The following is a 72,089-nucleotide window of genomic DNA, read 5'->3' as shown; positions in this document are numbered from 1 at the left end:
GCTATAAACGAGCCGATAGAAATCTCTCTTTTCTGATGCTGTCCTCAGCCGCGATATTTCAGACATAAATCTCACACCCAGAAGACAATGTGTGTTGTGATTGGCCAGCCAGCGTAGAGCCTTCCCAACTGTCTTGTGATTGGCCAATACCCGGAAGTGACATAATCAGCACAACCGCTCTCAGAAGCGCAGCTCCCCCCTCTGGAACGGTGGATGCACTGCTCCTCATTATCAAAACATTGTTTTAACAATGTTTAAAAATAGCTTCTTCACGACTCCCCCCGCTCGCTGAGCCCAAGATTACAATAAAACACAGCGTTCTCAGCAGTGGCTGAACTGTTTGTTTCGAAACTTCAGGGCTTCGTAAACAAGGTAATGACGCAGATACACACTAAAGAACAGCGTTAATTGGAACTTCCGGTCTAGGTCCGCTTTAACAGTGTGTCTTTGACTTTGACTCAGCCGTGAAGCCATGGAGAGAATAACTGCATGTTCAAAAGATGACGCAACAGCTAACAATTAATTTTGTAAAAACAAGACACAGGCGAGAGCTGCTTTGCTGCAACGTTAAAAAAACAATTGCTGCTTTTATTGTTTGCGGCCGATCGGTGCTGCAGACGTTAAAAAACACAACTGTGAAACAGGTTCGACAAAGCATTATATTCAGGACTAAAGACAAAAGGAAAACTGAATGTTCCAGCACGGCCGTAAATCTCCCATTAACTACAGGAACCTCGACTGCTGCGAGGAGCAGGATTGCTGAGATTCCAAAATCATTCAGATGCTCTGTGCGGCTCGGGGTCCCTGCTGTGTCCGTGTATATATGTAGACAGCGGGCAATAAAACCGCAGTTCCAGCCAGGAGACATGCCGGGCACATGTTTACACAGCACAGCAGGCATTTAGAATTCATGTCGGGGCCTCAGAGTCAGGAAGCACGATACGCTGTGAGAGTGGGGAGGGGCAATTTCTTACCTTATCCTCAAGTCTGTGTCGTAAAAAACCTCGCAGGGCATTTCTGTTCATCTTTCCTGGCTGCTGTCTCATCACAGTAACCGTTAACAACTCTTCAGGTGGTTGTAAATTCACCGGCTGGAGGTCAGACTGTCGTGTTTGGAAACTTTTTCTTACGACGCTCAGAGTTTTTTTTATTATTTAATTACCTGGTATTAACGTCCGTCTGTTAACAAGAAGCCATAATCGCGATTGTTGTTGGAGTAGGAGTGTCAAGTCCAACTGTGGCTCTTCCTGAGGTTTCTCCCATGAGTTTTTACGAAGCAAAGAACAGAGGGTGTCACTTGCTGTTACTGTCTTTACTTTAGTCCAAGTCTGTGAAAGCGTCTCGCTTTACTCACCCCGTGTGCTTCTTCTTTCCGCCCTCGCCGGCTCATTCGTGACATAAAATGAAAACAAAAACACTTCTGAATCGCTGACGAGCTTCATCTACATTGAGCTAATTTGACAATGGTTTAAATTTTAGCCTTAAATACCACTGTTCACAAACGGCAGTAAAATCCATCCTTAGACAGCTTCGTGTGGGCTGGAAACTGAAGTTAGACAACCAGATCATTTTGGTTTTCAGAGAAAACAAAATGCTTCTATGAAAAGTGACAGTAATGAGATATGGTTTGATACTTCCTTTCCTTCAAGGATTCAGAACAAATTGCCCATTTAATTTTGGCTTAGCATCTGTCATCTAATAATGATAAGGAGTCGATGCTTTTTGGTTCCACTAAGGCTTTTCATGTCGTTACAGCCTGTAGTGATCAATTCATCATGTAACCAAGTTGGCATTTGCTTTCTGATTAGCTGGCATTACAAGGATTTAGTCACGTCATGTCAAACATAACATAACGTAACAGAGCAACATTCTGAAAACACATGGGAATGATGAGTCACTCATTCATAAGAAGCACTTGTTTCTGTTTTCATGCTGCCATACATCAGCATTGTCATTTTAAACAGGCCATTTTTTAAAGTAATTCCAAAGTATCTTTGTATATTTCTGCAGCATTGAGGCAGGTTGGTCCCATATGCCAAAAATATCTTGAAAACTGGTGGTCATACGATTTTTTTTTTTGCACAGAAAACATGTCGTCTTATGTTTTTGAGTTACTGATTCAGATGCAGACAACTTGGAATAAGAATATTTCCGATGTCCTATTTGAAAGAAGTTATATGAAAAGCCACTTGGGGTAAATACATTCAACAACCTCAGGGTTGGATGTCAAACACAATTAAGAAAACATCACCTAACATGCAACATAAATCATATTTTAAATCCCTTTATTCAACCACCTTAGTGTGAATTTAGTGTTACGTTCACACATAAACACAGGACCTGTAATGTGAAGCGATTAAAAAGAGCAAATCAGTACAAAATTAAACAAAATCAGGCAGAACAACTGAGGTCATTTCACGAAGAAAAAAGAAAGAAAACTAAATACTAATCCTGTAAGGGGGTTTGGATTTGAGTACATTTCAGATTAAATAAACATAATTTGACAGTTATGTGCTTATTATTAATGTATTTGAATGGTGTTGGTTGATCTCAGTCTTTGGTACAGTCTCCTCCTGGTTTCCAATAAGCCAGTCCAACAGCAGTCCTCCTGTTTCTGTCCCCTCCCCCACACCGATTAAATTAAAGTTCCTATTTTCTAGGCCATTTTGAATCCCTTAGAGCAAACGTTGACATTTTAATCTCAAACATTATCTTTAAAGTCCAAGTTTTTTTCCCCATAAAGATAACTGGGTGGAAGTTTAGAGGAAGTGATCCTCCGTGCATAATAGCCAGTTGTCTCCAGGGTCTTTGCTCTGTTGTGGTCTTCGTCTTACGTAGCAGCCATTTCAAAATGCCCTTGGACAAGTCCAGCTATTAACAGTTGATGAGTCAGAACTATATTTCATGCTGGGGTTTTTTTTATTTATTAGACTTCTATTAGACTGACTTGTGCGGGGAGCGCAGCGTTTGTCGTGATTAAATGCCACAAGAACAACCCCCGAAGCCAAATAGTTGTAGTAAATAGTAGTTTCATTCAAACATAAAGCTGTCAGCAGTCATCACTTTACTTTTGTTTTTTGAAAAGGTGTAAATGAATGCAATTAGCAGGCTGTTATTTAAGCGAGTCGTGTGATGATCTCGATGACAAAAGCTGCCGAAAAAACTGAATGAAACTTTCTGCACCTACTTGTTCAATGTTTTGTTTGGATGACTTTGCACGTGCGTCTGCGCCTGATAATCTCTACCCTTCAACTTGAACAGGCCCTACAGCCAGGCCCTGATGGAATATTTTGCTGACATTTTATAAACAGCTTGAACCTATAGTCTCCGTCACTTGTGAGAAGTGTAGGCCTTTTACTTTGAAGGGCATATTAGCGAACATAATTGTCAGCTGCAAACAGCTGTTGAGAAGCGATTTCAGTAAATGACTCCGGACATCAAAGTCTGAAGAAAAAGGAAATCATTAGACGGCAAAGTTCACGGGGGAAACTGATGCCAGTGAGATTGTCAATGAGAGAAATGCACCAATATTCTGTTGTAGTGCTTCAGTTTGATGCAGGTCTTCTCTTCCACAGCAACTTTACAGGTACACAACTTTGTGTTTTTGTGTGTGTCTGGTTATTTGAGCGACAAGACATGTTTACATTACCGTACTTACGCTATCGGAAAGAACAGTTTCTGAACGTCAAGTCACAAACATGTGGTTATTGCGGAAATATCACTCGTGCTGTTGCAGGAATCCAGCGAATCTGCATTTATGACACCAGAGAGGAGCGGAGTTGAGGCAGATACTCAAATTTAAAGCTCCCATAGAACAGAAGTACCAATTAATGCTGTTTTTTTTAGTGTGTGTATCTGCGCCATTACCTTGTTTACAAAGCCCTGAAGCTTTGAAACAAGCAGTTCAGTCACTGCTGAGATCGATGTGTTGTATTGTAATCTTGGTCTCAGCGAGATCCATGAAAAAACCTGTTCTGGTTACGTAAACAGCAGTTCTCCTCAACAGCAGATCCTCCTGCTCCGGGCACTAGTCCGGGCAAATCTAGTTGCGTACATTGAACCGCAGAAGAAGAATAACGTCCGTTGTGGAGGTGTTTCACGAGCGACAGTGTCTTCTGACTCTGGGTCTGACTCCGGGTCAAAAGGGTAAAAGGAACTGCGGCGGGGAGTCGTGACGAAGCTATTTTTAAACATTGTTAAAACAATGTTTTGATAATGAGCAGCAGTGCAATTCTGAGAGCGGGTGTGCTGATCACGTCACTTCCAGGTATTGGCCAATCACAAGACAGTTGTGAATGCTCTCGCTGGCTGGCCAATCACAACACAGTTCTGTCCTCTGGAGGTGAGATTTCAGTCTGAAACAGCACGGCTGACGAGAGCTTCAGTGAGGAGAGATTTCTATCGGCTCGTTTACAGCAACTAGGAGGTTTTTGACCATAAAAACAAGTTAAAGTATGTAAGTAGACCTCCATAACTCACATATATGTGTGATAGGACCACTCTATGTGAGCTTTAACAAAATCTGGTGTTCATGTAGACAACTAGAGTGTTTGTTTTTCAATTGGAGCCTTTAATTAATCTAATTTAATCTAATTTACAAAGCAAAAATATATCAGATTATTAAAACATAAAAAGGTACGAGCAGAGACTTTGTTTAGTGCTTAACATCTTTTGTCCTTGTGCTGGCACACTGTCACCTCATGTAATCCTATTTCGGGGCCTCCACCAACCCTTCCGTCGGGAAGACAGCCCAGCTCTATCTCCTAACCCGCAACTGCATGTCGTCTTTCTTCAATTGAAAATGAAAGAGTCTCTTCTTTCTTTTTGCAAAACCCCCCTTAGTGCTTAGCACTGTCATCCTTTACGTCAAAACATCCTCATCCTTGTGTTAACTTTGGTGCATCCGCCACTATACGCCATGTCAATTTTGCATGCCGTATATATAGACTGCTGCAGTTTTAAATATATAATAGACTCGTTTGTGGGACATACAAAGAGTTCATTTATTGACATTATGCTATTAAAGCCTTTCACACACCTCACATATCATTAAAGTTTTGTTGAAGGAAATGTGCTTTTCAAACATGGACCACGGTCACATGCTGTCTCAGAGCTGGGAAAACATTTTATATATTCATGGAGTGGTGAGACAACCCAAATTAATTAAGACACAAAATCTGGTTTTGTTTGATTTTATGTTCTGGTCTGATGAAGAATTGACTTCACATTCATTTAAACACTCACATGCACACTTCGTCGGGTGAATAAAGAGAGCTGGCCATAGATGTTTTTATTGAGTGTGTGCTTTTCATTTTGCACATTCATGACCAAAAGAAGTGTTTGAATAAAACTGACGGGTCATGTGAGTTTTATTGCGACAAAGCAGCAAATCACAGTTCCGCACCAGGTTTAGACCAAAAAACGTGGCGTCATGATGTGTTTTAGGTGTGAGAGAATGTTGACGCTCTGAGGGAAATTGTGTCTTTTGGTGCTTAAACCCAACCACAGGTCTCTGAAATCTCGTCCAATCGAACCGCTCGCCCGCAGCAGGTCGTAGCTCACCGCTGAATTATAGGCGTCGTCTTCACTTCATCCACAGGTGTCTTGAATAACGGCCGACTAATGGCTGCCAGCTGCTTCGCGGCCGCATGTTAGTGGTTTGCAAGTCACATGTGATCACTGCTGTTGCCCGCATGGATGTTTTGGATTAAAAAAAGAAACATTTGCAACTTTGCATCATCGCTTCAGTGAGTAAATATTTAAGTTGACTATTACCAATGACTATTATTAAATGCCTAGAGTGTAACGTGTAGGAAGGAATTAAATATACTTCCCATAAATATGTAGTGTATGATGACTTTAAAATATAAATCTATGGGTTTTCACGGCCTTGAAATGGGCCTTTATGTATTTTAGACAGAGGTCGAGCTTAAAGACGGACATCTTGCACCAGCATGTATCTACAGAGAGAGAAAAACACAGCCAGGGCATGTATTTGATGTTTTGCTGTGTCATCCTCTGACAGTTTGTTGAAAAGGAAGTTATTTCTCAAATGTGAAGGCCACTGTAGCTGCCTATAGATAGAAAAGATATGGATAAGTGAAGTTCTGTGTCACAAATTCGTACAAACTGGACCTTTAGTGCAGTGTTGCGTTGGTGCGATGAACAAAGTTGTGTTGCACCTGTTGCATTGAGCCACCGGTCATTGGGAGTTTTGCAATTCGTAGCTAATTGCGCCTAATCAGCACATGATCGGCAATCGCTAAATGTGAAATCTTCAAAGACGCAGGCCCACGGAGCCCTGCTGACAGCTCCCAGATGTGCCGCAGACCCAGATTTCATTCCCACCATGAAGGAAATATGATACTGTTCTGTGATAACTCATGCCATCGCGCCACCCCGAACCGATCTGAGACCATTACTAAGTGACATCGGCTCGTGTCTGAACAGTCAGACAGGAGAAAGAGGGAGATGAGAACATGATATAGTATCAGAAAACATGACACAAATCACAGACAGAGAACGAAAGCTTCTCTGCCCGCGTGTCACTTCTGATGTGTGTTTTTTTGGACCACATGTTTATGTGACAAGTCAGAAGTGTGAAGCCACAGCAACTGTGGAAAGTCGAACTGTGAGTTTTTTTGTTGATGGTGCTGCACAAAAAAGATCCTCAAGAAAGTGTCCTGGTGCAGATGCAGATCATTCAAATTCTACCTCAAGTTTCCCTAATGTTCAGGTTGTTTACTCAGACTTCTTTGGTCCCAGGACAAAGGTCCACACTGAACAGGGGGAAATAGGTGTTTAAATATGAGGCTCGTACATTGGGACAATGTAGATTGTTCCAGTTAAATGGGGCCAATTGTCTGTAACTGAAGAATCTGGTCTCCTTGGACATTTTCAAAGTGTTTTAAATGACTTGAAGGCAGAAACATGCAGCTACCCCTCACTGCATTTTTTCCTGTATATTGTATTTATAGTTTTATATTGTTTTTTTCATGCTGTACCTGTAAGTACTGCCTTGCTTGGCCACGATGAAGGGTTTTATGCCGTGGGTCACATGTGGCAGATAAAGTTGGTTGAAAATGTATGGATGGATTCTATTCCTGGTTGAATTGGTCAGAGTGAAACAAAAAAATCCTTTATCTGGATCTCTCAACACAGAGCCAATCAGTCTCCAGTAAGAAGAGAGAGGGCTCAGATTTGAATTCTATTTACCGCTGCCAGTTATCGATTGAGCTGATTGATTCCCCATTCCTGTTAAAACAATATCAATGCTCATCTCTGCTCCTTTAAGGAAGAGAAGCACTCGTTTTGATTCAGTTAGGGAGGAGATTGATTTCATTTCCCGAGGCAAAGGGATAAAGTTGTTGAATGGAGGTTGGCATGTGATGAGCTGGAGGAAGTATTGAGTGAAGGAGGAAACTAGAAAGGCCATTTAAAGAGTTCTTTAGCACAGTTTAAAGGAGTTGGTTACTTGACCCAGAGTATATAGAGTATGTCTAGGTTTGTCATAATCACATTATCAAGGTGGACTCAGCATAATGCAAATGACTATAAGCCAGTCAAATAGCAGGAAGTGGTCCGTCAAGTGATGATCTTTGTCATGTCTCATTTCAGCAAAAGCGTCTTGTTCTAATGGAGAAAGTCATCAAAGTGAAAGAGACACGGTCAGGTTTTTAGACATTTACGGCTACATCCTCCACATGAGGGGCGACGGTGACTGGAGCCAATCCCAGCTGACATAGGGTGAAAGGCAGGACAAATTTAGACCGTCCAGTTAACCTCTGCATGTTTCGGACTGTGGGAGGACACGCGAACCCTGGCCTACAGTGCTTGTCACTACTTGGCCGTGTGACCCTTATCTTATCGAAAACCTAAAAATGTTCATATATATATATATATATATACTATACATACATGTATACATACATATATGTACCTTATTCTACATAACATTATTCTAACTATTCTAATTATTCTATTACGACATTAATTAAGATGAAGATACTAAAGGGCTAGTATCCAATTTATGCATGTTAGTAAGCAACTAGTTAATGGTGAATATATGTTCCTTAATCTAAATCTATCTAAATCTCATCTTATCTAAAGTGTTACCATATGTATATATATACATATATATATTTGTGTCCTGGGACAATTGTTGCTAACAACATGTAGTTAAGAAATCCCCACTGTCTTTCTGCTCTCAGTGACTTCCTTTATTTTTTCCTCTTCTCTTCTCTCACCAGTGACCATGTGGCTAAATATAGCTTTTCTCACAGCACACAGGGAGGTATTTGGAAGGGGAAGTTAAAGCATGATCACTTCTTTCTTTCTTTCTCTCACTGTGGGCAGGACACACTACATACAACAGAGTGACTTAAGTCCAGGAGAATGTGCCCTGCCTGTCTTTGTCCCTGACACAAGCTGTTCCTTGTACCTCATCACTGTATCTCATTATTACTATTAACATATTATTTTATTTGTATGAACATTGGTATACAAATGGTGATTCAGTCGTGTATTGATTGATTTTATAACAGTGCTGTTATGAAGATTACAAAAACATTATTTTACCATTATATCATTATATCATCATCTCATTATAATGACTATATGCTACATGAAAGTGAAAAGTACATCTCCAGAATCTGAGCCAGTCTAAGACATTACAACACGACAACAATCATTTGATTGAACTCGTTTTGGAAGGTATGTTGTTTTGTCACTCATCAGCTGGACATTTAATCCAATCGCTTTGACGACGTTTATTTCCTAGAACACAAGAACTCCTCAACTGACTTAAAAGCTTTGACAAAACATCCATGAAAGCAATTTCACATGACAGAAAAAAACGACGCTGGCACAGTGAGGAGTCTCCATCATGGGAGAGATGTTTGGAGAAGGAAAAAAAAAGGTCGTTTAGTGTCAGTCACAATGTTCTGAGGCTCCTGATGATAGAAGGTAAACACGTTTACTGCTCACTAATGTGAATTCAATCAAGAACAAGCCACTGACTTGTGACACACACAGAGCTGTGACTGCACTGAAGAAGCTGCCGAGACTGAAACAGTTTGGATAGTATGGCAACCGCGGAATTAAATGTGCAAGACATTTTGATACTGACACTGCAAATAGTTTGGTCAAAAGGCCGATGGCAAGGGGAAAAGGGGCCATCAAGATACATTCATTCAAACACTCAAATTGTGTAATTCTCATAAATGTTTTGGTCTTCAAGGTAAGATTAGCAGGATCTTTACATCATTATTCAACTAGTCAATAATAACTAGGACTGCTTAATTTTGTACCTCAATCAAATGTAATGTATCTGAATGGCCCCAGATTTTTAACCCAACATTTTAAAAATCTACCTATGGAATTCAACATATTTTTCTTGCAATCCAGCGTTCAAACTGCACCTCTATAAGTTTCATATATGGAATAGGTTTTTGAAACCCCCACCAGCTGATTTGAGGCTGCTAGTTCTCAGATGTGGACCGTGTCTTTCTTAGAATTTCTGGAAATGTTTTCCAAAGATGTAGAGTGAGACACATATCAACAGCTTGGGACCAGGCTGCAGAGATATGCTCCCATTCAGTCAAAGCCAATGATGTCAGTGCCGTAAAGCCTGGCCCACATTTCGGGATGTGGTTTTGGTCTATGCATGAGGTCACCAGGCTGATCTATAGTGTGGGTATATGATCACCCTGAATGCATCATCAAAAGAAAGTTCAACCTACAATGACATGAATTCTTTTTGGAGTACAATGTATTCATTATGTGTCAGAAAAGTAATATTTAGAAGCGTAACGTTTGATGATTTAGACTTTAAGCCGAGTACAAACAAATGTGTCAAATTAGTTTTTGAAATTTGAACGCAAATTAAAGAACCCCGTCCACAGCTCCTAATATAAAAGTAACCACTGTGTCTCTGGATTTTCACGGGTGATTTTTTTCCAAATGTTGAACTGTGACTATGAAAGCCCTCAGGCAGGGAGAAGATAAAAACTAAACTTTAAATAGGATTCTCATGATTTCATGATCACAAGTAATACAACTTTATGAATCAAGCCATTATTTAACTTGATTTTTCTCACTTCCTTCCTGGAAGGACAATTTGGGTCAGGTTCTTTTTATTAGTCAGCATGAGCATGTGTACTCCAGGTGGCATGTAATCTGCTGGGCTAGATATTTATCTTAATCCCAGATAAGATTTAGAAGCACAAAATCCACTCCTTTAATCCCGAAATGTGTTATGTAGCTCAGAAGACACAACAAACGCAGCATTATATAAAACAGCAATCTGGGATTAATTACTCATGTTGTTGTTATCTTTCAGTGCCTAATTATTTATTTAAAATTAGGACAATGTCACAGCGAAATGCTTACGTTTGAGAGCATTTTTACTGACTGAACACATGCAGCTCATACGAAACATTTCTAAAACTCAGTTTACTGCAGGCCTGGGGCATTAACCAGGGACGATCTACACCTGCTTCAATCCACAATATCTTAAATCCACCCCTTTTTCCTCACTTTAAGGACTTTCAGATTGAAAACTGAACATTTAAAACCACTCACTGCCTCCACCAAAGTCGGTAAAGAAAACCAAATCATCAACTTTACATCACCGCACACGGAATTTGACGAATAACTTTTTTTTTTTCTACTCCCTCTTCAAACTAAACAATTGCTTAATGTTTGGCTCCTGTTTGTGTTTATGGAAAAATGTTTCATTAATTCATGCTCAAGGCAAAGACAGCCTTTTCATTCAGATGCCAAACACAGCTAAGAGGCACTGTGGGAGTTTCAGTGAGTTCTTTGATCTCCTGACGCCCGGGGCCAATATCCATTACTGTCAAATTCCACTTGCGATGAGGAAGATGCACTCAGTGGCTCAGTGCTAATTGACGCCTGGCGATAATGACACATCCGTGATGTAACTTTTGCTGTTCTTCAACATATCAGCGTCTCAGGAATTTGGAAACCCAACCCACTCCGAAACAGGCAAAGACTGTAAAGATAAGGTTTGCGAGAAGGTTGCGTGCAAAACACTGTTTTCCTGGGAAACATGACGATGCCAAATTAAACAACCACTTCAATTTGCCTCCTGAGCTTGGGCACTCATTATCCGCATAACCCATTCCTGTGTAAAACTGATAGATAAAGACAGATTGCTAGTGATGTTACCTTCATGTATCAGGGGTTGTTGGAAACTAATGCAGCTCTGAGACATTTCTAACCCTCGTCTCCAGAGTAAAATGTTGACAAAACCAAACTTCTTTGCATATCTACAGACAGAAAGACATATCAACACGATTGGGTTTCTGGGTGAGCGAGCTGTGGTTTCCGGTTTAGGCATGAAAGGCATCTGGGGGGGGTGAAAGATCATGGTTTGTCCTCCTCATCACACACTGAGCTGCAGCATTATAAACCACACCAGGGAAGTCACCGCAAAGTCCTCGAACTGCGGTCTGCTGCGCGGCGCTTCGTGTCACGATCGCTTTCGCTCGTTTTCAGACGTACACTGATGAACTCCACGTGTGTGGAGAGGCTCCATGTGTGTAGACAAACAAATGTCTTCCGTTTAAAAACGGATGAGTGAACACTGACAAGGAATTAATTCATTGTATTAGTATTCTAAGACTGTGAGAGCACTCAATCCTCTGGCTCTGTGAGAATCAACTCACTGCGATCAGGTGCGTGTGGCACTGATTGGTGTTGATGAAGCCCAGGTGTTGGAAGTGTTCATATACCCTGAGTCTGCAGCGCTTTGCTCTCATTGTCTCACCTTCAGAGGTAGTGAGAGGTTCTTCGCCCTGTGGCTTTTTAAGTTTTTAAGTTGTGTATCTATAAACACAGACTCGGTGCTTTGCGTGTGTTTGATGTAACTTGTGGTGCTGGAGAGTTTGTTGTGACTTCAGCCTTTCGGGTGATCAAAGGTCGTCAGCTGGTTGGCAGCGGTAGTTTAGTTAATCATTTTAGTGCTTTATTTCATTTAGGGAGCCTGTAGTGGCTCTATATTATCACTATCCCCTATATATTGAGACATCCTTGGTTCCGCACCTCTGACCCAAATAGGGTTGCAAGGGGGCGGTATATTTCTGGTAAATTTATGGGAATTTATGCTGGGGAATTTTGGAAATATTCCATATTGGAATAATGGGAATGAATGGTTTAGGTGAACTAGCTGGGAATATAGGGTAAATTAATCGAAATGTGTCACATCCTCCCATAAATATAAACACAAGTCATAAGAAAACAGCCATACAGAAATTATGCATTCACGCCAATGGGCGACCGTGACCCATTTGCTGTTGCAAAAAACGTTGGGGACCACTTTACTAAGATGAATACATTTGTATTTGATATTTAAATATATTTATTTACCCCATAGTATCCTCAGAACTTACTTAAATAGGTTAAGTTCCTGTTAATTCCCATGGAAAGTTTCCATCTTCGAAAATTCTCAGAATTTTGCAACCCTAGTCCCCCCCCCCCCCATTTCCTGACACTGATATCATGAGATGTAAATTATATCTATATGCTCCCTCTCCATTGGCTTTACCTTTGCTATACTTTGATTAATAAAGTAATTGTAGGTGTAGGAAGAGTTCCATTCTACTCCACCGCACCATGACAGTGCTGCTCCGTAAACGAGGCCTCGGCTGTAGCATGAAAGTAGGGCGAACACCGTTGTGTCGGGTTGTGGTTGTATCAAAGCAGCTTCCGAAAACAAAAACACATGTTTTTAAACTGAACAGAAGCCTCGTTGTTGGTTTTGGCTCGCGTCTGCATACACCTGATACAGGTTTCCTGGTTATTACCCAGGTTTAAGCAATAACATGCTGGTACTTAAGAACAAAAGCCAGCAAGGTGACTGAAGTGTCACGCAGCTCGGCAAACATAAACAAGTTTTTCTGTTCGGTTTCAAGCGTCGTACATTGGGCGTTCTCTCTATCTCTGAAACTCTCTGCTAATTTCTAATAATGGCTCTCTGATTCTCTTTCTCTGAACTCTTTCCTCTGAACAGAAAATCAACTCAGTATTACTGTATATGCTAACCTGCCTAAGTATACCATTTACCATCTAATTTTAGACCTGTTTCCCATTTGCCCTTTCTCTCCAAGGTTTTAGAAAAAGTTGTTTTTATACAATTACAGTCCTTTTTGGAAGACAACTCTATTCTGGAGAAATTTCAATCTGGTTTTAGGTCTCGTCACAGTACTGAGTCTGCACTGTTAAAGGTGCACAACGATATTGCGCTGTCTGTGGATGCCAAGAGCCCTGTTGTCTTAGTGCTACTTGATCTCACAGCAGCCTTTGACACGGTGGATCACTTAGTCCTCCTGTCATGTTTAAATAATTACGTTGGCATCCACGGCACTGCACTAAGGTGGTTCACATCGTACCTGTCCTGCAGGACCTTCTCTGTTATGGTTGGTGATCTGTCTTCTTCCAGTGCTCCTCTCTCCTGTGGAGTCCCTCAAGGTTCTATTCTTGGCCCCATCCTCTTTTCATTATATATGTTGCCACTTGGGTCAATTATAGCTAGGCACAACCTATCTTTTCATTGCTATGCAGATGATTTACAAATCTACCTGCCAGTGAAGCCTAACAGCAACAGCGCACAATCCTCCTTGTCCAGCTGTCTTGCTGACATTAAGCAGTGGTTGGCCCAAAATTTTCTTAATTTAAACAACGAGAAAACGGAATGTATTGTGTTCGGGGATACTGTGATGGATGGCTTTGGCTCCTTGTCCTCAAAACTCAGTCCGAACATCAGGAATCTGAATCTGCCTTTAAAGCTCTTCATGATCTTGCCCCATCTTATTTATCTGAGCTTTTAACTGTTCGTGATCCGGGTAGAGCTCTGATGTCAAACAACCAAATGTTGCTGGAAGTGCCTAGGTCAAAATATAAACACTGGGGTGATCGAGCCTTTGCTGTTGCTGCTCCCAGGCTCTGGGATAAACTCCCTGTTGAGATGCGTCTTATCTCTGACCTGGGCCTCTTCAAATCAAGGCTAAAAACCTATTTATTTAGGATGGCTTTTAATACCGAGTAGTATGGTGACACTTTTTATCTTTTGTCTTCTTATCTTTTATCTGATTCTATCTTATTTTATTTTGCACTATCTTATTGTTTTTGTTGTTTTTAATTACTTTTATTTGTTTCCTCTTTATTTATTTATTTCTTGTAAAGCACTTTGGATCACCGAAAGGATTGTTGTAAAGGGCTGTATAAATAAAGTACATTTACAAAGTACATTTACATTTACCAGGTATTTTATAAAGTATCTTAAAGAGATACTTGAGTAAATGTACAAGTATCTTGCCAGAAAATGACTTTGGTAGAAGTTGAAGTCAATTTTAAAAAATAATATTACTTAAGGAAAAGTCTTAAAGTATCCGACATTTACTGTGATTAAGTATCAAAAGTAATTTTCTGATGATTTTCTGAATTTTCTGATTCTGAAGTTTTGGAAGTGCAGTGTGTGAATGGATGAAAACTGCAAGACCCTAAACCCCGTGACTTCAGTTTCCAGTCAGACAAGGCTGTCTAACAGAGAGATAAATCATCTAAGATATGCATTCCTAAGATATCTGTTGTATGCAAACACTGACAATGCATACAATGTCACAGCCCTCCCTCCCCTTGGCAGATCTGACCACAATCTGGTCCATTTAACCCCAAAGTTATGTCCCTCTTGTTCAGCAGCAGACATTGAGGAAGTGGACTCAGGAGGCTGCTGAAGCACCGCAGGACTGCTTCGAGTCAACGGACTCTGTGAGCCACACGGGGAGAACATCGACAACGCGACAGGCTGCAACACATCAGATTCTTGGAGCACACCACCGTGCCGACCCAGACCGTGCACTGCTGCTTCCACCAATAATAATCCCTGGATTACCAGCGACCTGAAAGCACTTCTTAACAAGATAAAGAGGACCTTTCAGGTCAGGGGACGGAGATGACCCGAGGAGAGAAGCAGCGTGAACTTGAGGAGACGCCGAGCTGCAGGAGGTAGCTTGAGGTCAAACCTTCGATTTGCGACTGTAATGAAACATCACGGGATGTAAAGTGAGCGACAGGCAAGCATCTGGCTGCCTGGAGAGAATCTGTGGAATTCATTGGGATGGAACATGATCAGAGGGCCTGTCAAAATAAAAAAATAAAAAATGTTTATTATCTGACATCTCATTCCAATTTCAACAAGTTGGACATGAAATGTTACCACGTCTTAGTTATTTTCACATTTGTGTGTATTTAGAACCTTGTAAACATCTGTAGACGGCAATTTCCTCGAAGCATAACCATGTGGTTACTGATTGTTCATTAATAATTACACAATAACCATTTTTAGGATAGGGGATTTAGGGGTTACAAGAGTCGGTGACTCTTACAACTAGAACTGCTACAGCTATGAATAATACTAATAAGTACCACATACAGGTCCCTACGAAAGGGCAGATTGCTCGTCTATCGCCGCTGCAGAAAAACACCTTAACCAGGAACAGAGTTTCAGAGGTGAGGAGATTGCCTGTGGGTAATCTGCCACGTATGAAATGAATGCATCTGTCTCCGCTCGTCTGAGGAGAGGAGCTCAGGACAGAGCACCGAAAGTTCTGTTAGAGTTCTGTAGATGAAACTTGGCAATCATCTTTTTTTTTTGAAGGAATTGTTTAAATAGTTTCTCAGGCTGGTTTCTTTAGGCTCTTTGGCTCATGCAGTCATATCTCATACTCACACACTTAACAATAACAAAAACTCAACATGATTTAAGTATGAAAAATCTTTATATGATATAAAAAGAGAAGGAAGCAGGCTTGTGTGCTTTTATTTTAATATTGGGAAGTTTCTTTTTAAAAAAAACTCATCCTTGATTGCCAATGCATCCAAAGTTATGGACAAGTATGGAACAATATATACGCCAACATTGACAAATCGATCAATCAGGAAATGCTGTCAACTGAAGAAAATATGTTCTCTTTTTTGTTGCCAGAACTGTTCGGAATTCTACTATTTTGAGTAGCTGCACTTTTATTTGTGTACCAGCACTTCTCACGAGAGATGTTGGCACTGACTGAGGATTTTCATGATTTAACAGGAATACTGACACTTGGTTTTTTTACCCCCCCCCCCCACTTCACGCTCTTGTTGGTACCTCTCTCATTACTCTTCGAGATGTTGGCACCGATCGAGGATTTTCATGATTTAAGCGGCGTACTGACACTTGTTTTTCTACTGCTCTATCCTCCACATGAGGGTGGTGGGGTTGTTTTGTGGTCAAGTGACCGACATGTTATCTGATATTATCAGGATCTGAATTTGTACGTCTTCCAAAACATCGTGTGACTAAATGATCAAATCAGCAGAGAGAGAGTGAGTTAAGAGAGGTTAATTCTTTTCTTTAGATGGAACCCCCCCCCCCCCATTCCTTATCAGTCAACGAATGGATAACATCATTTCATCACATGCTCATATTAGAACATTCTTTTGCATCTGAAAATGAAGCCAAAAGGGATAGTGTAGGGGCTTTGAAAAGAGCTGCTGTAAAACATATCTCTGATCTCTGATCCACAGCAATGACAGCGCAGAGACGCGCGTAAAAATAACTTTTAGACGTTCCCTAACGTTATGAACGCATAACACAAACTGTAAACTACATGACTTATATATGTATGTGCAAAAAGGGTGAGTTGGGGTATGTGGAAGTTGAGAGTATGGGAGGGAGAATGGTAGCACACACACACACACAAGTAAAGCTACGAATTACCAGAAGACCACCTCACGAGCTGCATGTTATGGTTTAAATGTGAAAAATATACATTGTACCACATCATGTGGAGGAAAAACAGTAAGCCTTTTCTTTCTTTCTCTTCTCTCCTATTTTCAAGTATCACCTGACTGTCATTGTATTTGTTTCATGTCATGTGCGGTATAAAAAAGAATTAATGGGAACAAAAAAAAAAAAAAGCTGTTCAGGTGGTGATGCAGCAGGACCTCATTCAGTTCAACCCTGGCCACAGAAATCTTAAACACCAACCATATTTGACCCCTTTGTGTGAATCTGAGGAATGCGGTGATGGGTGATACCATTTGTCATTAATCTCCCCATCGAGCATTGTTCCAAAGCTGCTGGGAATCATTATCATGTGCTTTTTGGCTCACGTCAGACCAACATTCATGCATATTTTTTTTTTTTTCTGGGAGCAGATATTTCTGACTTGAAACTCTGACACAAATACCAATTGTTTCTCTTTGATCCGAGAGTCATGACAACTTAATCATAGCACAAAGTCTCTAAAGCCTCTTTTTGATTGCCTGTTCCTTTTTAATTTATTGCATTTTAATGATTGCCATGAACACCCGTGTAGATTTCATTTTTCATTGGTGCATAACTGTCACGCAGAACGTTGGAGTATGATTTTACAACCTCGAGATTTTTCAATCCTTATCTATCGTAATTAATGATTTGTTTATTTATTTAAAAAGTCTTTCTTGTATGGGAAAAAGTCCAAAGTGGATCAAAATAAGGTGATTTGGTGTGTACCAAAGTCGTTCTGTGGACGTCTGGAGAATGCAGTATTCATCAAAAGACTAGACAGTTACAGACCACCATGTTTACATGTGTAATATTTCGTCATTTTTATTCATATACATTGTCCTTTTTAAATACTGCTATATCGACTGCTTTTGGTGATAAAATGGACACGTTTAAATCTGATGTCGCTCGATCAAAGGTGCAGCAGGCAGGCTTTCTTTGGCATCACTGACCCATAATTTCATAATAACCTATCGGTAAATCAAGACGATGACACTCCTGCGCCTCCTCTCGGTTCTGTTTACAGCCTCAAAACTAAAATCATGTAGCATCAAAGGAGCCTTTGCGATCCCTGCGGTGTGAAGATCAGTTCTCCACCACCAGCAACAACCTCCTACGCTGCGTTTCAAAGAAACATCATAAAATGTGTCAGTATCAGCAGAGAGTTTCAGAGATGGTGAGACGAGTGTGGATATCTGTGCTCAGGACACAGAAGCTCGTAAAAATCACCTATTTTTTACAGCGATCCTGCTTTGTCCAGCTTTAAATAAACATACAATAAATAAAATATAGTCAAGTCAATAGACTTGTCGGTTACTTAAGAGTCCAACTGAAGCCAGACACACTGTGCTTCACATCAGACGCTCTAGACGTTAACATATCGGCGTCAATCTGCCAGATGATGGTCCTTATCTCCAGTATTCATTACGCATTTTTTTGTGCTACATCTGAGAAAGAACAGGTGTCTTTCATGTCATAAAACTAAAAGACGGAGGTGGCCTTTGTTTGCGTGTTTTGTCAGCTAGCTTTCATTATTATCATGTTTCCCCTTTGAAATCAGTCAAAGGCATGGCTGAATAGAGAAGTGCCACGTTATTCAAGTTCAGATAATATGGCAACACCCATTCAAGTCCCTTTGTCAATTTGCAAATCAAGTGCCTTGGGAGAGACATGTGGCTCTTGTCCAGCTATTACTCTTGTAAGTTTTAAAACGACAGAAAGTAATTGGTGATTCGATGTTAGATTCACGCCATTGTAAGACAAGCATAACGCCTTCATAAAGCACAATAAACAACTGTGTGGAAGCTCCCGTGTTGTTAATTTGTCCATCTCGGATTAAAATAACAGCTCACCAGATGGTCCGACCAAACTGTGTCGCCCCCACATGGCAGCGCTTGTGTGGGGGCGAGGTGCTGACCAATGTTCCCTTCAGAGCGGCGTTATACAGCTACAGCAGAGAAATGGGATCCTCTCCAGGAATAAAAGGCTGAAGTTAAGTGATTCATCGTCAAGCGGAGCCAAAGCGGGGCCTGAAAGCAGCATTCAGGAGCCACTGAGTCACGCTGTGGAAGGGCTGACCTTAGATCAGATGACGGGGGCTGGAGTCAGTTGCTACATACTCTCACTTTGCACTGAGGTGACACAGAACAAGAGCTCTCAAGGCCTCCTTGTCTGACCATTTCATCCTCACACCGCCCCCTCTCCTTCCCCGAGTCACCTCCTCCCACACTGATGATCCTTCTCACTCTCTCACTGTCTGTCTGTCTCTGTGTGGCTCAGTCTCTCTCTTTCGTTCTCCTTCTTTGTGACTGATGAACACATGCAGATTTGAGGCAATTAGCTGTGAGATACAATATTTGTTTGCAACCACATTATCGAGCTGGAAACGGTGCTGTACAAGCACACACAGATGGTGTATTAGTCACATCACACAGTGAAATGGACAAACATGTCAACAACAGTTGAAAGTGCAAATAATGTAGACATAGAACAGCACAAGACAGCAATATTTGGGCTATTTAACCCATTGACCTAATTGATCTAAATAAACAAAATTTCCCAGGAAAGCCATAGGTGTAAGCTCTCAAATACTTTTTAATTTGTGTTCCTATCTGCTACAGAGGCTGAGAAATTGATCATTTAGTAGGCACTGAACCTCAGGTCCTTTCTGAAATCACCCATAGGTTTGACAGGCATTTTTTTCACCAGGCGTTTCAGGCCTTAATGAAGCAATGGTCCAAGTCATGAACATCCACGTTGAGGAAGTTCATCGACCCTCCTTCAACCCAACCCGCCTGGGTGCGACCTGACACGGAATGCCCTGGGTCAACCTCAACAGACTTCGCTCTGGAGTAGCAAAGATCCAACTCTATCTGCGTACGAATGGAGTGTCTGCCACTGACCTCTGTGAACGCGGACAACCGCAGACTGTTGAACACATCATCGATGGATGCCCAATCTTCAAATCACCACATGGAGTCAGCGGCGGCCTCATTGAACTAATACCACTTCTTGGCTGATGTCCCAATTGCCTGTGTAGCCCTACGCGAACGAACGAACGAGGCCTTGATGGGTTAAATCCTACCAAATATGTCATTCTATAGAACACAGAAACCCTGAGATGATGAAATGAATATTGTTTGACTGATGCAAGTGGGAAAACATGCTTGATAACTCTTTATTAAAATGTGTCCTTGGCAGAAGTGTATGAAACTGAAGTGACCTTTTTAGCTTTATAAAGTACAGGGATGAATCCAGAGCTCAGAGAACATTCACTGTCTGACTGTGTTTGAGTGTGAATCATTGACAGGGCTGGGAAGGTGCTAAAATGTGTGCAGTTTCACTGTTTATGATCAGCAACACTAAAAGTCCTAATGTCAACAATCCAAAAGTTAAAAGCCACAGCGGCGCTGCTCCCCCGTGCGACTGGGGAATCAAAGTCAAACAACTGTGGAATCCAGACCACACCAGTCGCTGCTGGATCGTTCCGTCTTTACTGGAGAATTGTATGTCGCGAAAAAAAGTCGACAACATGCACGCAGTTTTATCTGCCATGAATGGTCCTCAGTGTGCAGTTGATGTAAATAGACACAAAGCTCTTTACCTGTCTCTTCCTCCTCCTCCTCTGCCTACCCAGCTCTTCTGAGGGGGCCTTCTCGATTTTCCTCCTGCCCAGAAAAATCAATATTGGGAGGCGGCCTGAAAGACCTTTCACAGGAGTATAACAGCACAGCCCGGCGCTCCGATAAGCCTCCTGTTACGTCCTCTCGGGACGAGGCTGGCCAAGCCTGCGCTCCCCACCTGGGGGGGGAAGGCATTCTCCTCTGGCCGCGGGGAAGAGTGCCATAAAGGGCAAGACTTGGATCACAAGTCTATTGGTGTGGGCTATTAGTAACCTTAGAGTCTCTGACCTGTGACTAGGGTCCTGTGCTGATTCCCACACACACACACTTACAGACAGAGTGGGAGGGGACATACACAAAAAAAAGACAGTTTGATGACGACGGAGCGCTTTGTTATGTATTCAAGAGAGGAGATAATGCATATGTGTGTGTGTGTGTGTGTGTGCGAGGGATGTGTGTTAATGTATACTCCAACAGAGGAGAGTGGAGATCAGGGCATTCACAACCCTGTCTTTGTGATGCCCTTTCACTGATTTTTCTTCCTGTAATGACCACCCGCCCCCGACACACACACCCACGCAGGCATGTAAATACATACCTGAAAACACCTACATCAGCAGAAGCGTGGAATATTATCTTCACCCGCATGTATTTTCTTTTCATATTTGTGGCTGTGGGAGGTATTTTCACGTTATCATTGTCTTCCATACTAAGATGTGCATTTTAGCTCATCTTAGGTGAATCTCTCATCAAATGTAAGATCAAACTTCTTCTGTCCCTGTCTGTCTTCTGTGGTTTGGGGGCACAGGGAGCATGTAGTGGTACCCTTATAAAACCACACATCCTGAACTATCACTTTAAGTGGAGTTTTAATTTAAATTGTCTTGATGTTGACCGGTCGACCTCTAAACCTTAACTGTGACCTCTCATATTTGAAGAATTTCCCCTCTTTATTATAGTCATGGTTACAATGTAACTAAGCAACGTTTTTCAGTTTTAAACCAGTGTTTATGGGTATCTGTTCATGTTATTTACTGTTCCAGGTGCAAATCACTACAGTTTAGTGTAAGGCAGAGGTGTCAAACGTATTCTCTTTGCAACATAAATACATTATTTTTAACTATATATCATTCCCTATTAATACAGGCACTTTTATTTAGAAATTTGGTATAATATACATTACTGCTCAAATGTTTGGGGTCACTTATTTTTTAAGGAAAACATCAAACTTGTTTTCAATGAATACAACATTAAATGAATCAGAAATAATGTGGTAAACAACTATTCTAGCTGCAAACGTCTGGTTTTTAATGGAATATGTACATAGGTGTATAGAGGCCCATTGCCAGCAACCATCTCTCCAGTGTTCTAATGGTACATTGTGTTTGCTAATCGCGTTAGAAGGCTATTGGATGATTAGAAAACCCTTGAAAACCCTTGTGCAATGATGTTAGCACAGCAGTTTTGCTGGTTCTTTGACGAAAGCAAATTTTGAAGGGTAAAATTATTATTTTGAATAAAACTCATTATTTCTAATCTTGTCAATGTCTTGACTATATTTTCTATTCATTTTGCAACTTTTTGATGAATTAAAGTCTGAGCTTCAATGGAAAACACAAAAGACTTGTATAGGTGACCCCAAACTTTTGAACAGTAGTATATATATCATTGCGATATTGTGATGGAATATTCGTGATGTAATTTTTTTCATGTTTGGTGGCCCCAAGGTCACATGAGTTTGAGTCTCTGGTCAAACACCAGCTCCTGTAGACCACAACCCCTGCACTGCTCCACTCTCCCCCTACCCCCTTTACTCAGTTGTCAGCCTACTTCTTGGCATTTTTCAAAATAAGGCATTAGATGCTGGAGTATATGCTTTCTAGGCCTTTAAAATATGTATCTTTGTACCATATATTTCATACAGTCCGTTTTCCCCAACGTCTGATGTCGTTCCTTTTGAAAATACTGAGCTGTATCACACATGATTATTTCTCAAATGCGTTAACATTTGGGCCATTGTTTGGGAAGTCCCTTTGTGTTTATTAAACACTGACGAACAATTCAGGCTTTCAAGCTGTCGCTACCACTCTACAGTCGCAGGCATTGTTATTTATGGAGACAACTCGCGGTTGCATCCCTTACCAAAGTGACTCCAGTTGAACTGCTCTCTGTCAGACAGAGCGTTTGCTCCCAATTATTTTCGTGAACTCTTATCTGAAGAACGAGAATTGGTTTGGAGAAACACTGAGGCTCATTTGTCTTTCGACTTTGAGCCGAAAACACAAATGAAAACAAGTTTTTTTTTGCTTGTCTTTAAATATAAGAACAAATGTCCTAGTCACATTCATGGGTACATCAGGGACTGATCCATCAAGTGCACTCACACAAAGAGACAGAGACACAGTGGTCCAAGTTCAGCTGGCTTACAGTAACGAAAACAAAAAGGAGGCCTGGTTGCTAAATGCTCTTCCTCCATGAGTTTGTGCAGCTGGGAGCAGTCTGGAGAGAAGGATGGGAAAGCAGAAGCTCCTGGCTGTGAGGTGAAAACGAGAGTGCTTTTAAAATTTACTGTCGGGGAAAGATTCCCCGAATCGCCCTGTATAGGAAAATGGGAGAACGTCTACAGATGCTGTTTGGGGACTATCACTTCCTGCACAGAGGTGGTGCCCTCTGTCAGCAAGCGATAGACATGATATGACCTTTACAGTCCCCAGATTCACCGGGGTTCCAGGGATTCAAACACGTGTGACAGCTGATCTGCTGCGCCAAACACACTTCGATTGTTCCCACAGAAGTGTGAATCTGCCTGCTGCTATACGCTATTTTACACAGGGTTTGCCTTTGTACGTTGTACAATTTGAAATTTAGTACCAGGCAAATCCTGCAAATGTTTGACAAGCCTTGTTGAAAGAAGAAATCAATGGCTTTGAGGTAACAGACATGCGGGAGTGCTTTTAACTTTTACAGGAAGTGTTTTTTTTGTGACACATTGCACAAATACAGATATTAAAACTTTGGTCAAAGATCATTTTTTACTGTCTACTTTGCTGTGAACCATGCACGATACTGAGAGGGAAAGATCAATTGAAGCATTATGTGACATACTGTAGATGTACTGATTTACAGGGTCATTTACATAATAGTCAGCACCTTTTGAAGTAAGGTACAAATCCATGTAGACATCATGTCTGGATTTGTACGTCTGTTCTGACCCTTACTGATCAGATTTTATCTCACAACCTCTGATGACGATATGATCTCTTGCTATCTCTTTTTATCCTTTTATGCTTCCTTGTCCTTTTTGATGGAATTCTAACCCTTAATCAGAGTCTATAATCCACTTCAGTCAGCATTCAAGTGCTTGAAGTCGCAGAGATGTAATTGGTGACAGGACGTAATTAATCAGATCTTTCATAGTCATGAGAATGCCCTCTGAACCAAACCAAAGGATCCTTAAACTGCCATGAAACAATGGAAGAGAACTGTGTGACGTGGGCAAACAGCTGGGCCACATGTGCTCTATATTATAAGCGACATACTATGAGCCGAGGTCAGTTCACTGAGAGTCAGGCTTCAGAATCATGCCTGTTCTCAGTGACAGGGTTGCACATTCATTGTCTGGTAATGTCCACGAACAATGGAGCCAGCCTTCCTGTTTACCGATTGCAAAACTGTGATGTATGTCCTTGTCATCGGCTTAACAGCAGATAAATAAATTCCCACAGCTCTGGCCAAGATAAACAAACACGTGAGGGCTTTACTTATAGAAACCTATGGACTTGCGCGCACTGTCAGCACAAATTAATTAAAGTGACACGGTTGCTCTCCATGTGCGCCCTGGTTTCATCGTGACTTGTGGCCTCTTCCCTCAGTCAAAAGACTTGCAGATTGCATTTAGGTCAATGGATAACAATGAATATCTCTTTTACACTATAAAGTAGTAAACCTATATTAAAAAAAAATAAAAAAAAATAATGGGTTGCATGTTATCCGATTTGGGGACGGCAAATTGGACATTGGATTGGAGTGTGAGAGTGGATGGCTGTTTGTCTCTATGTGAACCTGTGACTAGCTAAACCTATCCAGGGTGTGCCCTGGCTTTCGCCCTATGTCATGGTCTCATGTGGAGGATAAAGCAGGAGAAGAATTGTGTGTGTCTGTGACGGGCATATCTCGCTGACCGCTGACTTAGATCACCCTATGATTTTGGATATGGGTTGAGCATGGCCCGATGGTGTGCATCCTTGATTTTCAAGGAATTAAAATTTTCGCTGATTTATCACGCTACAGCCAGGCAGACAGAGGCTCATCAGCAGCAGCTGCGCTGTCTGTAGCCAGGGAGGTGGGAGTGAAGAGGTTGTGCTCACGGTGGGTGAGACATTTTCACACGGTTCACCGCAGAACATGGTGTTATACTGAAACGACGAAGTCGGGGTCCATTCACCAATACGCGAGCAAAAATTTGTTTCGCATTAGCATGCTACTACTTTGCAAAGGTAAGCTAGCGATGCTACGATTAGTAATTAGAGTAGGACTAACATAATACAAGCATGCTACTAGTTTGCGGCTAACTTGGTGAACCTGTTTCCAAAGGTAATCTCGCGAGGAAACGATTGGCAATAGTGTAGGGCTAACCAAATACAAACACTGTCCAACCTCATTAGGCACAACGCAAATGTTTTCATTTTCGATTAGCATTAGCGTAGCTAGCTGTTGTGACTGTCAGCCACCCCAGTGGCTAGCTGAACAACTTTACGTTCCTTTACATTCCTTATCATGCACTAGTACTTTCAAAAAATAGGAAGATTAATTTCCTTCTCATTGCCTGTGTAGAGTTTGCCTTTCTGTTCTTTCTCCATTTCTTCCATAGAGCAGAAAAGACAGGATGAAAGCCTGATGTTTCAGCACTTGTAATATTATGGAGGTGTTTGTCATTCTTTCCCAACAGGAAGTTGTCAATAGTCATAATTCAGTAAAGCGTCTGTTTCCATTTGTGTGATATTGGCACCACCACTGCCATAGTGGCAGTAGTCGTCAGGGCTGAGGCCAAGTACTCCCTGAGGCCAAGTACTCCATGTGGAGCGATTTTCTTTTCAACAAATATGATCAGGAGGGAGCTAATAGATGTTTTGTTTTATAGTTATACTGTTATTGGAGTGAAATCATAGAGGCATGACATTGGATCCACCAGATTTGAGAGAACATTGTTTTCTTATTATTTTAGTACAGCTTTCTTCCAAGGACAAGCTTGTTGTGATTTCCTGACAAAACTTTGACCAATTATGAACAGGAAATCAGATTTTCTGGTCGCCATGTTTCGGTGCAGCCTGACAAAAAGGCACACAAACGACAAATCAATAAATTAACAGTTGGATACGTGTACTTTATTCATATCTTATTTATGTTTGTTTACATTTATACAAAAATACAGAATACAGTAGAGTTTTCACCCAGAATACCAACCGGGCAATAATTATATTTGCTTTTTTCTTTCTTTTTTTTGGCACCCAGACTTATTTCCTGCCTAGAGCCAGTTGATTCACTCACTGAAGTGGGATGGGTTGGGTTGCTTGAGCCCCGAAAACACTGTTTTCTCACTCTTCTCAGACCACTCAACAACAAAAACCTACACAGGAACAGTACTTAAGGACAGTCACTCTCTTGAGAACGCATGAAATCGATTTTCTGGCTTCCATCATGCATCAGACATGCAGACCGCACGTCCTCACATAGGACAGGGAAGTGGGGGGGGGAGCCACGTACAGTATTTCACACCTCAGACCTGTTGCGGCTCATAATATATATTTATTTATTTTTTATCTTTTTTAAGAGCAACATTCGACATGGTATACCTTGCTTGATTTTGACTACACTAGCCTGTGTCTCCATCAGAATACTGAGTCTCGGGTCTAAACTGCCATAGATAGTATGATCTAATATTGTTCAATCAAAAATGCATTTTTGAGTCTATCTTATCAGCTTCAGGCTTTAATATAACAGCATTTTTTCGCTACACTTTCCTATGGGGGAGGTACTGTTGCTATGAACTATGTGAACACTGAGGTTCAGATCGAAGATGCCACAGAAATATGGCAACAGTCACGTGTTGAGCGCTCCTCAAAGATGCATTTTGAAATGAATAAAGTTCTTCGCAGTTCAATACAACAGACAATACTTGACCGTACCCAAAGAACTCCAGGTATCGATGCTGGACGTTACTGCTGCTTATATGAACACCAATGTGGTATACTTTTTTTTTTTCATTTTTTTTTTTTTTTTTTTCATTTTTCAAACACAGATTTAATTATTTAGCACAATATACTCTCATCTCCTAAGAAAAAAAGTCCCAACATATAGTCCCATATACACATGAAACAAACATAGTTACCAGCTCTGATCTGTTTCCTAAAGGTTACAGAGGCTACATGGAATATGTGGCCACACATGTCACAAGTTACATCCACAGCAGATTGTTCTGATATGACTTTTACATATTGTTTTCCAAATCCTAACTAGGTACAGGTCAATCCAACTAATCTGTCATCGTGTACGTTTATTTGACAGAGAGAGAGAGAGGGGGGGGGGGGGGGTGTTGGAGATAAAATCTGTTGTGTTACTGTGATGAGATCGGTCTAATCTGCCATTGTAACAATCTCTCCACTGTCTGCTACCACATAGACACACACACATACACACACACACACACACACACTGACAGGCTTTTTTGTTGTTGTTGACATTTACACACAGACTTAATGAAACACGCTAATGAAACAAGGCACAAAACCAAAGAATGGACATGGTACAATGTAAGACCACAGACATGATAGAAACACAATAAACTACATACAGAAAAACAGGTTGGTTTGTGCGTCCTGCCGCCTCTGTCGGTATCTGCAGCAGCAGCAGGACGGCCTACATGGGAAAAGGTCACAGCCAGCGTGCCCTGTTCACACTTCTACCGCTTCAGTGATTATCATCAGTGGTCTCCATATCCGTCATCCATTGTCTTTGCCCTAAAGAATTTTTCGCGACACAGAAGGGTCTGGTGGATGATTCGCAGAAGCCAGAGAATCCAGTGGAGGTGTGATACAGGGAGAGAGGGGGGTGGTGTGGTGGTGGGGGTTTGTTGTCTCTTTTTGCCGAAATCTCACACAGTGTTTTTATTCAGAAGCATGCGGTTGGTTAATGCAGTCGTACAAGAAAGGCAAGCTTGTCCGTATGTAGCAGGGCATGATTTAACCAGAGCAAATCTCAGTCCTGGCAGTTTGCGAGTCTGCTGTTGTGAGTCTGGAGAGCAGTCAATAACAGGCCTTTCCTTTCACTTCTGAGATCTCGCTATGAAAGTCGGCCTCATGCTGCGTTTTCACCATCGTTGTCGGACGCCACCAGGAGAAAAGTGTGGAGCCCTGTGTGTGTGAGAGAGAGAGACATAGAGAGAGAGAGAGAGGAGGGAGGGGGAGAGGGTTCAGAGCTGCAGTGACGGGCAAGAGTTCACGACCAATAATCGTTATTTTATTTTTTTTCCGAGAAAAACTCACCAAGTTTGCCGAGGAACATTTGAAGGTTAAGCGTTACACTGTCGCGATGACGTTCAGCTTGTTTCTGTAATTGAGCAGAAAGAACGGCATTACCCACTGTCCAACGACAACAACAGCAGCAGGGCCAGCAAATTAAATGGAGGGGAGGCTGAAAAGAGCTTTCACATGACAGGAGTCGAGCGTCACATTCGGTGCTTCGTCACGTGGCAGCTACACAGGAGAAGATTTTAGGTTCTGTGCACTCTTAGAAATAAGGGTTCGTCTACAAGGGCTGAGGTTCTACCTGGAACCATTTGCTTCTGAAAAGCCCTTTCCCGCAGAAAGGGTTTTTCAAGGGTTCTTGGTAACACTAATAGTTAGAACCATTTTGATCCAGAGAACCCTTTAAAACCCCTTTCCTGATTAAAGGGTTTTAAAAGGGTTCTTGGTGGAACCCTCCAAAATGGTTATCCTACGAGGGCAAGCCAAAGAACCTTATATGGTTCTACTTAGCACTTTTATTTCTAAGCGTGTGCTGTGACACAGTGAAACAGTATCTGATAGATTTTCAATATGAAAAAGCGGTCTCTTTAATGAAGTGGATCATTTCAGGGAAAGTGACATCAGTGATGAGTGATGATAGCTGATGTGTGTGTGTGAGTGTGCCAATAGCTGTTTACTGCTGTCAAGGATGTGTCAAGGCTTGGAAGATGTCAGAACAGTACGTTTCATCTTGTACGTGCAGATATGGTGTGAAAGTGGAGCAGGAAGCTGAACAACTTCCTTGATATGTCGTCTGTGCAGGGAGCTTATTACCACACAGACTTGATCTATGCCTGCTAAATAACAACTTATTTCATAACCCCCACACATTGCTTTGTGACGCAGATTAAGCTAAGATGTGATTAAGCCCGAAGCCAAAACTGATGACTGCTGAAAACGGGCCAAACCTCAAACCAACGAAGAGGCGGGCGAAGTGGTGACGGAAAGAGAGACGGCGAAGTGGAAAAGAAGGCCTTACTTTTCTGTTATTTCGTCCAGTGGAGGTACAGTCCATTCTGGATCCGAGTAAAGTCCACCTGCTGCGTCCTGCTGAGGATCCTCTTCATCCCTCCGTGATCGGATCTGTTTCAGGAGGTAGAAAAATCACCTTTATTTGCAAAAGTCCTCTGTTTCGAATGGCTGCAGCTCATGACCTGCACAGCATCTGATCTGCATGGTAATACCGCGCTTATCTCTAACTGTCATAAATACCACAGATCAAAGAGCTTTCTCCCAGCATTGACAAACATCAATTATCTCTGGAGCACAAGCTTTAACTGATTAGTAGCAGGGGTCAAAGGTCACCTCACCTTCCACACAATCAGGAATATGATGCCTAGAAGTGGAATTAGCAGTAAGGAGAGAAGGCTTCGCTCCACCATCTCAGATATGGATCTTTGTTCTGTGACTACAGGGAAGAAACAAAAAAAAAAAGACATATGGTGATTTACAGTCAAAGATTTTGACCCCAAGTTGATTGGTAACACTAATATGTTCATGTTATTTTATCAAATTGCTTCTATCATACATTTTCTTCAGTTCAGTGCCTCTTACAACCTGACCAAACCCCTATTGTGTGACAGAATGTCAGTCATTTGCGCAAGTCAGCAAAAGTTGCTGAGGAAAAAACAGTTTTCAGCTCTTGAAACCAACCAAAGAGTCAACACATTTAGAAATGACAGGAATTGTGCACGTACATGTACTGCAGCCTGGTGTTGAACACACTGGGCCTTCAGTGCTGGACGTGGATGATACTGGGAGGATGGAGGATGGAGAAAAAAAAAAAGGGGGTTCAATTTGGGGTTAAAAGAGGAGAAATTGGAAGAGAGATAGGTTCACCACCCAATCATCACCACCCCCCCACCACCTACCCACATACAACACCCCCCCCCCCCCCCCCCCCCCCCCTTCCCCCACTGCTCCCCACAGACAAACACACTCTCACAAAAGATCTGATGTGACCACTCAAAGAAAAGCCAAGCGCTTGGGAAGATTGGAAGATTGCTCTGTAATCAACACGTATACAGTCGGGTTTCGGCCCTTTTCTTTCTTTTCACAGTGCACTGCCTGGGGACATCTTCACTCAGTCCTGTGACTCAGCCGTGTCTCCCCCCGGGCGATCTTTCTAAGCACTGAGATGTTTTTTGTTTTTTTTTAATCTTGTAAAGTCCTTGTGAGGACATAATGGTTAAAGATTCTCCAAAAAACACCACGAGAGATCTGTCCTAAATAAAGCCCGTTCACAATAGTCCCAAGGAGAGTGGCCATGTTTTCAAGCACACACAGATTTTCCTCACTTAGCACTGAATTCAACTATTTCTACACTGAACAAATATGGCACTAGTGTACTCAGGTGTGATTTTGGTGCTTAAAGCAGGAATCAAGACTTGTAGCTGTATCAACACACCGGTTTAGGGTTGGGCATCGAGTATCGATTGGAACCGGGACTAACTTTCCAATTCTCCCGGAATTGTTAAAATTTTTAAATTTCGATTCCTAGTTTCGATACCCAGTGACCGACTTTGACACGTTGTGTTTCTTAAAAGAATCGGAATTGAGAACCGGAATCGAAACAAAGAATTGGAACCGGAAACGTCAAATTCAAACAATGCCCAACCCTAGCCTTGTATGGAAACTGGGGCTGGACGACATATCAATATCAAAAATATAGTGATATATTTTTTAAATGGATATGGAATTAGATTCTCCTGTTGTTATACAGTTTACATTTTATTATTTGAACAGCTGATGATTTATTCATGAACGAGATGAAGAAACCCCTGTTTATTATTTATTCACTTGAGTTTCCAACTGTTCACTGAAATAGCCGGTTTCAGTAAAACTACATGTCATATTTGGCTTTGACTTTGACTGAACATTTCATTTCCCAGCTCGCACTCTGCAGAAAAAATATCAGGATATATTTCGTATAATCGATATTCAGCCTAAAATTTCCGGCTGAATATATCGGGATATGACTTTTGGTCCCTATCGCCCAGCTCTAATGGAAACTCCTGTATCCTGAAGAGGTGACCTCTAGCGAGGTGACTGATATGTTCTAGTCAACGACGCATCATAAAACCACACGCATGGCAAAAACAATAAGAGTCTTACTCCCATAAAACCACACTTTAATTGGTATTAAGATGATAGTTCATTTTTAGCGTGAAGAGTGGTTGTTTTTTTGGACGTGTTTTTTTTTAATATTTTGGACGCTGTAAAATACAACCACCAAATGATACACCAGTCAACATCAAATCCTCACATGAGAGAGGCCGGAGGCGTCATCTCCATTTTGCTTTTGCTTTATGAAGCCTTCATTGATCGGGTTATCAAAGGACTTTCTGAGATAATTAGCAGTGTCACTAATGAAATCAGCTTGTGACGTGTTCCAAAACGATAGTCATTGAAGATCAATCGATGTTCTGGTTGCTTCTTTAAATGGGGGGGGGTAATTTATCTCTGTGGTACATTTTTTTTCCTGGAAATCTGTCCACTGAAAGTGCTCATTCATAAAAGAGTCTTTTTATAATCCCAACGTCAACCCAGATGACACAGCAGGCGTTCTCTCTTACCTTCTTGTGTTGCTTCCGTGTACGGCGTAGACGGACAAGGAGGAGCATCACACGCGTCTGAATCTCCTCTATTCTCTGCAGCTATAAGGAACTTTTTAACAAATTCAAAGTAATGCGCCGTCTCCCACCTCTCTTCCCTATAGTGGCACTCGAAATCGTACATGATCGAGTCCTGCAGAGACGCAAAAACACAGAACAATATATCAGCAATTTTTTAAGAGAGCGTCGATCTTAAGAAACATTATCCACACTTTTCTCCCCCCCCCCCCTCTGTGTTTTTATGTATTTCACAGATTGAAAGTGTTTGTGGAGTAGTGACGTTGTCACAGTCTTTGAACATGTGCCAGAAACAAGTGGCAACCCACCATGACACCACCACCCCGCTGGTTTGTGAATACCCGTTTTGAAGCCACATGTTTAGTAAACCACAAATCTGGAAGAGTCTGGGGTGGGATTTCTTCAAAAACCAAGGGCGGGGGGGATATTGGATCAAAAAATGTGTGTGTATTATAACGCAGGCTTGGATCATGTAAAAGCTATTGGACTGTGAGCAGGGCTTGTTTTCAGTCACATCGTGTTCTAATTTAATCACAACAAACAATTTGTACAAATAAATCTGTTGTGGTCTTGATTTTTAAAATCCTAAAGTCCTCTATGACTCAAACCCAGACAGGATGGAGTGAAAGAGTCTGCCAGAGTTTGACGAGTGCACAAAACTCATGAGAGACTGTGGCGTTTGTCACCTCGTTAAAAGATGCTCTTCATTTTGCAACAGTGATGACAGGTCTATTGATTATGAGACACCATATTCTGTCTGAGTGTGCCACGACTTACCAGAGATCCCATTTTGAGCCGCAGTTCTTGGAGCATTTGGATGAAAATGTTAATATCTTTACTGTTGGACGAAATGTTTCCAAACTTATTTGCTAAAAGCTCTAAACTCTCCTCCAGGTAGTAGATATTCAGTTTTACCCAACACATCCCACCCTGGAAAAAAAAAAAAAGAATGAAGGCGTAAGACGAGCAATAGCATGTTCATTAGATAATATATTAGAGGTGCCATATGTAAGAATGTGGCCAAAAACGGTTACTACATTCAAATTCAAAATACAGAGGTCTTTTAGGTTTCGTTTTTCTGACGTTACTGGCAAACAGCTGAGACTCTACTGACTGCAATGATTGGTAGACGGCGGTAGGTGGCGCCACATGCCGAAACATGATTTCAAAACATCAACATGATTTGCAGTCTGCAAAATATATTTTTTGAACGCAAATATTTTGGCTGTACTGTTGTTGTTGGTGAGTTCAGTTTGTTATATGAACATTATTCCTGAGTCTCTGTGACATATTAGGAGGATTTTATGGCCAGTTGATTTAGATTTATTACATAATGCACCTTTAAATAGTAATAGAAATATTTAGTTTTCTGAGAAAAGCCTGGTATCTTACCTCTTCTTCTGGAACGAAATTAACTGGAATCCTGTAATCTTTAGGTATATTATGTCTCTGAAGAGGAAAAGAGACAAAATAACTGAACAATGAACAATAGCACAGTCACACACTCATATCCAGGTTGTTGTAATTCTGCATCTGTTTACAATGATTTTGTCTGCACTTGCAATGGCTATAAAACAAGCAGCGCACAACCATTGAAATTCATTTGAATCACAATATAGTCCAGAATCAGCCAATGTTCCTGACTTAATATGATTGAAAATGGCAAAACACAGACAATTCATAGGTTGACCTGTGACCACCTGTATTCCAAGATTTTGTCATTTTTCTATGTGGAACTAAATCAAACAGTGCCTCATGAAGCAATCACATAGCTCCATGCTGCACATCACTGATTAAGCAGATATGCAACTGGCTGAATATTTTACTTACCAAAATAGCGAGTTTAGAGATGTCATCTGTCACTGTGTTGACGTCAAATGTACTCGAATGTACCCCAAGCGCGATGAACAGCAGTAAATAGACACAGACACGTATCCAAATCTGCAACATCAAAAAGGAAACAAAAAAAAGAAACACTTAGACAACAGGTCTCAGTATCACAGCAAGGAGATCAGGGTTCTTCTGCAAACAACGACAAATATCAGAGAAAGAGCAGATTCTGCAGGTGACAGGTGGAACTCAAAAGATCCGCAGTCATGAGCTTAAGGAATCTGGCCATCTGAAAGCCGTGTCTAACCGCCGACCGCACTGACACAGGAAGACTCGACGTACATAAAGCAGCCTTTTACTCTTTCGCGTCGACATGCTGACGCAGATGTGTTTGACGTCTGCTAATTCCTTAGTTATGTCCCACACTCTGCATGTCATGAGCCACATTTGGACAGTATATGAATGAACTGGAATCAGATGTCGCCGAATAAATGAGGTCAGGGATTCTATATACGCCACCAGGGCGCCAAAAAATGTACGGCAAAGCGGAATGATGTTTGATGTTATTTGATGTCTGAATAATAAATAACAGATTTGTCTCACGCGACTCTACGATGAATGAATGAGAAGAAATATTTACAGTTTGGAAAAAAACCAGATACATCACGAAGGAGAATAAGCCGATGTGCAGAGAAACGCCTAATTCATGCTCATTATAGGGATTAATGACATCACACATGAACAAATGCACTTAAACTGGCCAAAATGCCAAAATGAACATAAATGAAGTGAACTCTGGACTAGCATTTGGCAATAACTGAATAACAATGCAGTAATATATCATAATATCATCGTGACAATAGTGTCACGTGTTTTTAACATCTTAAACCCTAACAAAAATGAAGGCATTGTAACTCAAGAGCCGTGTTTGAGTGCCTTGACTTGGATTATTTTCATGCAAAAAAAACTTTTTTTTTGGCACGGAGTGTCCAGTTCTTTGGATAAAGCCTGGTTTATACTGGCCACAACACATCCGGCGCGAGGCGGCATGTGACAGAAATGAAGTCACTCGCCGCCGCCGCCATTGCCAGTGAGATGTTGCACATCTGGTCGCTGTGCTTTCATTTACATAAATGGACGCGTGTGAGGGACAAGTGGCTGAGCAGATAAAAGCAGTTCAATAAACCAGATACACAATCACATGGTTCTAGAGCAGGGGTCACCAACGTGGTGCCCGCGGGCACCTGGTAGCCCGCAGGCAGCCAATACGGTGCCCGCGGGCTCACTTCACTTCACCTCACTTGCCTGTATCCGTATGATCGCTCAGTAAAATATCTTTGATATTGTTTATAAAAACTGGTAATCGTTAGGAGTAAGCACTGGAATGAATGTGTATGCAGTTGAATGCATAATATTAATCATTTAAATGGTAAACAAACAAAAAAATATTATATGGTAGCCCTCCATATTATTTTTTACCCTTAAGGTAGCTCTCTGTCTCAAAAAGGTTGGTGACCCCTGTTCTAGAGTTTTGGAGGTGAATTTTTTTAAAGAAGTAATAACCAAGGAACACAGGGAAGAAGTTACAGAGAAGACATACTGTACTACTTAAATGTAGGCCTGACAGATGCGTGATAACTTGACTTCTTGTTTATCCAGACTAGTTTTATCGGTCACCGCTTTGTGTGTGGTGTGTGGCACATACTGATGCCATGTCCTGAGTACCATGTACTGTCTTGTTTGAGTAAACAGGGCTTCAGTTTCCCCCATCAAGAGCATCCATGGTCCAGAGGGACACCGGCGGCGGTGTTCCTGCCATGTGTCTCCTCTACACACATTTACACACTACACAACTATTGCACCTGCAGAGCTGCTGCACCGAGATGTTTCCCATTGTGTCACTTCTAACATACCAGGGCTGCAACTTTCGTTTGGTCCATAAAACGTTGGAAAACGTTAGTCAGTGTTTCAAATTCCATGCTACGACATGCACTGTTAACAATTGTATGCAAATACTTCTATGCATTCCTAAATTTGGAACACACCTTGAGGGAAGGTATGAAAATGACTTTTAAGGAACAAAGGGTTTCTTTAGCCTGCTTCATGGTTCAATGGTGTCACTCACTGTCTAACAAGAGGGTCACGGGCTGCACCCTGCAGAGGTCGCCGCACAGAGAAGCCCTCGGTCGAACCGGGACTCAGTGACTTCAGTTTCCCTTTTCATTGTTATCTATTCGTGTCAGATCTGGAGTACGAGTTCCTGTAGCCACACCTTCCACACTTCATGTCTAAAAATATTAGGTTCCTCCTCTACAGCTTGCATGTCCGAAACTCAGGTCCATCCATCCTGATGGAACCAATGTGACTTTGGCGACAACGTCACACGAGGGGAACTATCACTCAGTTAAATACCTCCAAAGGGCAAAGACCCACAACTGACATATTTTAGAAAAGGATGCAGGTTTACGTAGTATTTCAAAAGAAGAACGCTAGAAAAGGTACACAAACATTGGCTCTCATCAGTGCTCGCTGCTTCTGAACAAGCACACACACAGCCGCCACCTGTCTAGACAAGTAAACGTAAATTACCAGTATAGTCATGGCTGTGGACACGGTTGTGTACGCAAGTCATGCCTGACCAGCATTTCTGTGAGAGCCACCTCTCTGGAACGAGTTTTCATCGCAAACCGCATTCACAGTCATTCAATCGAAGTGGGACACATGACTTGAAGACACAAGGACAATAAGCTTTCGACCGTTTAAATATTGACGTGAGATTGTGGAAATAACAGTTAAGGATTTTTTCCTAGAAGGAAATTTGACTAAAAGCATTTCTTTGCTGTTTATTTCTCGTTTCCTTGGACACGTGCTACTGTCCCAAGTTTTAGCTTTAAAGAAAGCGTAATCTGCGACCGTTGTGTTTTGACATGCAGAGGGTGGTAAACTATTGTTTCGAACAATCAGACGCAACTTTTTCTGACCATACTGGATTAGATGTAATCCGTCCTCCCACCAGGCACGCGCAGTTCATACATGTAATGAGTCATTAAATTACTCTATCAGCAAAAAAAATGCATGTCACTGTTGATAAAAAGAGAAGTTCCAATATTGATTCCATTATCATGGAAATGCCTGATGGGTGGAAAAAAAGGGGGTGAACCTGTATTTTGGGAGCAAAGTGATCTGTTTGAATGACCCTGTGAGATTCCTCTCTCACAATCCACGTGAAAGTGTATTTTGGTGTGTTTTGCTGGCACTTCCTCCTCCATCTTGATGTAAATTCTGTACTTCTATAAATAAATGTTGTAAAGGACAATTTTAAACCTGGTCTCTTTGTCTAGTCCTTGTTGTTATGACACGTGCTGCAGAAGTTTAGATGTACAGTAAGCCTCTCACGGACTATAAGAATGGCCATCATCTCCTCTCTAATCTGTCTCTATTATGCGATTTGATTTAAAACCAGTCAGTGCCCGTCCCCAAAGCTTTACATAAATCAACACATGGGTGTCTTCTGTTCTGGCATTTGAACCAGTACAACAGGATTGTGTGCTCCTGTTTATTTAGGCATAGGTCACAGCAGCATGTACTTCTACTGAAAAGAGCTTCCTGAATTAGGGATCTCTGATTGCTACACATGAGATTTCGCTGCTCGCCAAACCACCTGCCACTGCCAACCTGAAACAATAAGCGAGCGATGTGTGTGTGTGTGTGTGTGTGTGTGTGCCTTGTGCCTTGTGATTCATCATTTCTGCCTCGGCCTCCTCCCGTCACGTACCGCATTTGTTAAGGATCATAAGCAGTTCAAGAAAATCGAAGATATCCCACGCGCGCACGCACGCATGTATGTAAGCGAATAGTCAATAGGCAAACCTCGGCATGTGTCCAAATAGTAATTACTGAAAGATTTCAAGAAAATGAAACACCAATGTAATGCAGAACAGACAGTTCACAACCCTCACAAGTCACAACTGCATCTTTGTCTAATTTGAGCCTAAAATTATGTCATTTTGAGAACTTCCAGGCGCTGACCCTGTTTACGGCTTCAAGGGGGGAACTGACAGCGCTGCATCAAAGGTAACTGTGCAGCAAAGGCTTTTTATGGATACACTCGAAGGACTCGGGACAAAGTTAAGCAATTCCATTTGAGTTTATACTGTTTGTATATCTAGGGCCAGATCTGTCTCTCAGCGGCTCAGGCCGTTTGTATGTATGTGAGTTTAGAGCACCAAACCTGCCAATCATACAAATGGAGGTAAACAAAAAGCCTAGTGAAAGCTTGCTAATAAACACATGTCACAAATGAGAATGGGACAAAATCATCAGGAAAGAACTGATGAAATATTCAATATGAACTGGCAACACTGGCATCTTGCATTTCATGCTCCATGGGTGGGTGTAGACAGTCGCCACTTCATCTTCACGTCAAATGGAAATCAAGTCAAACTTGAAATAGAATGAGCAGCCTGCCTGACAAACAGTGGCATAATTGCAATATCGTGACCTGCATCTCATGCAACGAAACAATTGCAGTCATTTTGAAACACAGTCAAAACAAGCGAGCAAGGAAGGCATGTTCTTCTAAAGCTTCTGAGGCTGCCACTCCCAAACTAGATCCATTTTAATTATTCACATACTGTGACATTACACAATCCTGACTCGGCACCTCTTTTGCAAAGCCACACATCGTTGATTTGCTCGCACCACTCTTTGTGTTGGACTTTGAAGAACTTTCTCCACACGTGTGTGTGCGCTCGCTGTGTCCTTACTTTCATGCCACTCTGTCGACACGTCGCACTAATGACTGTGTCATTGCCTCAGCTGCTGCTAAAGGACCACACTCTGTAGGGTTTCTGGGAGGACTGTAGTAGAAATGAAATATAATTGTAATAATTATGCATTCATTGGTGTCTTCTAATCTGAAACTAAGGTCACATTACTTTAAATCCCTTAGATATGAACCTTTTCTTTTATATCGAAAAAGAGTGACGCACTGGATATCAACTTAGTGTTTCAAATCAAATTAACTTTATTGTCAACAGAGTCAAATCTTCCTTAGGCAAAATAATAGGTTTAACACTCATTGGACTGGGCAATACTTCCTTTAACAGTCATTTCTTACTTGTTGTCTGATATGCAATTAAGTCACTTTTGCTGTGTTGTTGTGCAATTATTCACTTCTTCGTTGAGCAAATGAGCTGCTTAAGCCACCGGATAAGTGGTTTATCTTGAACGAGAAGTGTGTTACTGGATACTGGATATACTGTTGCATTGTTTCCGCGGCTAAGCTCCGCTGCATGAAAGCGTTTCCTGTTCTTAGAGGCATTTTCAAATTGTTCTGCTGCTGCTGTTAAATCCCGTTTCAAGCTCCGGGCGGCGGCGTCGTCGTCGTCGCCGATTTGTGAAGAGCCGCTTTGTAGACAGTGGCAATTTGACAAAGTTTTGTCCAGTTGTATTTGTTAAAATGAGCAGTTCATGCTAAATGGAGAATCCCTGTGATTGTTATCCATTGCATCAGAGCTTCTGAACGCACAACCTGTAATTTTCTCTCTTCAATGTCTAAATGCTATGTGAGGTATCGATGAGAAAAACAGCTGTTTCCTGAGTTTGCATACAAAAAAAAACCAGAGAAAAAACTGAGGTGACGCATCAATCGCACCATAGTCTATTTATTATTTATGGTTTACATCAGTTATAGTCATAATAAAGCATGCAATTAAGTTTTCACATCTCTTTGACTAAACCATTATAAAACAAAAAGCCTTCGATGATCTGTATTACAGCACAACAAGTATAATTCCATCTTTTCATAGCTGTCTTCTTCCAGTGAGGAAACCGATGGGAAAAGCATCTCGATGAGAAAACACGCGTGCAATAACAAACAAATCCTGTTGCTACAAGTTCCAAAAAAACATGCTCGTGGACTCCTAACATGCAGTTTGTGCCAAACACATCAATCCCTCACAGACAGTCAACAGGGGCGGCCTCCATAACCACTGGAAGGGAAACTGAAAAAACAATGGTGCTTCTGCCTCTGAACCAGCTGCTATGAGACCAACAGAGCTGAAGAGTCAGGTGCAAACAACTTCAAACTGGAGCCTTTTTCATTTTCGGGGGTCCATTGTCGGTCGTCCTCGATGCCTGCGAGGCCTGCTCTCCCTCGTCTCATTTTTCTCTGCCACTTTGAACTCCAGGGATCATTAGCTTGAACAGGCTCTCCAGACGACCGGCCTCATGGCCCCTGTCAGCCACATAATCTCATAAAAGAGGACCACGCGACCTTGCATGACATTAGCCTGCCATGGCAACATGCAGGCAGAGAGAGAGACGGAGTTTTGAGTCATTATCCTCCACTTTTTTACCATGTGATGCATCAGATATCGTAGAGCTCATCCAGGGTTTTTGTCCCTTTTCTGTTCCTTAACTGACGAGAAAAAAAAAAGTCGCCTTTTCATCGTAGGTCACGGTTTTTACGAGGCTGGATCTCGCACTTGAATGTCAATATTTAACATGTTAATAAAGCAACTGCAAATGTAGCCCATTATATTCAGGAGGTTGTTTTTAGCTCGTAAAAAAACAACCCAAAGATAAGACTCAAAAGAAAGTAGCATTTCTTATCTCAAAGGACTTTCAAGACTTGTTTTGTAATCTTGCAAAGCGCTTAAACATTGCCAGGATGAAGACGGTAGTAGTCATCGGCAAATCCATTACCTTGAAATATAATACACCAATTAAAATATGACTTGTTAAAGGGTATTATGAGACCGCCAAATGGTACAAGAAAGCTTTGATCGTCAAGCGACTGGAGCTCACTTAGTGTAAATCAAATTAGTATTGGACATTGTGTCTGCTGAGGTTCCTTTATAGTAGCAGAGAACCAGTATCACCATAATGGAGTGAAGCAGTTATGGTGTTTTATATCGATTCAAACAGACAAATGAAAGAGGCACCTGTTTAAAAGTCTGGCATGGTTTTATTGTGCATTGTAATAAAAAATAAAAAATGTGTTGTTCATGGAGAATTGTTGTTCAGCATAAAGGGGTCTGTATCCCATCCTGAATGCAAAAATGTATTAGTTTTTCATTAAAAGCAACCAATAACAGTGTAGTAACATTAGTCACGAGTAAACATTTGACATTTATGGACGGAGTTTAATTACAACTCTAAACATATATATTTATTTATTACCATAATATAAGGTAAATGGATTTCAGTATATTTTAGAGCATGTTTTAACAGTTTACTCCATAATAACTCGTAAAAAAAACTGTTTCACTAGTATTACCAAGTCTGTTTTAGATAGAAAGTGACATTTACAGCAAAGTAATAAACCACTATTAAGTTCAGCCGGCTCTGACATATACTGCAGGCCAACTTGAAAGGCTTTGGATGGAATGATGTTTTCTCTCTCTCTACATTCCAACTCTGAAAACTAAACTCTATTACTTAGCAGTGATTCGAAACCATTGCTGTCTTTCTAATGATCCAGAATAAACCTTTTGGATGGAAGACCTTATGACTCGTTTGAAGATCCGAGGGTGAAGCAAATTTAGTTAACCAAAGCTTGAGTTTCCCACTTTCAGGAGATGGCAGTGAAGGCAGCAGACCTAAAATTAGCCAATTTCCATGAAAAAAATAACCCAGTATCTGTTGTGAAAACGGGGGATGGGAATTGAGAACTGGTTCCAATTCCCACAGCAGTTAATTATTTGACCCATTTGAATCTTATGAATGCTTATTTATTCCTTTTATTAATGCCAGGATATTTTTCTGGTATATTATCTGTGTTTTGCGTACCCTGCTGGAAAATCACAACACCGAGTTGTGATGGAGAAGAAATGGTCTTTGATAAGAAGTTTGAATTCCAAAATACCAAAAGAGTTATATCCTGTTATAAAAACATGGGCTTAGCAGACATTTTTTGACTAAATGACAGCAGAATTTTCCCCCTGAATCTATTTTTACACTGTTGTCATAAAACATGTTGATGCTAAAGACCTGTGACGTTTCCCACAGGCAGAAAACTGATCAGGAATTATAATAAGGATTCAACAAAGAATTGGAACGGAAATTATGAATATCTTTTCAAAAGGTAGTCATAATTATACCTCACAGCATGTTTGTAGGACGTTCACAAGGGCGCAGCTTGTGAACAGGCAAGGCAGGCAATTGCTTGGGGCCCAGAGCTGATAGGGGGCCCCAGACACTCGGAGCCTGAGGGCTGTTTTTACTGAAATGTGCAGTGAGCAGCCACATCCTAGACCCCCTTAAAAAACAATGGGCGATTTGCAATGACATCTCAGTAGGAAACCTCCCTAAAGGGGCCCCACCTCACGTTAACCTGTGTAATGTTATCGTTCTGCAAGTTGGAAAATGAAGAGGATTATTTACAGTGTAATGCATATCTTTTTTACTCAGTTTATATATGTTTTTTTTTTCAGTTATTTACAGTATTTTATTGTTTTATATATTTATATTGCTTTATAATGTGGATTCTTTACATTGTAATGTATTTCTTACTAAGTTTATATAATTTTTTAAAAGCTATTTACAGTATTGTATTGTTCTTTACATTTATATTTTCACAGGCTTTTTAATTACAAGGTTTTTCCATGTTATTTCATTCATTTCGAAAAAAATAAATAAAAATTTTTTTGAACCTGTACATTTTTCGTTGGTGTCAGATTATTTATAACATAATGGTGATGAACACTGGTTGGAAGGAAGGGCCCCCTGGGAATTGTTGCTTAGGGCCCCTACAGACTCTAGAATCGCCTCTGGACATACAGTATGTCAACGTTTGCAGTGGTGTTTTTGCAGGTTGCAAAAAAAGAACTATATGGAAGGATATGTTCAACGTTAATGAGGAGCTGTGTCACGTGATGCCTGCTGTGGGTGTTCTGTTTCTGCCTAATTAAATGAGAAAAGTGTGGCAGTGTTACAAGCATGTTATAATAAAATGGTATGACATGGAAGGATGGAGTCTGCTGGGGACTCTGGTCCTTTGTGCAAAGCCATGCAGATCTGACGAAATCATCAACAGCTGAAGAGACAGAAAGTCAAGAGCTCCCGACGTTAATTAAACGGCCACATGTTCAGTGCTAAACCACACCGTACACGCTTTCTCTGGCCGGGGCAGTCAATGGCTCACTTACTAGAATGTGAAAACATTTTGTTGTGTCTGTGATCAAGCATGTGTTGCAGAGGAAAAACAGGAAATAAGCACATTTCCAGAAATCTCTAATGAGATCAGACATCACAATGGCTTTAGTGAACACCCAGAGGGGAAAAAAAACACCCCCTGCTGTGCTAAACAAGGAGATTGAAGGTTTAGCGCAAACCAAATGTTGCAGCCTTCTAACCAAATATTATCAAAGTGTCAGGGAGCCGCGGAAGATTTAGAGGGGGTTTAATGGCGAAAAATATAATCACAAAAGTCTTGCAAAGAAAACAATGGGAACAAAGAGGGGAAAGTAATCCCAGGGCGCATACATCAGATTCCTCCTCCAAACTTGGGCCAAGAAAGTGTCCTTTGGCTCGATGAGACTTAATTATCCCATATTCCCAGGGAAGAAACTCCTCCATACATGTTGTTGGAGATGAAACTGTTGCATAATCAGATTACTGTCTTGTCTTGAGAGTCTCCCTGTGTTCTAAAGATTTAGTGATGTGGATTGCATCCACTTAGTCGGCAGGAATCGACTTTGTCACTGTGAAATTTAGATGCAGACGTTAAGTTGTGCAGCTGCATTTTTAGTGATTGCATTAGCTTGGTTCTGATTCGGGCGTCTTGAATCTCTTAGTACTACGAGCAAATTTGAAAGAGGAAGGATCCTAGAACAAATGTCCTTAGAGACCAATCCCCACTGGTGTTTTCCTTCAAAAGGAAAAGCAGGTTTTTTTTATGATCCCCTCAGTGTCCCACAGTAGCTTCCTTTACTAATGTCAACAAAGACTTGCGAACATAGATGTGGTTTTTGTGCACTAAGTGCAGGAAGGGAACTTGGCTTCGACAACAAGGACGAAAGCCGAGTTGCGCAACTGTTTTAAGAGATGCTTATTTTCTTTTACTGAAACAAGCCCCAGTCATTCAGATTCAGATTGAAAGTTGGGCTCCCTGTAAGTGCAGTTTGGAGGGATATAAAACCGTTTAGTATTTTGCAGGTGGCTCGGTTACTTTATTACATAATGTGATTTATCTTGGCATGTACTTGTGTAAGGTGATTTGATTACCAAGAGCTTGTGCTTTAATATATGCTTAATAGGATTAACGCCAGTGCTGCTGCTCAGAACTTGAATGCATGCAGCAGAACCTAAGAGAAGCTAAAGACCCTTCATGCAGATTGACAGCTGGTGATGTCCCATCTGCAGTATTTCTTCAGCTAAAGCACAAACATTTTACCTGAATAATGATGGACTATCTTCAAATTATTTAGTTTTGTTGCCAAATTCATGCCTCCGCTTGTCCTTAAATGTAAGATTTGTTTGTTGGATACAGAGATCCAGCCATGTATCTCCAGGACAAAAATTGTGAAACCTCCGTCGAATTGTGACGCATTCATTCATGAAAGCCTCAAAACATTGAATATGGCCTGAATCTGCCTCAGTGTGTGGATCGGTGACATCAAATACTACCTCTCAACCTGTTTGCAGATACTTTTACACCAACACAGAGAGTCGCACAGAGCTGATATATGGCTATATGTAGTGTGACAGACATTAAGATTTAAATATCTTCATTTACTAAGCTACTTTATTTAAAGGTACAATATGTAGTATTTATGGGTTTATATAACCCAAAATCCACTTTTTTATACATATTATGTGCTCCTGCATTGTCTAGTCGCTGTATAATAGTTTTTGTTTCATTTTCGTAGTGTTTCAAAAAGTCATGTTAAATAACATGACCGCGGACCGCGGTTGCATAGCCACTGTTAGCAGCGAGACGCCATGTTTCTACCGGAGCCTGTAAGGACAAACGCGAGAGAACAAAACAAGCGTCTCTTTACTTGTAGCGGAAGTCCCGCCTCCTCTCTCTCCGCTTCGTCTGCTACGGCCGCGGTAGCTCGCCCTCTCCCTCGCCTCACGAACCTCATCTGCTGACACGGAGAAAGACAACGAGGACGACATTTGACCAGCTGAGGAAAACTGTAGCGCTCAGGGAAGGGAGGGGGTGAGCAGAGCAACAGGTCTTTGTTGTAAATTTCAGCCTCTCCTCTAGATGGCACTATAAACTACTTATTTCCCCTTTAACTTTATTACTTTATTAGGCCCTTGTATACTTCCACGCACATGCCCCCCGCGCCGAAGTGCATATCGTGAACACTGGTATACTCACGCGTCAGGGTCCTGTAGTATCTCACTTGACCATTGGGTGGCGGTCTGGAATGCAGGGAATGGGACGCATTCCTAGCAAAGAAGAAGTGAACAATGCTACAGCTCCCTCGCATGCGTCTGGTTCGAACGGCTCATCAGCTGAAAGGCCCGTCAGGACAGAGGAGTCAGTCGGTTTCGAGGATCACCAGGTTTGAGGCTAGGTGGGACTATCCTTGGCGACTACTTCTTCCGTTTCCGAAATGTTTTTTTTATTTTATTTTTTTTATTAAATAGCGGGGCTTAATACTTCACCTACCGGTGTGGCAGAAATTCAGATCACACATGCGTTGATGCGTTGTCGACGCGCACCCAACGCGTTATTTGCGTTGCCCGTTGATGGCGCAAAAAGCGTAATGCGCACACTGTGCGATGGGTCCGCACACCCATAAATCTTACCATTTGAAGCAATATAGAAGATTATAGTTTAGAGCTTAATTGCAACTGCAGTCCCATTGGCAGGTTGGACAACACAGTTGAGATTTGCATTATTCCAAACCCTGCATGAAAGGCTTGCAGGTAAGCTTGCTTGCCTGTGTGGCCTATGAAACCCCCTGCCAGGCCAAATATATATATTGTAGATATTGTAGGTACAAATATATTTGTAGGTATCCAACCTGGAGAAATGTGGCTGAAATTGAGACTGAAACTTTTTGTCAACATAGGCCTATAAGTGATGGACGGGGATGCTAGTTTTACTAGCAAAATGAAGAATAACACTTAATATCCATGGGAAGTCAATCGTCATTTTCATTTGGGCCACATCTGTGCTTGCCTATGTGGGGCTGCTCCAAAACTTGAGTCAACCTCACTGTAACTTTTAATGCAAAGCAGGTCCTTAAATGTTTTACCTTTTACTTAAAGAGTCTGGCAGACAGCCATAATTGAATTTGTCTCACAGCAGTTTCATACACTCGTAATAGCGTATTAGGGTCTCCACTCTCCGACATAGCATTTTGTATCAATGCTGCAGTGCTGTGCACCATTAGGCCATAATTAGATTTGTTTTATTAGTGACGCCATAATGAGCATATTTATATGATCGTGATGCAGATGATTCAAATTGAAGTCACGCAAATGCCTAGACAGGCAGCTGAGATGACATGGTGCTCATAAAAATATCCGGAGGTCCACATGCTTAAGGAACCCCATGCTTCGAATAATTACACGAGTCTGAGGCAATATGCCAATTACACAAAACCTGAGGCCTTACAACAGAACCAGAATACACAGTTCATTGAGACTCATAAACCACAGGATGACGACCGTGCTGATTAAAATGTGTTGTCGCAGAAAGGGAATCGGTAAATCATCTTTAATCCTGCAACCCCCCCCCATGTTCCCATTATGCCCAAAGCAGCGGTAACAACACGTGAACAAAAATGTATAGGAGAGCGATAAATTGTTCCAATCAATTACTCTTTGTATGATTTGATGTTTTCAAATCCTCCCAAGGCAAGAGAGCGAGAGCGGTGAACAAGGACAGAGGTCCAGAGCGGCTTCACACGACAAAGCAGAAACACAACGCAATGTGTTCGTGTACAATCTGTGACACTGTAGAGGGGAGAATATTCAAATGCACACTTGACGCTTCTGCCGAAAGCGGTTGCCTTGGTTTCTAACATTAGTGGCTGCACTTTCTGCACTCTCAGTGAGTCAGTCGTATTCCCTTAGGGCGGACGAGGAGCACACCGCACAGGGGAGAGCAGCAGATTGGACCTGATTCACACGAACGTGAACTGGAAAAACTGCAGTTCAGGGAAAATTTCATAGAGACAAATTGTATAAATCGGAAAATATCCCTGATAATGCACAGCAAACAATCGACCCAAAGACCATTTTCTTAGTTTACCTGTCTTGAAATCACACATTTCAAATACCATTACAATAAAACAATATTGAGGGAAGAGGCAGGATGTTTATTGATCGTTGTTATTGATTAATAATTCCAGAAAACTGAAAGAGAACCTGACATGACCTTCATCACTAAATCACTATGACAGTATTGGTAACAACTTGGCACGGGCTGATGTGAAAACTGTTTGTTGCGATGATACAGATAAAAATAGTTGTAATATTATTGCAATTATTGTAATAATAATTATTATCCGGGGTTTGTCCTGGGCTATAATCAAATAATCAGACAAGAGTCAGACGATAAACACAACAAGACACTGGTGATGTGACCGTTTCAGCCTCGAGGGAAACCTTTCATGTGGGAACCATTGCTCATCTTCTGGAAGGGGCCCACCTGTCCTAAGTGCCTCAACAAATCCGGAAATCAACAATTTCTGTAATGATCCTGCAAATTATAGACACTCGAGTCCAGTGAGACTAGAGGCTGAAAACTAGCGTGATAGCAGTGCATTTCAGCGTCGTCTAAAGCAAACACGGGCTGACAAATGTATCCCGTTGGCTTCTGCTTCACACATGTCACATCCATGTGACAGTGATTTTCCCCATTAACACTGTCATTCATGTGATACTTACCAAACTGTCTGCCTGGTGCAGAGACAAGCCCACAAAAAAACCCCCAAGTCTAATAAATCTTTGAGCCACCCCAGCCAGTAATTTGGTGCTTTTGCGTGCCAGGTTCCGAAAAGGCCTGCAGGAATTCCAGACAGTTCGACATCTGTAAGCGTTGTTTTTCAAACCATCGACATGTTTTCTGCTTCCTGTATGGTTCTACTGTAATATAGTGTTGATTACATGGCAACAAAAACAACAACAATAGAAAACACTTAACCTCATCTGATACGTTTAAGGAGGACGACTGGAGGGAGATAAGTTCCCGGCTGTTTACATTTCAGACACATCACATACCTCCATGTGTCCTCCAGACTTCCATGTCAGAAATATGCAACCTGTACATTTTCTACAAAAAAAAAACCCCAAAAGGCTCACTCAAATCTTTTATCTCATGGCTGAAGTCAGACTGGGCACATAGTCCAGTGACCACATAATGCAACACACATTAAAGGTGCCATATGTAAGAATGTGGCCAAAAAACAGTTACTACATTCAAATTCAAAATACCGAGGTCTTTTAGGTTTCGTTTTCTGACGTAACTGGCAACCCGTGGTTGCTCGGCAGCTGAGACTCTACTGACTGCAATGATTGGTAGACGGCGGTAGGTGGCGCCACATGCCAAAACATGATTTCAAAACATAAACATGATTTGCAGTCTGCAAAATATTTTTTTTGAATGCAAATATTTTGTCTGTACTGTTGTTGTTGGTGAGTTCAGTTTGTTATATGAACATTATTCCTGAGTCTCTGTGACATATTAGGAGGATTTTATGGCCAGTTGCTTTAGATTTATTACGAAATGCACCTTTAAATGATTCTAGCAAACTTGTATTATCAGGATAACATATTTGATGAGTGAAAACTGAAGTCTGTGAACTGGAGTCCACAGAAAAGAGTCATTCTAGGACCTTCTTGTTTTTATAATTTAATTTAAGTGATTTCATTCTTGTTTTTCATTTAAAAAAAGGTTCACTAATATCAACACTCTGTGCTAAAGAACAAAACTATTAGTCGAAGGTAAGGTGAAGTGTTCTGGTTTTCCGCTTTCCTCCCACAGTCCAAAAACATGCAATAAGGGGATTATGTAGATTAGACACTCTAAATTGACTTGTGATCTGTCCAGTCTGTACCTCGCCTTTCACCCTATGTCAGCTGAGATTGGCACAGCTCCCCACCCAACTCATGTGGAGGATAAAGCGGAAGAAGATGGATGGATGGATTACTCCTGAGTGGCGTGATCCAAAGTGGCCAGTGCAAAAAAATGAACCCAAATGTGCCCTGAAATGAACATGTGCGTGCACACTGTTTTGCATGTGTGGACACAAATTTGTCCTCGGGATGAATTCAACACCACCTTCTCAGCTTATTGCCTCACATCTACTGCAGTGTTCTTACACCTCTCGGGTTCCATACGTTGATTTATTCGGGGAAACTGCTTCAAAAATTGAGCCGTAACACAGGCATAATCAGCAACTTTTCCCCAGGCTCTGGTTCCAGAATTAAATTTCACATCAGTACATTTCTACATCGTCTTTCAGAAAGTGCTTGAGACAAGGTTGTCCAGCTATGACGTTAATCTGGATTGTAAAAAAAAAAAAGAAGCCCTTTTTTGTTCATATAATGTTGCAGTATAGTGCAGTTTGTGTCTTGCAGGTATGTGTATGATGTTTACAGCTTGTAAGGAATGAATAGCTGCACTTGTGGTAAATTGAATATAATGCTGAACAGCTTGAGCACGGTGAGCTAACACGCTAACAAGATGTTTGATAAACGTTAACAGCGATGTTAGACATGTTGCTACGACGCCCAAGGATGAACTATTTCACCTTATTTCTGAAAATGCAGGTGAAATCCAGGCAAACACGTGTGGGCCTCTATGGGAGCATTGTCTCATCAACTCGTGTCATGTGGTGTGTTCACATTAGATGGTTAAAACTCCTCATTTCTTGGCAAACAGAAACAATTTGTGTAGTAGTATGGGGGTGGGGAGATGAGATCTGTTCACAAGTGGCCACAGGCGTCCAGGACACGTGTGAACCCTGTGATGAACTGGCGACCTGTCCGGGGTGCACCCCCCACCTTTTAGGCCCCCCTCGTGTGAAGGATAAAGCGGTAGATGACGGGTGGACGGATGGATGTCACTGCAGGAATCAACTTAAAAGACCTTTCTCCTCTCCTCATGTTCACATCCACAGCAGGACGGTGCAAAAAATAGGCTGGAAGATTTTCTTCATTTGAAGTCAGGATTCGTCGCCTAAATCACAGCTGGCTACTTTCTATTCTTCTCTCGAGACAAGACCTTAACCCTTTAAGGTGCTACTCAACCATTTGGTCGACCACATTTTAAGTGACTATATCTTATTGGAAAAATGCATCAAGCTGAACTCGACCTGAATGAGCCATCTCTACTGTTTGGTGTGGCACCACTGTTGTTGCACCCCTGACCAAAATCATTATTGCAGCAGCACAACAGGCCATTTGCTGTTTTGCACGATCACCAAAAACTATTTGTAAGTGAGTAATATTGGTAAGAAATTGCACTTAATGTGACTTGTTCTGAATTTTGTACGTGAATGAATTATGCAAATGAGGTCTATTATAAACAGACGTCTCAACCGTTTGGTAGAGGACTGTATCGGAAATACTGTAGGGTCTAATTTAAAAATAATAATGATATTGATTGTTGTTATTGTTATCATAAGTGAATAAAAATGCAAATAAATAATTTTTCCTTTGCTTTTTTCTCAGTGCGTACCTTAAAAGGGTTAAACGTCGCAATTAGTTTGTTTACGACTCAAACAATAAGGCTACTCAGCCTACAGTGAATAAAAACAAAACAGCTTAACTAAAACCAACACCATGTGACCTAGGAGATCAATGTGACTGAACCTCGTCAACGCACACAACCTTGAACCGGCGAATTGATCATCGCGCAGTAATCACATGCCTAATGCTTCCTTTGTTAATCCGCTCTGTCAGAGTCAAAGATGTTGACCTATCGTCGGCGTATTATCCAAATTACAGGCTCCCCTACGGTTTTATAGACAGAAAATGTGTAAACCGCCATTCCCCCCCACCCCCCTACCCCGAAAAACATGTGTTTATCATTTCCCTACATGTTTGCAGCCATGAAGACGACCTCTTCAATGCAAACTCAAACTGAGGGAAAGTATTTAATGTAGCAACAGCACATTAGCAGGCAACCACAGTAATGTGGCAGTGATGGATCTCATTAAACACAGCCTGTTTGGCTCAGGGGGGGAAAAAGACACGGAGTCAAGCGCGAGTTTGTAATTGAGTGAATAATTAAAACATGAGTCATATTTTCATATGTGCCAATGGGCAGCATTGATAAATAAACATCAGTCACTGGTTCAAAAAATATCGGTTACACAAAGAGAACATCAGTCACTGACTCAGCCGCTTGGCTCGACGAGGTAACATAAATCCCCGCTGGTAGATGATGTAGAAGTATTAAATGGATGAATCCGAACCACGTGAAAGTGATGTTTTAATACGAGAAGATCCACTTTTACATGAGCTAATAACTTGATTCAAAGCAGCAGCAGCAGCAGATCCTCGGTCTGCGTTCGATATCCAGCACAGTAGCAGCCTCACAGTTTGTGTCTCATTGAGAAACTTAGGTAACTTCGGCAAGAATCTGGCAGCACAGGAACACAAATATATGGCAAAATAGGATTGCGTTTTTTATGAAAAACTCTCACAGCAAAAATATGAATGTTTCATGTTTTTTTTTCTAGTGAGAGGAGAGAGATGTGAGCCGTTGAGACATCGCCCATGAGACGATGTCAATCACACTGGTGTCCACTCACGTCATCTATTTTCATCTAAATGGGAAACCTCATTTACAAATTCGACGTCCTGTGCTAGGGAAGAATACCTGAAACTAAAAATGTTAAATGACTTCTATTGAAACTTGTAACCAGTGTAATCTATTCAATATTGTGGTACTTCTGGGTTGTCTTGTATGTATAACACATTAAAAAAAAGTGAATGAATTCAATCACAACATACATTACCTCAGGGCGATAGTACATAGTTAAGGCAGAAACCCAACAGTTCACACAATGAGTGTTACCACACGACACCATTAATCTATATTTTTAAAGGGGGATATTATTTACAATTTCTGGCATAGAACATACTGTAAAACTGTCAAATGTTACAGCTTATGTTAATTATAATTTCTATTTGAAAACGATTAATATGTTCAGCTGTAATTACCGCCTGCAGAGTGACAGATCACGCTACAACCCCTCCCTCCACTGAGCTTCAGAGACAATGTGACGGATATAAATGATCTCTTAGTTGCTCTTTTTGAAGACTTCAAACAACAAATACATTTTGAGAAACACCAATAAAATCAGGATGTGTTGCACTCGGGGGGGACTTAAGACGTTCTCGGCGGGGCCAGATGCCGCAAGCAACACAGGCGCGGCCAACTCACTGAGCGTGAGCCGGATTTACAGCCTCGGGTTTGAGTCCCAGACCATGTGTGCATCTAAATCATCCCGGTCCGGATTCACTTCACCTGCCTCAAAGTTTTCTCTTCCGTTGGATGGAAAACGGTCAAACAGCTCAGCCAGTCAATAACCTGTGTGAGCCATATATCACCATAGAGATCTGGGGCCAAGGAAGTGCACTCTTGATGAGAGGATGTCTCAAATGTCACCTGGCTTGTCTGGCCTGAAAACTCATTTACCGCTGCTACGGTAAATCACGATTAGTTGGTTGAAAACTTTCAAACCAAGAACCCCTTGATTCTACCTTCCATGCAGAGCAGTGAGGTGGAGTGAAGGCGAAACATTCCTGCCCGTATCTGTGTGTGCGGCCTCAGGAGGGACATGGGCAGGGGTCGGGTTGGGTTGGGATGGGATGGGCTGGGACACACACACACACACACACACACCACATGTGATGTCTTCCTAAACTTCTCACAGGCTGCTGCTGATGCTTCCTCCAACACACTGTGCACAGGCATCAGAAACCTAGCGCTCCCTACTGGCGTCACAAGATCCGGAGAGAGAGAGAGAGAAAGAGGTGCGATACTCTAGACGTGCTCTACCACTTTCTCCCTCTCACAAACTGTTGCACATACAAGGGCGTGTGTGTGTGTGTGTGTGTGTGTGTGTGTGTGTGTGTGTAGGAATCCTGTTTGAAGATCAATCACCGGAGTCGACACCCGAGATAATAGCACCGTGATTTCACTCAATTGGACTAAATATGCAGCAGTGCATCCATGGGAAAATCACAAAATCTGTATGTCTGTTATGGAAAAGCACGGATAGATCCCTTGCATATATATATATATATATACATATACATATATATGTAATGTGATTTAGGTGAAAGCACAGATAGCTGTGGCACAGACAGTAAATGAAAGATGAAAGGTGTCAGGTAATCCAGTCAGGCGATGCAGCCCAGCTTACTGGATAACTTCATTAAGAAAGCAGAAATGGAAACTCTGCTCAGAATATGATTACCATGCGGCTGGGATGCAGAAAATACCCTAACCCGTCCTCCAGAAAACTTCAAAGACTTATTCCCCCGATGCACACAGACACACAAACACAAAGCTGTGTTAATATAACTCCCATACTTTAAAAAATATAAATATATATTTGCTTCTTTATCCGACACAGTGATTAAAAAGAGCTTAGGTTGCCAAGCAGAATGATCAGTTAAACATCCTGTGGGATGTAATGTGGGTTAAACCTGTCTAAATTTAGTTAGCCTCCCTCTTCAAATGCACACACACATATGCACAAAACCCACACACACAAACACACATACACGCATAAATTACATGCAATCCAGTTTTCCACATTATTTCCGACAGCATCGAGATGCACAATGACGAGTCCTGCAGAGCAAATGTGTGACATTTCTGTGTCATCACATGCTACAATAACCTGGAAAAGCCTCATCTTATGATGTGATCACAGGCTCCGCTCCATTTCCAATTATTCCTGCAGTTATTGTTGTACCTGAGTTGCTCGTGGGTCACACAGGGACCACACCCAGCTGACAGACCTCGGCCCTTCAATGTGATGTCAATGACATGGAAATGTTGGGTAAATTCCTGCTCAGTGGTGGTGACATGGAAATCTGTCGGCCAGAAGCCAAGGTTGTCACAACCACGTCTGTGGTGATTCCATAGTGAGGATGTGTGTGTGTGTGTGTGTGGGGGGGGGTGTTAATGCCATGTGAGCGTGTTTCTGGAAACACACACACAAGTTGTTGAATAATAATTGTTTCTCATTCTCTCTCTGTGTCACACACACACACGTAATCAATTATGTACATTTAATTGCAAATGTTAGAATTATTTTAACATCTCTCTTTTTTCTCCAAATGGACACACACACACATGCAGGGTTTGGAAACAGTCAGGAACCTTCAAAGAACACTTGAGTCGGTGATTTATGCCTCTCAGATTTAGATAGATTGTTGCAGGCCACAGGACACAATGTCTGTGGTTCGTATGGCGCGATTCATTAAAGCGCGCAGTGCAGCGCAGCCGGGCTGTGCGCAGAGCAGGCGGCTGCTGGCGTTTCCTGTCCCGAGCCATGACCGCCGGTACAGATGGTTTGTGTGCAAAGGTGAAAAAAAGACACACTATGATTAAACAGCTCCTTTTACACGCGGAAAGGCGAGTGTCACCATGCACAGGTGGACACACGAGAGTTTGGAGCACATGGAATTACGCGCGCGTAAAAAAAGGCGAATATACACGTGTTTTTTAGCCAAATTCTAATCCCGCGGAAAGTTGTTAACAACTGTTTCAGCTTTGACAGAGAGAGTTCGGCACAAGTTCATCCACGACTCAAAATGCAACTAGAAGAAGAAGAAGGCGTTAAATAAATGAAGAGTTACGCAGCAGAGAGAGAGTGGCGCACGGAAAGCGTGTGTGTTGACCGGGGGAAGCTGCTCTGAAACGGAATAAGGAAAACTTGCAGCGGCGGCTCAACGTGCGCACAGGTGGAGCATTCTGGAAAAAAATAGATGTCCAACTCACACTTACAAACGAAGTCCACTCTCACTGTCTCTCCACTCACACGCGAGGACTTCAAAAACCACAACGTGCCACATCCACAAGGCTTCTCCACGACTCCGAACATACCCTGCGTCACGCCGCGGCTACGCAAACTTCACTTATTTTGCAAAACAAGACAAAAAACAAACAAACACACAAACGAGGCACTTACTTTTGACTTCTTCATATGGAACGACAGGAGTAAATCCAGTGAGTGCGAAAGCCTATTTTATTTTACTTCTACGGGGAGGAAAGGGGCTGTCATCATCTTGTGTGCACATATCCAATGCCTAAGTCAGTAGTATCCAAGCAGAAGAGGGAACACCAAACCAAGAAAAAAAAACAAAAAACACCTAAAATGAAGCAAAACGGCAAAAGAAATCAGACTATTAACTTTGCAGCCCGTGAGCTTATGACGTGTGGCATCTAGCCCATCTATCTACAACATAAATCCAGACACTGAGGGCTCGCGGCAGCGGAGAGGGGCAGCGCACAGAGGGAGGGAGTTAAGCCTTTATTTTAATGATGCGTAAAAAGCAGTCAAAGTGCCGCCCTCTGACGAGGCGTAGTAAGCAGAGGTTCACTTCAACACCACTTCCACCGCCACTACTACTACAATCTAACCATGTAAACACATGAGTCACAGCTCTATCTTAGTTTGTTGCCTATAGGTTTATAAGCCTGTTAAGACTATTTATTTAAACCATCATTTCACAATGAAAACATTATGATTATCATGTATAATATACAGTTCATTCAGAATTTACTAAAGACTTACACGTGTATTTTACTGGGAATATTTGGACTTTGGATATTTGGTTGTTTATCGAGAATATAACACATTTCAGATTAGAACATAAACAATCATATACTGTAGTTTATATCATGATCGTTTTACAGGATAAATGTAGAAACTTTTTATTGACACAAACCATTACATAATAATTATGCAATCTAATACCAATCAAAGTAACTAAATATTTACTCAAGTTACTGTATTGAATACTTTTTTGTGTGTATTTTGTATTTTTTAAGTACAATTTAAAACCAGGATTTTGTATTTTATTTGAGTACGTATTGACTCAAGTATTGTACTTACCTTGTCATATCTCTACTACCCTCACACCCCACACAAAGTAACTAAGTAACTTTTACTTAAAGTACATTTCAAATGAACTACTTTTACTTCTACTTGAGTAATATTTCATCAAAGTATTGGTACTTTTACTTGAGTACAATATATTAGTACTTTTTCCACCTCTGTCAAAATCACATAAAAATGACGTGCGACTTGCAGGAAACGCCTGAATTCTGATCTGGCAACTTTAAGAAGATTCAACACCTATGCGGAATATAACAATAATACTACTAATAATAATAATGCTATTTCCTATACCTAGAAATATGAAGAAAAAACATTATTGTGGAGGATGTTCAACATCATATGCTAATGGACTGTCTCTGCCAGTAAAACATGCAGAGGTTGCTTTCAAAGGTCCGGAGACAGCATTCATGTAGGTCTGGGAATGAAATTTGACGGGTGTCAAAGGTCTCATGTATGCACTGTGTAAGAAAAACATTTAACCCCCATCTTCGTTGTGTCCTCTAATCAATCAGAGTCTTCTCAGCGCACCACTTATCTGTACCATCTCCAGAAAACATTTACAAATGGTGAAGCAATGCAAAAAAAAAATCATACGCAAGATAGGTCATGTTTTTACACGATGAGACTGATGTTTCCCAAACATTAACCTTGTGTTTCAGTTGCAAAATCCCTTTGAAATTTGAAATCCTTAACTACTAGACGATGTCGATCGGCGACAGACAGCAATAGAAACAAAATCAAAGTATCCCTTGCTTTGTTTTCCTAAAATTGCACCAAATATTTGATCTATCTGTCACATTCAAAAGAAAGAAATTCAATGTATTTGTATAGCACCAAATCACATAGATTATCTCAAGTCGCTGCACTTAGCAAGGCAGAAACCTTGCCTCTTAAATATGTGTGGCCATCTGCCTCGCCTGGTTGGGGTGAAATGAAAAATGGGGGACAAAGATTTATCAAGTTATAGGTTTGGACAGGACAGTTCTGACTCGTGTTTATAGAACTACAATGTCATTTATACAAGCAGCAGCAAATGTCAACTTTAATTAAAGCATAATAATAATGACAATAATACAACTACTGCTACTGATAATATTATTAATAATAATAATAGCCTTAAAACGGGATCCTGCAGCCTGCAAAATGAGGACACAGAGAGAGAGAGGTGAGGAAGGAAAGGCACAAACTGGGAGAACAAGGTTAATGACATGTAATAAAGTCATATTCACACATTCATTTGTGTGTGAGAGAGTGACTGCGAGTGCACTCATAATTGAAAGCATGTTGTTCAGAACCACAATCAAATTGGACATCTAGGACAGTCGGTGCACGTGGTCCCTTCTGCGACGAGCCATTTAAACGGCAAAAGTCAAAGTTAATATTGTAATTTCATTATTGAATTACATTGCATTTTATCGAATAAATGACTTGTGTGTCTCTGTTTGAGTTTTTTTTTTTTTTTTTTGACCTTTAATTGAGGCAGACTCTGTTGGCTGTGCCTGAGGGAGAAAAAAAAAACTCTGTTGAACAGTTTTTGGCTGCGGGAGTACCTGAGTAAACTGGTTTTGTTTTCAAAACGTTTTGTAGAAAGGTAACCTGTATCAACCTCAAGCGTAGTCTTGTCACCACCTGCTCATCAGCGGCTCAGAGTGATGAGTATGTATGTGTGTGTGTGTGTGTGTGTGTGTGTGTGATTTCTGTTTAGTCATTGAATTCAACGAAAGTTGGAGAGCTTCCCTGAAAGTGCTCGTAAAAGAACAACATCACAACTCAACACAAAGAAATACATTTAAAAAAAGGAATGGGGTCTTGCGGTTGCAGCCAATAAAATCATTGCACACAGTTAAGAGTTATTGCACCGACATAAAAAAAGAAAAGAAAAAGTACATATAGATTAATATTGCACCGCATATTTTAAGTACAAGTTAATTGATGTGTAACTTCAGGGGTGGTCTGACTCTGTTTGTCCGGGCTTTAATACACCTGTAGTGTGGGTTGTGCATGTGTGTGCGTGTGGTGAGTGTACATTGCACATCATCTACCCAGCCCAGTCTCCCAGGAGAATATGGTTTTTCTTAGTTGTCCGCAATGCCGTGCAATGTTGTCTTTCAAGGAGACAATGTTGACGTAGTGAGGAAGAGCCGTGACCTTTTGCTGGCAGCACATAGCAGATTCTTTTTGTACCTATAAGCTACCAAATGTTAGTAGACACACAAATAATTCCACTTTTAAATCAAAATCTACACCTGTACTCTCCACATACAGGTATCTCTGTTTTTGTGCAGCTTTAAAGCTCACATAGAGTGGTCGTGTTGCACATATATGTTAGTTATGGAGGTCTACTTTCATACATTAACTTGTTTTTATGGTCAAAAACCTCCTAGTTGCTGTAAATGAGCCGATAGAAATCCTCTTTTCTGATGCTGTTCCCCAGCCGCGATATTTCAGACTCAACTCTCACGCCCAGAAGACAGAGTGTGTTGTGATTGGCCAGTACCCGGAAGTGACATATTCAGCACACCCGCTCTCAGAAGCACAGCTCCCCCCTCTGGAACGGTGGATGCACTGCTCCTCATTATCAAAACTTTGTTTTAACAATATTTAAAAATAGCTTCTTCACGACTCCCCGCCGCAGTCCCTTTTATGACTTTGACCCGGAATCAGAAGACACTGTCGCTCGTGAAACACCTCCACAACGGACGTTCTTCTTCTTCTGCGGTTCAATGCAACACAGCGTTCTCAGCAGTGGCTGAACTGTTTGTGTTAAACCTTCAGGGCTTCGTAAAAAAGGTAATGACGCAGGTACACACTAAAAACAGCGTTAATTGGAACTTCCGGTCTAGGTCCACTTTAACATACAACAATATGATCCTTGCAGAGAACTAATGCCTACCTGCCAATAACATAGAGTCATCATACTTGCATCATGTGCTTATCAGGCAAAATCTGTATCTCTGCAGACATTTATCAATGAAAGCAGTCCAGACTTGCAAGAAACAGGATTTCCAGTACTTACATGCAAGGTTCCGCACACACTCTGGTCGACTGTATCCACATGCATTGATTTTTGGCCATTAGAGCCAGACAAACACTAGAGCAATGGACGAACAGCCCCGACATCGACGCGTTCAAATCGTACAACTTTGGTTTTGTTAGTGGATACAGTTCCCACATTCCTTTGGGTGAAATTTTCAAGCATCCTGTCAAATGTCAAAAGAGTCATTATCAAGCTTCAGTGCGCAGGGGCTTTCTGCTCCTGTGCACTTGAAGGGGGCAGTAATTTCGCTGATTCCTAAAAGTTTTACAGTTCTTTATGCAGGCTGACGTGCAGTTGAAACGGCTTTGACAGTGCATCGAATCTGTGGCTTAGACGTGTGATCACTGGGGAAAAATACGGCCGATTGTTCATTCTCATTTCGCGGAAAACCCCGGTATACTCAAGCACCAGGGTCCTGTAGTGACCCGCTTCACCAGGACGCATGACACATTCCTACCAAAGAAGAAGAGAACGATGCTACAGCTCCCTCAGACACGTCTGGTTTGTGCAGCTCACAGCTGAAAGGCCCGTCGGGGGGAGAGACACTGTGCACGGAAGTATACCAAGCCATGCTACTAATAATTTTGACTCTTCCTTTAATCTGTGGCCACTTTTTAATTTTCAGCCTTGTCAAAAGGACAAAGACCAGACTAGATGTCTGCGGGTTATTTCATGACTGCAAGACCAGAAGCTTTCACTAACATCAAGAGTTAAAGCCCCAGGAAATTAATCAGAGAGACTTCTGAGGTTGTTTTTTATTTTTTAACTCCAGATCATGAACACAGCAAACATCCTGAAACCCTGCTTAGGTCCAAATATGAATAGGGCATCAGTTACACAATCAATTCTCACCTAACAAGACTTGCCCCTCCCTTCCCATTCACATCCCACACTGAACAACTCAGGGGTTTTTGCAGGGGTTTGCAGAATCACAGACACCGTGACCTTTGTTCTCCGCGACGCCAGGGATTCTCCTCAGATGTCTCCATCTGTTTGTGGTGAAACCTCTGTGTGCCGAGAGCACTTTAAAGGCCCCGGTCAGACCTGATTAACCTGGAGATCCATTGTGAATGAATCTGAAAATGATGGTTTAAATGGTTGTCCAGATATGTTCAAAGTCAATTAGAGAAGAGAGAGCGAGAGAGTCAGGAGGAGCTTAGTCAAAAAAACCAGTTTTGACTTTAAATTGTTACGTTAAAGTGTTACGACTTCAGCCCTCAGGACAGCAGCCCTGTCCTCGGGACATATTGTGTTTATGCATGCCCAGGAATGTGGCCAAACACAACTTCTTCCAAATGCGTTTTTTGTGTGACTGGATCATCTTAAGATGCAGTTAGGACACATCGGGTGTGTTCAGACCTATAATTAGAGCTGTCAGCGTGTGATTGGATCACCCGGGGCAGATGTTGGTAATAGGTCTGAATGGTAAAATGACTGCCTGCAGGGTGATCCGCTATAAAGGTGCTATCTGAGTGTATATCTGTGAGGGCGTGTGCCAACATATCATTATCAAGCAGTAGATGGAGAGAGGGAGGGGATGGAGGTGTATGAAGTGGAGGTTGGGGGGGGGACATCATAGGAGGTGGAGTGAGTGTAGATCTACTTTGGTGAGACAAATCTGTTGAAGAAATTCAACTTTGCAGCAGTTCATGCAGGGCATGGTCGTCATATGCCCCAGCTATGATCGACTGACAGACACCTGACCGCACAGTCTACCAGGCTCACTCCAATCTGAGCCATTCTCACACCAAGGTGGCCAAAAAAAAATGCTCCATCCTAACTCAATTCTTGCTGCCTCACATCACTGCAGCTGGCAACATCTTTCTACAACAGAATCTAGCCTCAAAAGTTTAAAATTGTTATTCAAAGTCTTGCTTGGGCTCACTATGGAATACAGGGTTTCCTGCTTTGTGCTTCTTTTGCTCGGCCATTCCAGAAGAATCTAGAGTGGAGTCCTCAGCATCAAGTCTAACTGGATTTTATTGATGAATGAGTGTTTCCATTTGTCACAGTTAATACACTCTTATAAATAAAAGTGCTAAGTAGAACCATATAAGGTTCTTCGGCTTGTCCTCATAAGAGAAACATTTTTGGCTCCAGGTAGAACCTTTTTTATAAAAGTTCCACCTGGAACCCCTTTGGAGGGTTCCACCAAGAACCCTTTAAAACCCTTTATTCAAGAAGGGGTTTTAAAAGGTTCTCTGGATCAAATGGTTCTTACTGGAACCATTAGTGTCACCAAGATAGAAACTCTTTCTTCTGGAAAGTGTTTTTCCAGAAGCATATGGTTCCAGGTAGAACCTCAGCCCTTGTAGCAGAACCCTTATTTCTAAGAGTGTAGTTGAAGAGTGTTCCTAACTGAAGTTATGACCTTAACTGCAGATTCCCTTCCAGCCCTTCTCTTGTGAAGAGCTCTCTCTCTCCGAAGCTGGATTTTTGAGCTTTGATACCTCTGCTGATCTACAATTAGTTGTTGAGGTACCTGTAGAAGGGAAGCTCTTTGGTTGCTGAGAAGGTAGGAGAGGTTTTCCACCATCCAGATGGTCCATTCATTCATCCCGTATGTAGAAGTGTCTTCGGTTAAAGCACTGAACCCCAGATTGCTCCTTTTACCTGTACTGACAGTGTTATAATGAACAATATGCTAGAAAAAGACGTGCAAATAAAGTAGGGACCAAGAGAACCATGTATAAATGTCTATTTATTTTCACAAAACTCATGTAGACAGACACAGAATGAGAAAAAAAAGTCTCCTCTTCCACCCTTGTGGTCTTCCCTGAAACCTGAACTATGCCTTTTTTCTTGCCCACCACAAAACATAAATACAATTTACAAAGTCAAAAATAGTCTCAGTCGCACTGTAACACAAGAGATGGGGAGCAGATGTGCAGGTGGGCCTAAAAGGTCAGGTGGGGGTTAAACAGCAGCACACATTGAGGATAAACGGAGGACAGTGTGGGAGGCAGAGTGGAATCTCAAATGTGAAACAGCTCTGCGTTCTGGTAACTCTCGCTGATCTTGGGCATTCGCTCTGTGTCTTGGGTCACTCGGTCTCAGATCTCTGACAATAAATGTCAGAGAAAGGTTTGCATGTATCCCACCACACTTTATCCACTCAAGATGCACGTCTCCACAAGCAGAGGCAGTCCTCTGCTTATGCGGTTAGGCTGTTTGTTAATGAATAAATGCTTACCTGATGTAATGTAAGGAGATAGAAAGGGCACATTTGACCTCGCTGACTGCACTTTTAGGTTTTTTTTTTTTTTTAAGTGCCACAAGCTAAACTCCATACACCACTGATAGCCTCGGTCTGGGACTCTTCAGACTGCAGTATGGTGGGGCTAATATCTGCCAACACTGCACGTCTGCAAGAGATCCACCTTGTGTTTAAGCTCTTTATCCACCCCCAGAGCCAAACTTGATCCTCAGTCAAGTTGCTTTCTGATTTAAGGAGTAGGCACACAGAACACAATGTGCAGAACTTCCTCAAGTATTTATATAATCTTTCATCTAAATGATATGTTAATCCTTTACATTATTATTTTATCTCCAGAAGAAGAAAAAAAAAACTACTGAGTGCAGCTCCCAGGAAGTGTTCCAGGAAGAGTTATTTTAGCACACTGATGTCCTACAGAATCTGGCTAATAAGCATTCAGGTAATCCTCATCAACAGGTGGCAATTAATGCACAGCCACTGTAACCTGCCCGAGGGCAACAGAGTCTTTAAAGGCTTCTCTCCTTTACAACAGTCCAGCATACTGAAAGAGTCCTGTAATCATTCAGGTCTGACAAGATTTTTTGGAAACGTGTGTGTTTAACATACCGACATCTTTTCATTTCAACACATGGCATCTCTAGAAAAACGTAAACTATGTCTGTAAAGTCATTTATACCTCAAATAGCCCCTGGCTAGATGGTTTTTATTAGACTCATTCTCAAGGTGGCCGGAGCTTTACTATTTCCTTAGAGTATTCCGCTCAGGGGCAAAGGCCAGCTGTCAGTTACACTGTTGTCTACTCATATGTGCCATATTTTATGGTTTATTTTCTTCTAAAATGCAATATAATTTACTAAATACACATCATGTGCTGCTGAAGAAGTTTAACTTAAGTTATAAATCAAGTCCAAAGTGGGCACGTTTTTTGCACACTTCTTTTTTTGCAACCAGCACAGTCTCCCCCTGGTGGATATGTCAATATATTTTCACCTCCTATTTGACTTCAAGAGGAACATGACAACCACTTTTTTTCATAAACACTACCGTTCAAAAGTTTGGGGTCACTTAGAAATGTCCTTATTTTTGAAGAAAATGTTTCCAATGAATATAACATTAAATGAATCATAAATACACTCTATATATTGTTAATGTGGTAAACGACTATTCTAGCTGCAAACGTCTGGTTTTTAATGGAATATGTACATAGGTGTATAGAGGCCCATTTCCAGTGTTCTAATGGTACATTGTGTTTACTAATCGCGTTAGAAGACTATTGGACGATTAGTAAACCCTTGAAAACCCTTGTGCAATGATGTTAGCACAGCTGAAAACAGTTTTGCTGGTTCTTTGACGAAAGGCAAAATGATTATTTTGAATAAAAATCATTATTTCTAATCTTATATTTTATATTTTCGATTCATTTTGCAAGTTTTAATGGAAAAACACAAAAAAATTGTATAGGTGACCCCAAACTTTTCAACGGTAGTGTAATTTCCACTGTGCGTGGTCCTGAAATGACTGATTTTGACGTTGTAGCACACAGGAATCTTTGATCCACTTGTGCCTACATCAGTATGATGGAGGGCGTGTGTTCTTTTTATGACTTCAGTGATGATTGACATGATTCAGTTTGATATAACTGATTCAGATTAACCTAAGTGACCTAAGTGGCACAAACTTAACAAATTAGGCAGCCGTAGATCAGCAGCCCAAGTGGTTAACAAACTTAAGTTGCCAGTCAGAAAACATTATCTCAGGATTATGATATTGTATAACAACAGTGGGCGAATATTCTACTACGATATTGTAGACTCAAACATGTATGAACCTTATTCAGTGAGCTTTTATTTTGAGGCTAAAATGTGTTTTTCTTTAAATGCCAGATGCCAGAGAGAGCATGCATGCTGAAGCTGGTTTCCAGGCCATCAGGGGTGAGCAGGCGGCGACCTGGGGGCAAGAACAGCACCTGTATTAGAACTATCAACATAAATCTCGCTTAAGTTTGCAGTAACGAACTTTAGTTCAAATTAGCCCTCCTAAATATGATCCTACTATTTAATAATTAATTACCAAGAAACTCTTTAAAACGATTAAAGCCGTATAATCAAAAGTTTGTAGTTTATACCCGATGATAAACTGCTTTGTGTGGTCAGCAGGAAGAAGGACTGTCACTTGGACAAGCAACAGGATTAGCTGCATAAAAATAACCCACACTACCTTCAGGGCATCATAGGTCCTGAAATTCCACCTCAATGCAAACCCATAATAGGCCACCTGAGGGTTAGGTGGAGACTTCAGGTCCACAATGACTCTTCCAAACTGAAAATAGACTGTTAATTGGCCAAGGCACGACCCACTGTGTCTGGTTAAATGCTCCACTGTTGTTCGCGAGAATGGATTAGCTTGAAATTAAGAATAATCGTTGTTAATTCTAACAGGCGTGTAATACATTTGTACCTATTGTGATGCCGTGTTAGCTGTTGAGTATTGCAAGCTCAAGGCAGCAGTAACAATTGGTTAGACCTCCATACCTTGAAGGAAGTTAGAGACGTGCTTATGACTGTGAATACTTAGAATGGTTTTAGGAAAGCTTGTTTGGACAGGTTAATGAATAATCCAATTTATTGCTGCAGCCAATGCCAGACAGTTATACAACAGGACCAACCAGATATGGACACAATGGAGAGCACAACAAAAGGTAATATACAACAATGACCATATAATAGTAATAATGTGTTAAGATGGACAATATTTATTTTATTTTTGTTTTATTGGTTTTGAGCTAAAGTATTTTTGAGTTAAATGAAATAACAAATAAGTTTGTCATGGAATATTAATGGTATTTCATTTTATTTTAGTATAATATACTGACAAGACATTATTCTGTTGTAAATTACAATATGTATTGGGGAAGTGTTGTCACATCTGTCCTCAGGAGACAAACACTGCTCACCTGCTCAGCTGTCTTCACTTCATTCATCAAGGACCTTTTACAGGTCAGTTATTACAACAGTGGTAATAAGCTGTTTGAAGTTTTCCAGTTTCCTGTTACTATCTATCATGTTTTCTAATTTCATGTACATGCACTGCTTTGCTTGAATCTCCTATCTATCTCGTATAGGAAATAGAGGGACGTGTAAATCTGTTGCACATCTGTTCCTCTGTGGACAGGAACCCCTCACTTGTGACTTCCCCTGAGGTTTCTTCTTCTTTTTTTTTTTTCTAGTTCAGATGTAATTACATGAAAGGTAGGTGCTTGTACATGGGGAAATGATCAGGCGGCAAGAGTGTGACCTATCGGTTCAAGGGTGCATAGGGCTTCTTTGATTTTTGATGTGGCCTTCTTCTCGCTGCACATCATGATTCTGCTTGTTCCAGAGGTTACTCCCTGTTAAAAAAAAAATAAGACGCATCAGCCTTTAGCAGCAGCAGCATGCAGAGTTAGAGGTCATTTTTGTCCGCCGTGAGAGAAGACACCAAGAAGCAAAGACGCTGGAGACGGTTGAGACGCGGTTGGCGACATTATTGGTTGAGTGCTTGTTTTTCCACGTTGAAAGTTCCTCTTTCAAGGGGAAAAGAGAAGTGTGGTCAAGTCTGTCTGAGAAAGCTGGTCGTGGCACTCACCAGGTACCAGGCAGAGATAGACTTGCACCCACCCCAGGAAAGTGATCGTGATCAGGTCACAGCAAGTTGAAAATGCAGGTGAGGCAACCACGTTGTTAACCTAACGACACACGGCCAGCAAATTACGTCATTCAGCTTCATCCTGCTTGCAGCAGCAGGTCTTTGCTTGTGATAATCACAATGATACGTAAATACGTACGTAGTATTGAAACAATATTTACCTATCAATCTACATTCCTGTTCCTATCTTTGGTCATAAGCTTTGGTTTTTAACTAAAAGCCTGGGATACAATTGGCAAAATAAGGTCTGTTCACATGGAAAGTGGGATTAGCCTTAAAGAAGAGTGAGGAGTTTGGACATCTAAAGGGACCTTAGATGTAAAGCTACAATTTGAGTCAAAAGGAAAAAGTTGTCGAGACATCTAATCACTGGATGTAGCTGGACAGAAAGGCCAGTGCATGTCAGGACTCACCACCTGAGGGAGGGATTACATGGCCCGGGAACACCGTCATGACCTCCAGAAGCGAGGGAAAGCGTTGTCCCTGTTTGCACTTCTTCTAATCAGCTGCTTTCACCCAATCTCTAACAGTAAAATCTATTCAAATGTTAACTGAGGTCCCCTGATTGACGTACAGTATATTTGCACTCAATAGCTATCACTTCATGCGCACACCATGGCCTCACATTTAAATTAAGGCCAGGGACTGACCTTCAAAAGATCATTGTCAAGATTAAAAGTTATTTGATAAAAGGCGTATTCACTCGTGAAGTACAATAAACTGCACTGTCAGACAGACGCTGTTTTGTTCAGTTGTCATACTTTATTTCTCTTTCATGCAGGGATGCTTAATTTTTTTTTTTTTTTTAATTAAGTGAACCTTTGTCTCAGTTTTTCCAGTCATGAGTCAAACATTTTGCAGTTCACCCTCTCACAAAGCCAATCCTGTTTCATAAAGCATGTGTACGTGACATCTTATTGCATGTCATTCTTTGCAATGACTTGATCAAATACCAGATATCTTTGTTTCTGATTTTTGTGTGGTGTAGTTGTATTGAAACAAAGGAGGGTCAGTGTGATCACACCTCCACTCGGTACCAACCCGTAGAAATTCCCTGCTGTGCCCTCATCATGGAGTGCTTAAAAGGATCCTCAACAGCCATCACATTATTGAGAGTATCCAAAGGTAGTTTGGATTTGTAAAGTGCTGACTCACCAAACCAACAATCTATCGAGAAAATCAGCAATTAACCCGAACCCTTACCCTAACCCTAACCCTGATCCTAACCCTAATCCTAACACTAACCAATTTACAATGACAATGAACAAAAGAGAAGTTAAAATGATGAGTTAAAATTTCTAATAATACATTAGTTAAAATTGAGGGACCTTTGATTCCACATTTGAGTTATCTCTATTGAGTTTGATAAGTCTCATCATTTGAAATTGTATGATTAAAAGTTGCCCGTCAACAATCTGTTCCAGAAGACACTCCTTGGCACACCTGTCATGAAACTTTATTGTGAAATTCTGAACTGATCAGGTCGCAGTTTACTCCAAACCTGAGCCAATGTACTTTATTGTGCTGTACATCCCTGTATCCTTAATCACTTTCCACTTAATGCCACCACAACTTTCAGTAGTACTTTATATTTTATTGGCAAGAAAAACATGTTTTGGAAAATAAATAGGTTGCTCAGTTGTGCCCTACACTTTGGCAGAAGCTCAGACGTTTTAAACCTATCATTTGCCTCCTGAAGGTGTGTTTAATGCCATCAGTAGTAAATAAGATTGACTGTGACGACAGGTTGTTTGATGACATGTGGTCGTAATATTTGAAGGTGAATGCCAGTGATTTTTTGTAACCTAGCGCAGTAAAACAGTACAAAAATGGAACAGTGTGAGCCTGAAGCATTAAAAGTCAAATCCCTGTCGGGACAGGATCAAGCCTGGATGCAAGACCATTGGTAGTTACACTTTAAGTACTGTGTAAAACTAAAATTATTTCTCAGTCACTTTATGGGAACATTAAGATTTGGGAAGTGTTTCAAATTTGAAAGTGACATGTTTATTTCATGAACCCCCCACATGGTTTTCTTTTAAATGGTGCCACATTTGTACGGAAAATGCATTTGTTGGTTAAGCAGCGGAGTTGAGTATGTGGGTTGCGCCCATGAAAGACTCAAGCCCATGGCACAACAGCTTATTCAAGCTATTGAATCCTGTTTTGAGCTTCTGCTAGCCCAGGTAAAGACAATGGAACCTAACCTGAACTTGTGGAGGAACGCTATGTGCAGCGATGAGTCTGCGGTAGTTGGATCATAGGGTCAAAGTCTGGAGAAGACGCAGTGAACGCTATCTTGAGGCAGTGTGATGGTGTGGAGCGTCAGAGATTCTGCAAACAGTGGCAACCCCATATCTCCACAGTTTGGGACCGAACTGTATCCTCCAAGATGACTTGATTAGGATGGAATGGCCTCGCCTGCAATCCTGACCTCAACCCTAATTCACCACTTGTGGGATCAGCGTGGGTTGGCGTGCTGTTTGTGACAGAGTGAGCGACACGACCGCAGTGGCTGATTTGAGACAAATGCTGGTTGAAGAATTGGATTACCAGCATGAAGAGGAATTGCCAGGCTGCTGTGGCTGTGTGTGGTTTCGTCCACATGCTACTGAGGCCCCTGTTTGTTAAATGAATAAATTGTTAAATTGCCAATAATTTCTACAGACTTCAATCATCAAATCCAATAAATAAATGACACCAAACGAGTCAGTAGTAGAATTATGTTTGGCATTGGCAGAGAAGTTTTAATAAGTTTATTATAGGCACAACCCACATACTCAAATCAGTTTTCCTTACAAATGTGGCACCAAGAGGAAATAAACAGGCTTCTCAATGGTATAAGAACTTTTGAATGTTGATGCTAACTGAAGCCTATAGGTTGTCCAACACACTTGGAAGGGAAGAAGGTGGTGAGGGATAATCAACTGCATACCAAAAGAGTTCTCACTCACAAATAATGTCCACAGATGAGCTGGTCTCTTGTCTGCGGTTGTTAGGTGAGACCTGCTTAGCAGGAAAGGTACAACACCGATAATGCTAACAGGCTGAGCCACACTTGGAGAGCAATTTTGCTAATTAGGCATTTTGCTTGATGGATTACCAGCAAAACTGACCAGCAAACATCCAACAAAAATGCAAAAAATCCCTTCCCAATCCGCCCTCAGTGCTCCGAGGCCCTGTGAATGTCCTCCTATGGGGAATCAGAAAGAGTACATCTTATTTTACCTTAGCTTCCCGACCACTACTAGCACTGCTATAAAACACACATTCACCTCCAATTTTAGTGACATCAGTCCTGATCACAAATACCCATTCCTCCATTCACTGCATTTTTTAAGTAAATGATAATGAGATGTTAATTAAATGTTATTGATGATCAAGATATTTCCCTGGTCCATGGACATTATGCACTCATTGTTTTATCTTTCTGTTACCATTCAAAGTTGTATCCCATTATTTTTCTTTTTACAGAAAACAAAAAAAAACCTGCAAGTTACAGGAAAACAAAAGCACATTATGGTAGCACAACTGCAACACTATTTTAACACTTCCTGTAACTAAATACAATGACTGATATATGTTAGTCCAAATAAATAAATAAGCGTGAACAGCTTTACAAATACTTTAAAAAACATTTCCCCCAATCTGAGGTAAAACATTTAAAAGCCATTATGTGTTTTACAAGCTTGGTTGCACAATGTATAAACATTTGGCTTACTTATACTGCGACATTTGTTGTTAGTGAATTATTACCCAGCCCAACCCTCGCTCATTTCACAGTGAATTTTACCTGTCTGGTCTTGTGCCAGGAGAGCTGGAAGAGACACAATCAAATTGATTCATGGTGGTAAGTGATTAAAGCGATATTGTTGGCTCCAGTTAAGGTGCTGTTTTCTTCAGAGATTTGGTTAACATGTTTTGCAGTGACATTAATTATGCACAAAATTGTTGGCTGCTGTTACTTCAGAGGTTAAAATTAAAAAAAAGAATAACATTGCCTGTTTAAGGTCAATCTGAGTGGGGACATATAGAAGCACTTGGTTTCTATAGCAACTGACAAGCAAGAGCTTTCTGCAGCGAAAAAAACCACAAAGACATTAAATGCACATGACTTTACATAGGATTTAAATTGTATTTAGAAAAGTTTTTTTTTTTTTTTAGTCTAGACATGGTTGACCCTTATTATACAGTGCTCTGTTGTGTTCATAATGCAATGACTTTTATAACTCAATTGATAATGATCACATTTTCAATTTATTCAATCTGGATTATTAAGAACATAGTAATATAAGACACACGGTGCACTAGAAAATAACATAGTTTTAAAAAACGTTTTTTATTGTTTTAATATATATATTTTTAATTGTTTTAATGTTTTTATTTTGTTTCCTATGTTTTATGTGCCATTTAGCTGCCTAAAGCGCTCTATAAATAAAGTTGAGTTGAGTTGTCAGAAAACTCAAAACTCAAAACTTGTAAGGTACAAATAACAATATATCGCACAATAACACTCAGTACAAAAAAAACTCAAATAAAACACGTATTCGGTGCTGTATTGACTCGTGTTGGGAGGTTCTTTAGTTTATCGTTCAGTGTGATTATCGCTCTGAAGTAAAAACTGTTCAGGAATCATGAGGTGTGTGTTTTTAAGGGATCAGAAATTAATTAATTAAAAAAGCTGATGGATAGGATTGAAAGAGTCGTTCAGGGATGGTATAGTGGAGAGCTGGTGATGCTACGTGCTGTTTTTATTATTATTATTCTCTGCAGAGCCTTTCCTCTCTGTTGCAGAGAGAGAGATGATGCCGTGAGTCGGGACACTCTCGACTGTGCCGCGGTGGAAGGACGCAAGCAGCTGCTGTGATGGGTTAATCCTGCTGAGTGTTCTGAGGAAGTACCACCGCTTCTGGGCTTTTTCGAACCAGCATGATGGTATTAACTGTCCATTGGAGGTCCTCTGTGATGTGGGTGCCCAGGAATTTAAAACATGCAAGCTGCCCTACTTTCCTTGCCATTGAAGTATAGCTGTGTGTGTACGTCCTCCATTTCCCTGAACTCAATTATGAACTATTTTCGTTTTTTGGTGTCAGCGCTCGCACGTCCTCCCTGCAGGCAGCAGACTCATTGTTGTTTGCCGCGACACTGTCGTTCGTGTAATCTGCAAATTTGATAATTGCATTGGTGTGATGTGACGGAATGCAGTTGTGTGTATACAGTGTTACAGAGTTAAGGAAAGGGATCAGCTCAGCACACGACCTTGTGGGGCTCCTGTGTGTCAGCGTGACGGAGTGATGGGGGCCCATTTTGACTGACTGGCTGTGGCCCGTTTGTCAAAAAGTCCTTTATCCAAGGACAAATGTTGTGTTGTATGCCCAGGATGGACATTTTTGAAGAGCAGCCTGCTGGGTAGGATGCTATTGAAAGCAGATCTTTGGGGTTTAATTCACACCAGCCCTTCTTCAACGAACCCCCTGTTGGTTTGCGTAGGTTTAAGTAGGTCTCGGTTCGCTTCAAGGGAACCGAACGCAGGAAGCTGTCATGCCTGTGTCTTGTTTGTCTCCTCTTGTGTCTCTCTCTGCTTTATTTTGTTGTTCTCCTTCCTTGTGTTTCTCTCACTTACCTGCTGTCTCTGCTCACTCCCCCTCCCTTCCCTGTTCTCTTGATGAGCCTCATCCTGCTCACCTGCGTCTGATCTGCCACACCTGATTTCTGTTCTCCACTCACCTTCCTCCCTACTTAAGCCTGTCCTTCCCAGTGCTGACATGTGTCAGATTGTCACTCGAGTCTGTGTCATCGCTTGCCTTGTGTTAATCTGTCTCCCTGCCTTGATTCCTGAGTACATGTGGTTTTTTTGGGGGATTTATCTGCCTGCCTATATTTTGATTGACCATCCTACCGTTCAAAAGTTTGGGGTCACTGATACAATTTTTTTGTGTTTTCCATTAAAAGTCACATTTTTATTCATCAAAAGAGTTGCAAAATGAATAGAAGATATAGTCAAGACATTGACAAAATTTAGAAATAATGATTTTTATTCCAAATAATCATTTTGTCCTTTTGTCAAAGAAACAGCAAAACTGTTTTCAGCTGTGCTAACATCATTGAACAAGGGTTTTCTAATCATCCAATAGCCTTCTAACGCGGTTAGAAAACACAATGTAACATTAGAACACTGGAAATGGGCCTCTATACACCTATGTACATATTCCATTAAAAACCATACGTTTGCAGCTAGAATAGTCTAGCTATGTCTAGAATGCTGCAACCCCCAATCGTATCGAGTCTCGTAGACAATGAGGTGTGAAAGCAACTCCACGGACAACAGCTGTGCATATGTCCCTGGATGTTCCAGGGGATACTTTATGGTGTGGAGGGCAGTGCAAAATGGCGTCTGTTGACCTTTTGCTCCTGTAGACAAATTGATGAGGGTCAAGAGTTGGTGGAAGGCCAGCCTTGATGTTATTAAGCACCAGTCTCTCAAGGCACTTCATAATTACAGGTGTTAATGCCACTAGTCTGTAATCATCCAGCGATGTCACTGCAGCCTGCTTAGGAACTGGTACTATGGCTGATGTAGACTCTGGGCTGATGACTGCTGCTGCCGGAGAA

The 72,089-nt window shown here is 41.3% G+C and overlaps 1 protein-coding gene across 2 annotated transcripts; it reads right to left on the bottom strand.

Annotated features, from left to right (window-relative positions):
- Window positions 1–25,954: 25,954 nt before the first annotated feature.
- kitlga (kit ligand a) lies at window positions 25,955–54,709 on the bottom strand. 2 transcript variants are annotated; one of them, XM_083893956.1, is made up of 10 exons: window positions 54,607–54,709; window positions 33,476–33,586; window positions 33,038–33,094; window positions 32,423–32,575; window positions 31,589–31,760; window positions 29,711–29,767; window positions 29,324–29,421; window positions 28,993–29,096; window positions 27,993–28,056; window positions 25,955–27,860 (listed from the first exon to the last, which is right to left on the bottom strand). In XM_083893956.1, exons 1-9 carry the CDS (start codon window positions 54,619–54,621, stop codon window positions 28,026–28,028), a joined length of 798 nt encoding a protein of 265 aa, XP_083750082.1. In that variant the 5' UTR covers window positions 54,622–54,709; the 3' UTR covers window positions 25,955–27,860; window positions 27,993–28,025. The 2 variants fall into 2 exon arrangements, with proteins under 2 accessions (XP_083750082.1, XP_083750083.1); XM_083893957.1 differs by lacking the exon at window positions 29,711–29,767.
- Window positions 54,710–72,089: the final 17,380 nt, after the last annotated feature.

The sequence above is a fragment of the Microchirus variegatus genome (assembly GCF_963457635.1).
Source record: "Microchirus variegatus genome assembly, chromosome: 8".
In the NCBI taxonomy this organism is placed as follows: Eukaryota; Metazoa; Chordata; class Actinopteri; order Pleuronectiformes; family Soleidae; genus Microchirus; species Microchirus variegatus.
This window is presented reverse-complemented; position numbering and strand designations above follow the sequence as displayed.

Bases quoted from the DNA above. Each gene is read 5' to 3' on its own strand.
- kitlga (XM_083893956.1), bottom strand. The intron at 29,422-29,710 runs GTACGTGCACAA...TCTTCCCTGTAG, and splicing joins AACACCAGGCTGCAGTACAT to TCACAGAACAAAGATCCATA. The intron at 28,057-28,992 runs GTAAGGCCTTCT...GCTCAATTACAG, and splicing joins CTGGACGAAATAACAGAAAA to AAACAAGCTGAACGTCATCG.